Source organism: Mercenaria mercenaria, chromosome 10 (genome assembly GCF_021730395.1).
Source record: "Mercenaria mercenaria strain notata chromosome 10, MADL_Memer_1, whole genome shotgun sequence".
Lineage (NCBI taxonomy): Eukaryota > Metazoa > Mollusca > Bivalvia > Venerida > Veneridae > Mercenaria > Mercenaria mercenaria.
The window spans coordinates 436745-505079 of NC_069370.1; the positions used below are offsets into that span (position 1 = coordinate 436745).

The 68335-nt window shown below is 34.8% G+C and overlaps 4 protein-coding genes across 4 annotated transcripts in view; 2 read left to right on the top strand and 2 right to left on the bottom strand.

The window, feature by feature from the left end:
- LOC128559742 (ribosomal RNA processing protein 1 homolog A-like) overlaps window positions 1–9202 on the bottom strand; it is a 14177-nt gene extending 4975 nt beyond the window's left edge. Inside the window, exons 1-2 of the mRNA XM_053552085.1 lie at window positions 9034–9202; window positions 958–1040 (exon numbers count right to left, since the gene is read on the bottom strand). Of these exons, the coding sequence (XP_053408060.1) occupies window positions 958–1040; window positions 9034–9157 (207 nt within the window). The 5' untranslated portion in view covers window positions 9158–9202. The remainder of the gene's footprint in view (window positions 1–957; window positions 1041–9033) is intronic.
- A 79-nt stretch (window positions 9203–9281) lies between these two features.
- Window positions 9282–20440, top strand: LOC128559743 (archaemetzincin-2-like). Its single transcript, XM_053552087.1, has 5 exons — window positions 9282–9700; window positions 10760–10856; window positions 11940–12035; window positions 12873–13287; window positions 14013–20440. Exons 1-5 carry the CDS (start codon window positions 9614–9616, stop codon window positions 14308–14310), a joined length of 993 nt encoding a protein of 330 aa, XP_053408062.1. The 5' UTR covers window positions 9282–9613; the 3' UTR covers window positions 14311–20440.
- Window positions 20441–30472: 10032 nt separating this feature from the next.
- On the top strand, window positions 30473–41109 carry LOC128559744 (archaemetzincin-2-like). Its single transcript, XM_053552088.1, has 5 exons — window positions 30473–30881; window positions 32684–32780; window positions 33867–33962; window positions 34786–35200; window positions 35544–41109. Exons 1-5 carry the CDS (start codon window positions 30795–30797, stop codon window positions 35839–35841), a joined length of 993 nt encoding a protein of 330 aa, XP_053408063.1. The 5' UTR covers window positions 30473–30794; the 3' UTR covers window positions 35842–41109.
- On the bottom strand, window positions 41003–56233 carry LOC128559741 (nodal modulator 3-like). Its single transcript, XM_053552084.1, has 11 exons — window positions 56071–56233; window positions 54901–55027; window positions 54154–54270; window positions 52911–53038; window positions 51858–51999; window positions 49897–49983; window positions 49013–49123; window positions 45830–45931; window positions 44846–44965; window positions 44058–44150; window positions 41003–42872 (listed from the first exon to the last, which is right to left on the bottom strand). The coding sequence occupies exons 1-11, from the start codon at window positions 56211–56213 to the stop codon at window positions 42699–42701; spliced, it is 1344 nt and encodes a 447-aa protein (XP_053408059.1). The 5' UTR covers window positions 56214–56233; the 3' UTR covers window positions 41003–42698.
- Between the last annotated feature and the right edge of the window lie 12102 nt (window positions 56234–68335).

The window sequence follows — 68335 nt, forward strand, 5'->3', positions numbered from 1 at the left end:
AAGAATAATGTCAACATTGTATGACACATTATGCACATAACCAACTAAAAATGTTCCATAGAATAGAAGTATAAATCAAGACTTAGTATTATTCAGCAATAAAAGCCCCTTACCAGATGGAATAGTTGTCATGATAATATTGAACAAACTCATATTTGCTGCCATGGAAACCACATTCTTTTAAACTGAAACTCAACTGAAGAATCTGTATACTCTTCAAATAAGCTACCATCTATAAGTCAGGTTTCATGTAAAAATTTCTTGTGCTTTGTAACTAAGTTACCAAACTTAGCAAAGACAACTTTTTTTCTCAAATTTCTTAACTCCTTGTTGCCATAGCGACAAAATAAAAGGAAGTGCATATTCTCCACAATGCCATCTATCCGTGTGTTAATGTGTCAAACTTCATGAACAAAACATATTATTTTTTTCCACTAATTATGACAAAATCCAACATTTGTGACTGACAGAAGTATAGACAGATGGATAACTGGACAGGGAAAAACATGGAAAGAAAATAATATACAACTTTCTCACATTGTCTTCTACCTAACCTTTCTCCCAAATTCCATGGAAAATCTCTTGTACTTTTGAATTAACTGCAGAATCCACTTTCTGTCATATAATTTTACCATAGCAACCACATTTGTTGCCATAGCAGTCTTAGTCAATTCTGGGAGCAAAAAAGGGGTAATTCAAAGATGTAGGTCCTGTGGAGTATAATCTATTCTGTGTTAGTCTAAACCAATTTTGCTTTCAACAGTGACTGTCAAATTAGAGAAAGATTACCTGAAAGATGTATGAATGCAGCAATATGGCCTCTGTTCCTGCCCTCAATTTTAAGGGTCCACCAACAGCTATTTTTTTTTATTAATTCTTTACCACATGCAAATAACAACACCATAAATCCTGATTAAATCCTACATTCATTCTGAAATAAATTCAGTCAGTTCTCACCTGTAACAGGGGTTTGTCTTGCATCCACATGCAGTAGTGCAACCCCTTCCATAGCTTGAGGAAATCTTCACAACTAAAACCATCTGTAAAACATAACTGCCTAAGTGAGCTAATTAAAACATGGTGAAAAACTTAAATACATTTTTAATTTCCCATTAATCTTTCCATTAACTTCCCGTTGGTCTTCCGAAAGCATTCTCCACCACTGACAGCAATCCTTTTGCAGTCCTTTGGAACTTCATTTCTGACACCCCAACAGAACTGCAATGCTTCACATGGAATTTCTCTGTCTGATATTACCTTATTGCTTCCAATAATGGCAGGGATTTTCCCCCCAGATTTTGGTGATGGTACCATTTTTTTTAAGACCTGGTGCTTATAGTGAAAATATTTCGTGTGTAAGACTAGAAATTAAAATTCAAACATGAAGACGGAATTAGATACCTCTGATTTTTATTAGGCAAATGGGCTATAAATTGAGTTAAATCAGCATGTCAATTTACACACATATTATTTCAATAATTAAACAAGAGGACCATGATGGTCCTGAATCGCTCACCTATCCCCACATGACCCAGTGTTGAACCGAGTATGACGTCGTTATTTCTATTATTTGACAAAGTGACCTAGTTTTTGAGCATATGTGACCTAGATATCATCAAGATAAAAAATTCTGACCAATTTTCATGAAGATCCATTGAAAAAATAAATTGACCTCTAGAGAGGTCACAAGGTTTTTCTATTATTTGACCTAATGACCTAGTTTTTCAAGGCACGTGACCCACTTTTAAAACTTGACCTAGATATCATCAATGTGAACATTCTCACTAATTTTCATGAAGATCTCGTGAAAAATATGGCCTCTAGAGAGGTCACAAGGTTTTTCTATTTTTAGACCTACTGACCTAGTTTTTGACCGCACATGTCCCAGTTATGAACTTGACCTAGATATCATCAAGCTGAACATTCGCACCAACTTTCATGAAGATCCAGTGAGAAATATGGCCTCTAGAGACATCACAAGAATTTTCTATTTTTAGACCTACTGACCTAGTTTTTGGCCGCACGTGACCCAGTTTTGAATTTGACCTAGATATCATCAAGATGAACATTCTGACCAATCTTCATCAAGATCTCTTGAAAAATATGGCCTCTAGAGAGGTCACAAGGTTTTTCTATTTTAGATCTACTGACCTTGTTATTGACCGCACGTGACCAAGTTTCGAACCTGACCTAGGTATCATCAAGGTGAACATTCTGACCAATTTTCATAAAGATCATATGAAAAATATGGCCTCTAGAGAGGTCACAAAGTTTTTCTATTTTCAGACCTACTGACCTAGTTTTTGACCGCACGTGACCCAGTTTCAAACTAGACCTAGATATCATCAAGGTGAACACTCTGACCAATTTTAATGAAGATCCATTGAGAAATATGGCCTCTAGAGAGGTCACAAGGTTTTTCTATTTTTAGACCTACTGACCTAGTTTTTGACCCCACGTGACCCAGTTTCGAAACTGACCTAGATATCATCAAGGTAAACATTCTGACCAATTTTCATGAAGATCTCATGAAAAATATGGCCTCTAGAGAGGTCACAATGTTTTTCTATTTTTAGATCTACTGACCTAGTTTTTGACCCCACGTGACCCAGTTTCAAACTTGACCTAGATATCATCAAGGTGAACATTCTGACCAATTTTCATGAAGATCCATTGAGAAATATGGCCTCTAGAGAGGTCACAAGGTTTTTCTATTTTTAGACCCACTGGCCTAGTTTTTGACCCCACGTGACCAAGTTTCGAACTTGACCTAGATATCATCAAGTTGAACATTCTGACCAATTTTCATCAAGATCTTATGAAAAATATGGCCCCTAGAGAGGTCACAAGGTTTTTCTATTTTTAGATCTACTGACCTAGTTTTTGACCCCACGTGATCCAGTTTCGAACTTGACCTAGATATCATCAAGGTGAACGTTCTGACCAATTTTCATGAAGATCCATTAAGAAATATGGCCTCTAGAGAGGTCACAAGGTTTTTCTATTTTTAGACCTACTGACCTAGTTTTTGACCCCACGTGATCCAGTTTCGAACTTGACCTAGATATCATCAAGGTGAACATTCTGACAAATTTTCATGAAGATCTCTTGAAAAATATGGCCTCTAGAGAGGTCACAAGGTTTTTCTATTTTTAGATCTACTGACCTAGTTTTTGATCGCACGTGACCCAGTTTCGAACTTGACCTAGATATCATCAAAATGAACATTCTGACCAACTTTCATAAAGATCCCGTGAAAAATGTGACCTCTAGAGTGGTCACAAGCAAAAGTTTACGCACGCACGCACGCACTGACGCACTGACGCACGCACGCACTGACGCACGGACGACGGACGCCACGCGATCACAAAAGCTCACCTTGTCACTTTGTGACAGGTGAGCTAAAAAATCTGCATTCCCATAGTCCATTATACTATTACTAGTTGCAAACTAATCATCTAGTTTACCAGATGTTTACAACTGTATTAAACATAAACCGCTAATTTTATCATTGGCGCCTTAACGAGGTATTTAGTGCACCGTGTGCTGTCTGCTACGAGAAATATTTGGCAGTGTTTGAATATGTTTCTCAAAAAAGATAATATTTATACTATGGTTTTCAGAGGAAATTTTCGGGTATGACACAATCTTCCATTTATTTTCTTGTCAACAGAATTTTGGGAATATCTGCCTTTAGTTGGGAAAAAAGCATTATTTTTTCAGCTGGAGACACACTCAGAGTCAGTTTATGAAGGACAAAAAGCCCTGGGCAGAGAATGCAATTGAAATACTAAGGGGAAATTAACATCGCATGTAGCAAATGCGACCAACCTTAATTTATGCATCTTTAAAATATTCAAAATTTGCTCATGATATAAAAGTGACAAGGTTTTTTTACATGCCTTTGTTTTAGTCCAAATAATAGGACATTTTGGGACCGCGTGATAACTTTTGACTGTCGCTGTCCCGTCATGTCCAAACTTATTCTGCATACATGTATTTCTGTTAGGAAATCCCCAATGAAATGCGTTGGGAACATTTTCTGGTACATGTACAATGTATTTGTAACAATTACATCTCTGATCCAGTGTTCCTACTCACAAAAAATATTGCGTAAATCTCGTAAAAAAATAAAAATCACGCACATATCTTTTTCCCTGTGCAAGGCAGCACGCATACAGGTTAATCTGGAATCCCTCGGTATGTCCTAACAAGAGGGCCATGAAGGCCCTGTATCGCTCACCTGACCTACTGACCTAAAGGTCATCAAGAGTAACATTCTGACCAAATTTCATTAAGATATGGTTATTAATGTGGCCTCCAGTGTTATTTACTTTTCCTTTAATTTGACCTAGTGACCTAGTTTTTGACCCCAGCTGACCCAGATTCAAACCTGACCTAGAGATCATCAAGATTACCATTCTGACCAAGTTTCATAAAGATATGGTCATAAATGTGGTCTCTAGAGTGTTCACTAGCTTTTCCTAGTTTTTGACCCCACATGACCCAAATTCGAACCTGACCTAGAAGTCATCAAGACAAACATTTTGATCAATTGAATTTCAAACTTAAAATTAGGTCTCTAGAGTGTTAACAAGCTTTACTCTGGTGACCTAGTTTTTCACCCTACTTGACCCAGATTGAAACTTAACCTACAGATCTTCAAGATTAACATTCTGACCAAGTTTCATTAAGATATGGTCATAAATGTGGCCTATAGAGTGTTTAGTAGCTTTTCCTTTGATTTGACCTGGTGACCTAGTTTTTGACCCCACATGACACAGATTCGAACTTGACCTAAAGATCATCAAGATTAACATTCTGATTTTGACCCCAGATGACCCAATATCAAACTGGTCCAATATTTTATACAGGGTAACATTCTGACCAAGTTTCATTAAGATTGGGTCAAAATTGTGACCTCTAGAGTGATAACAAGCTTTAACTTTTTTTTGGCCTGGTGACCTAGTTTCTGACTCCACTTGACCTAGATTTAAACTTGACCTAAAGATCATCCAGATTAACATACTGACCAAGTTTCATTAAGATACGGCCATGAATGTGGCCTCTAGTGTTAAGTAGCTTTTCCTTTGATTTGACCTGGTGACCTAGTTTCTGACTCCACTTGACCTAGATATAAACTTGACCTAAAAATCATCATGATTAACATTCTGATCAAGTTTCATTAAGACATGGTCATAAATGTGGCCTGTATAGTGTTAACTAACTTTTCCTTTGATTTGACCTGGTGACCTAGTTTTAGACCCCACATGACCCAGATTCAAACTTGAACTAAAGATCATCAAGATTAACATTCTGACTGAGTTTCATGAAGATGCAGTCACAAATGTGGCGTCTAGAGTGTTAACAAGCCTTTCCCTTGAATTTGACCTGGTGAACTTGTTTTTGAACCCAGATGACCCAATATCGAATTCATCCAAGATTTTATTGAGTAACATTCTGACAAAGTTCCATTAAGACTGGGCCAAAATTGTGACCTCTAGAGTGTTAACAAGCTTTCCTTTGATTTGACTTGGTGACCTAGCTTTTGACCCCAGATGACTCAATATCGAACTCGTCCAAGATATTATTAATGGGTAACATTCTGACCAAGTTTCATTAAGATTGGGCCAAAAATGTGACCTCTAGAGTTTTAACAGTCAAACTGTAGACGATGCCGACGACTTTGTGCTCAGGTGAACTAAAAATAAACCTTGGAAATACTATGTTCCGGGTGAACTGATAGGCTAACTGCAGATGTTTTCTCAGTGAAGTCATAAAAATATAGACGGATTTTACATTTTAGCGCCTTGGGAAATGAATTAGCACTTTAAAATGGTAACCAATCTAATCTCGCCCCGTCTGCAAGAAAGTCGCAATTCGAGGCTTTACAGCAAATAACAATACAACAAGTGATACTTCGTAACAATCGAGTAAGGAATGCCAGCTGTCTACGAGAACTGACACTACTAATGCTAAAGTTCAGAAAAATTACCCGAAACGTTTCCAAAATAAGTGGTTGTCGGAGTTTAACTTTACTTTAGTATGGAAATTTTTATTTTATATAATAATTTTCATACCCTCAAAAATTGAGATTTACCTCCAGTTTTTGGTGTCCAGGGGGTAAGTTTACCCTTGAAAAAAATACTGAGTGGGAACACTGCTGATCATTAATTTATGTTGACATTAAAGCATGAAATTGCCACACTGTGTCGGCTGACATTTTTCGATTGTATATTTTGTGTTTTGTTTCTGCAATTGAGTGTCATCAGCAGTCCGCTGTGTATTGAAACCGGTGTCAGGGTTGATTTCTCCTCGCATCTGTTTACACATATTTCCAAAGATTTAAATCTCTTTTTTAAAATAATACAGTCAAACTCGCTTTATACGAACTCTTCGGGACCTGGGAAATATGTTCTTATCAAACGAAATTCGTATTAACGGATATATGACTCCCGAATAATGTACCCGAGCATGTTGGGCAAGTATCACCGGTATCGCAATGTGTGTGTTTTGAATTTTTCGGTAATCTCATCATCTATGGCTGCACTCTCTCCACAAATTTGCCTAGAAACAATATTGTGTCGCTTTTTAAACTTGTCAATAAATACGATTGTAGCAATAAAGTCAGTATGGCCTAAAAGTTTCGCAAACTCATTGGCCTTTCCCTTCAGAAATTCTCCACTTAATGGGATATCATTTATTATCTCAATTTTTGTATCCAAAGAAATTGCTTTTCTTTTTATGCCAGACTTAGGCGTAGCCATTTTTGATACTAAAAGTTAACAACATGGCCATAAAACGTACAATGAAATTATATTTTCATGGACAGGTGTACAAATGAAAGTGATTATCGCTCAATTGCTTAAGACATTATTTGTCGATTACAGGCTCAGGGTTCTCGGAAACGCCGAAATCGGCGTCCCTGTACGCATAATTGGTCCCGGTATACGCGTGTTTATTGCAGCTTGGGAGTCCCCGGACGCACGTTTCTGCAGTGAGACGCAGTGAAAATTAATTGATTTACATAAATTGCGAATACACAAGGTTTGACTCGGGAGCAAAATATGTGGGCGGAGTTACTCGCTTGTCACCGATAGCCGCGTATAGCCAATCAGCGTTGCCCGTTTCCACTTCACCGCGAGACAGATCAACTTGAATACATGTGATTGTCGGTGTGATTGCATAGGTGACAATTTCTAATTGCTAACGACGGATTACGTAGTGTTCGAAGTAACTTTGATTGTTTTCTCACGTACTAATTACCAATTTTAAAGAACTTTTTAGAATCTTTTTTAAGAAAGTGATAATTAGGCTTAATTATGAATGTCCGAGTAATTTTAAGATGCTGTCGATGCCGGTCTTTATTTTTCAGCAAAATCGCTAATGTTATTTGAGGAAGCATTTATTAATATGTTGATCTTAGGCATACTGTGCATTCTTGTATTTTAGACACGTTAAAATAAAAGTAGTAATTGTTTATATATTTTCTTTTCACTGTATGTTTATATACGTTTCCATTCTGAAATAAAAAGGTTAAGAAAAAATTATCAGGAGCAATTTTTGGGCAACTTGATATTTTCACAAGGGGGATTTTGTCCAACTTGATAACTTGAATGGGGGATTTTGTCCAGGAAGATCAGAAACAGCAGGGATGTGGGGGGAGGGGGTGTTGTCCAGGGGTGATTTTTTCCTACATTAATGTTTGACTACATGTGACCTATTTTATCTTTACCTTTTTACCACACCTTAACAATATTTATGTGAAGAACTGTGTTTACAAAATGTCTGTCGGCCTACACTTAATTTGACAGTACAATAAAGGCCTGTATTTTGACGAAACGTTTAAGTCTGTCCGTCAGTCTAGTCAGTAGTTGGGACTGCAACTTTTTCAGCTTTGGGAGTCCCAGGACTGCAACTTGAAATTGCTAGTGAGAACCCTGTTACAGGTGATAATCATTTTGATTAAATATCAGCACTGTACAGATTAAAACTGTTAAAAAATCAAGCGTAGCAAAAAATGACCGCCGACTTCTAAAATTAGTTCGTATGAAAAAATGGAAACTTATAACATTTTAGCTCATCGGGACTTCTAACATGTGTTCGTATGTCCCGAAAATTTGTATGAAGCGAGTTCGCTATTACCGAAATAATTTTACAAAGAAATAGAAGGACTCAGCCGGGGAATCCGGACTTTGTTCGTTATAGCCGAAAAATGGTATCAAGCGAGTTCGTATTCAGTGGACTCGACTGTAAGTTACATTCAACCCATTTGAAGTTTCTACATGAATATTAGTGTTTAATTTATTGGAGCAAGTTTGATAAGATTAGTATTTTATGACTTTTTTTTATTTTTTAACGTCTTCGTTTTCTTAACAGTAAAATGCAGATATGGGTTATAAGGCTTAGAGGGATGACAACTATAAAATAACAGATAATAAAATAAGTCATCCTGATAAGCCAATAGTAAGGCTACCTTTGTTTCAGCCAATGAAAGTTGATAAATCCCAGTTTGGCAATGGAACAACACAGTCCATGATACAGGTAGAAAGCGTGAGGTTCTCGGCTTGCTTGGGTGTTTTCATTGCCAAGTCCGGCTCATTCCACTTTCGTTGGTTGAAAAAATGGTGCAAGAAATACCTAGTCATTTTTTTGATCATCATGACATCATCAAATTCTGAATATTTTACAGAATCATTTAAATAGAAGTTGTGGGTTATTTGGTGACTATATATGTAAAGAATTTTATATAGGAGAAATATTGTCATGTCATGTCAGTGACGGCAGGTTGTCAACACAGCGGTTATCATGTCCAGCCCGTGATTACAGCTAAAAACATAATAATCTTAAAAATTCTCTCATTTCCTGACACTGTTACTTTTACATGGAGAATATACAGAGCTTAAAGTCCTTTCATCAAAGTCATTGGAAGTCTTATTTATACAAATGTAGGTCTAGTTTTTATCACATCTCGCGAAAACCTATGTCACCAGGAAGAAAATAAACTTAAGATTTTGAAAGTTAAATTTTTACCTTTCTTGGAAGCAGATTTTACTTTTAAATACTTTTTCAATTTTTTTACTGCTTTAAGGCGAGTTTTTGTCTCATTTCCAGCAAGATTTTGGGCAAATTTTATCTCTACTGGTAAACTTTCCATTTTTCCACATGTCCGGAAGTGTATAATTTTTAAACGCTGGTACCTAATCTGTCTCCCGAGCCCGAGCCAGGGAACAACTATTACATTTGAGCGCCTTCGGTTATCTCCGTTTCACGTTTATTTACATTGGACACTGATGTTTGTAAAAAAAAGATTCAATGACTAATAATATTTCAGTAATTTATATTCCTTATGACAACGTATAACGATATATATACCCTTCAGTTTTTAAGATCAACATCACATTTCAGTGACAGTTGCTAGACGGACTGACAAACTTTATGGCTGTCAAAAATTTTGATAAAATGTTGAAGATTTCACAATTTTGTGTCATTATACCAGTACACTGATACATATAGGAAATTAATAATGATAATATTTTAACAGAAGACAGAGTTTTAATTTCGAAAGTTCTTGATTTCATGAGATAGATCGTAGTGGCACTAGTTAAGAAAAATGGCTGCGGTAACGGCATCAAGACGGCATCGGATGTCACTCACTGATGATAAACTTCTTGAGGCCATTGGTATACAGAAAATAACGGTAACTAAAATAGCTAATGGGTATAATTATGCTTTATATCATAAAACTGAAGTAATTTATTTCTGGATTTTGACCCATACCTTTCTAGTCGTAGTAGAAAATAACAAACAAGTTGTATCATTTGACAACTTTTAAGGCAAAATAATGAGAATACAAGAAACCCTGAGAATACGAGAAACCCTGAGAATACGAGAAAAGGGGATAAATTAAATGCCCAAATCTGATAAATTTAATTGATGACCACCAGTATTTTTATATTGTTCATTGTCTTGCTGTCTTCAAATACATCTGATCTTATTTTTAGCTCGACTATTCGAAGAATAGGGGAGCTATCCTACTCGCGTCAGCATTAGCGTGAGCGTCACACAAATGTTAAAGTTTGCATACCACCCCAAATATTTTCAAAGTCCATTGAGATATTGCTTTGATATTTTGCATACTTGTTTACCAGCATGACCCTATTCTGTAAACAGGAGCAGACAACTATATCAAGCATTTTGACTGAATTATGGCCCCTTTTCGTCTTAGAATATGCTTATTGTAATATTAAAGTTTGCGTACCACCCCAAATATTTTCAAAGTCCATTGAGATATTGCTTTCATATTTTGCATACTTGTTTACCATCATGACCCCATTCTGTAAACAGGAGCAGACAACTCTATCAAGCACTTTGACTGAATTATGGCCCCTTTTCGACTTAGAATATGCTTATTGTAATGTTTAAGTTTTACTCATAGCTAATATTATATTATCAAGCACTGAGAATAGCCGAGCGCGCTGTCAACTGAAAGCTCTTGTTAATAAATAAATCTTATTTCATCCTGTTCTTCAAATAATGTAGATATTCACAAAGAACTGTGTGACAGCTAGTGGGTAATATTTATGAAGGGTCACAAATTTTAAAGTGATCTGTCTGATTTTTATCAAGAAATGGATTTGTTTAAAACTTTAACATTTGTTATATTTAGCCATTTAAGGTCCTCTCAACAAAATGCATGCTGCAGAGATTTTGCCTCTGCTTTTCTAGATACTACTTTAACATTTTGTGATTTTTGTAGGTGAAAGGGAAAAGTGAAGAAGAGGTTGAAGAAGAATATAATGACAAGTTTTCTGGTAAAGCAACAAAAGGCCAAGATATAAAGTTCTTTATACCAGGTATGAGGAAAAAAGAATTCAGTTGCTAAAACAGAAGATATTTAAGGTTTCATAATATTTAGCAGTAAAAGTGTGTAACTTTTTTGAAGTGACAAAGCTGTTAGATATAAAAATTACTTATTTGAGCAATATTTCTCTGTTTCTGTTATCTTTACCAAAATATTTTAATTCTGATGGTTATCTTTACCAAAATATTTTAATTCTGATTTTCTTTTAAGTCTTACCTTTAAAATATATACATAACTGAAAGCTTAGTTATTGAGGTCAGTACCGTATAATGTTCGCTTATAAGACGCACTCGCTTATAAGACGCAGGCCAAAATTGAACATGCAGTCTGGGGTTCTTTTTCTTTATATTTCCTTGTAGTAAACGCTTATAAGATGCTCCCCACTCTTGAACTGGAAATATGACTCCTGATAATGCGTCTTATAAGCGAAAATATATGGTATATATATTAAAGATGGTAATGAAAATAACTGCTTCATTAGTAAGACACAAAAGTATGTATTTATAAGAACCTTACAGATTGTATTAACTATAACAACTGTCTATGGCAGTGGTTAAAAGTTTTGGACTTAGTTTTGTTACAGCTTTTGGTTCTTTGGCATCATGGAGTCCATTCATTTTGATTATATAACAAGTTCTGCTTTAAAGAGGGTGCGGGGGCACGAGATTCCTTTACCTCGCATGAACAGACTCAATAAAACTGAGTCTTTTCTTATTTTGCTTGGTTGTATTTTATGCTTTCAAAGGATCTTCTTATCTATTTTATTTTTATCACAAGAGGTTACAATTTCATATGCATAGTAAATCCGAGAATGTTAGTGTTATTCTAAAATTGTCTGATTACTGGGTAAATCTACATGTTTAAAACATGCAAGTCTGCTTTTAATAGTTGAACATTTAAGGCTATATTTTATTCATGAACACCTTCAATGCATTGTTTTGAATATTGACAACCCAGATGCTTAAATATACAAGGAAATCTTAAGATATGCGCATACCCTTACAAGTATGAAATCATATCTCTCCACCATTAGCAGTACATTGTATTTCATCAATATTCTAATTGTCTGTTCCAGATAAAGATTTTTTTACCCCGATGGGGAAGTCGAAGAGAGGTGACTGGTTAGCAGAACACAAAGAATCAGGACAGACTTACAAACAGTTTATTACAGGTGATCTAATTATCATAGCATTCCTTGTGACGGTTTTTCTACCACTAAATATTTCCGATATGTGCTTGCACATAAGTCAGCCACGGCTAAGACTCTAAGACAGTAACTATTATATAAGGTCAATCAAAATTTGGCCATCACCTCTGCTTTATTAACTATCACAACGGTAGTCTTTAAGTGCTATGTGGCGGCTTTGTGTTGTTATATTTTCTGGTCCTTTGGGATCTGGAGTCCATTCTATGTTTATTGATAATAGAGGTTGGCTTAAACGTGTGTTAGGAGGCATGATGATTTCATTTACGCATCCGAGCCTGCTATTATTTTTCTGAGTTGTGTTCTGCGTTTCCAAAGGATCTTCTTACAGGTTTTATTAAAACTTTACAAAGCAAACAAGTATATTTATTCTTCTCCCTCATAAAGTATAGGTTTAATGTATTGTCGCCTTATTTCCATAATGCCGTAACTTGCTTTTTGATAGTTTTGGGAAACGACGTTTAAAGATTTGAGTGTCAATGACTACACTACTAACAGACTTGTTGAACTACAGTTTAGCCTGTTTGTTTGTTCTACAAAACCACAAATTCACCATCCAACAGATGTCGTAGGTATGTACCTAATGGCACTAAAATCTTAATTTTGCCAAAAATGGACTTACGGCACTCTGGAATTAAGGCGACGATATATAAAACTATGAAAGTAAAGACCCCCCCACCAAAAAACTGCTTAATATAAGTATTTCAGTAATCCAGTAATATTATTTATGCTTAAGGAATATCTGGGGCCAAGATGAGAATCACCACACTAGTTTAAATGTCAGTAGTTTTATTTATGCTGCAGGTGGGTACCGGGGCCCAGACAAGATTCACCACACCATTTATCTTGCACCAGTGACATTTAAAGAAGACGCAATACCGGAGCAGGTCCTGCAACCTCTGAAAACTTTTGCAGAAATATTCTTCGGAATGAAGGTTAACTGCATGGAAGAGCGTAACTTAGTTGGTAAAGTGTCAGATAGATTAAATGATGATATCTTTCAAGTTAAAGCGGGTCAGATCCTGGATAGACTTGATGAAAAAGTGCCAAGAGATGCATTCTGTGTAGCTGGGATAACAATGTGTGATTTGTATCCAAAAAATGAATGGAACTTTGTATTTGGATTAGCACGTTCACCTGGACGTACAGGTGTATACTCATTGGCCAGATACCTTACAAATTTTGGAGAAAGTACATATACGCAAATAAATTTAGACAGGTAGGTAAAACTTTAAACTGCATATATTGCCTTTTTGTAGATACCCATGGAAGCAAGTTGCCTTTAACTGCATTCTAGGAAAATATGTAGAAGACAGAATGCATACTGGGTACTAAGACCAGAAAATTTAGATCTGCTATGCATGATAGTATTTCTGCCTCATATTATTCCAGACTGTTTTGTTTGAAATTAGAAAAAGATTGCACAACTTGTATATATGATGCATCGTGCTGTATTTATTGATCTTAGTTCTTGGTGAGGTATAACTGTACTGTAAAAACTTTTGAAAGATGGGTACACTGTTGAATTTTATTGTTTTGATGTAAAGGTGTATGTAAGGAAGTCAGCTACAGCTAACTTGAACTATTAATTTTCAGTATCACTAGAGGTAGAATTTCTTGTCATATTGGGAGGTTCATTTAGAAACTTGTAAGATTCCATACATTCATAACATTATTGTTACTTGGTATTCTTAGTCGGATATTGGACTGGTGCCATTTTTCAACAGAATTTCAATTATATAATGGCAGTCAGTTGACCTAACTAGTGTTCCTGAATTCTGTAACAGTATTGATTTGTTCTTCACAAGAAACTGACAGTCTCTGCATATGAATCAGAGCTTGAGGGCAAATAACTCCACAGTCCAGACATACATGTATTCCTTTTGATAAACAATCTCCCAAGGAGCAGTGAGTAGACTATATAAGGTTTCTTTTTATTTGCAGTGATCCAATACCTACACTCTTAGTCAGGGCTTGCAAGACTATGTGCCATGAAATGGGTCACATGTTTGGACTGCGTCACTGTACTCATTTCCATTGCCTCATGAATGGTTCCAATCATTTAGAGGAGTCTGATTCCCGGCCCAGCTTCCTGTGTCCTATCTGCTTGAGAAAGTTACATCATGTGTGTAAGTTTGATATCATACAGCGCTACAAGGACATGAAGGACTTTTGGTCAGAGCAGGGTTTGAAGTCGCAAGCAGACTGGTTGGAAAGGAGATTAAATAAACTGTTATCTTGAGTTTTCCTGGAACAAATTTGGAAACCAGTCTGAAAATGCAACATCACCATTGGTTACTTTCAAGATAGTGCTCAAAGGTAACCAGTCTGATTATAAAATGTTGAGACTGGTTCCCAAACTCTACTTCATAAACTGAGACACTTGTTTCTCTTGTGCATCCATTTGGAAACAGCAAAATTTTTTTTCTTTTTTACTGCTTTTCATGTTTCCTTTATTGTGCATTTATGTTCCACTAGCACATCTGTCATTGAATTGAGATTCAGATAGCACTTATGGTTATGGATGAAAGGGATATCAAAGAAGAGTTACGTTATTGAATTTACTCAATAATAAGATCAGTGACTGTTAGTCCATCTATTCTTTTTAGCCCACCTGAGTATGAAGTGCTAATGATAACGTTTTAGACTTTGCTGGATGTTAGTTGTCTGTCCACATTTTCTTAAAAGAATATCTCTTCCCTAACCACTGACCTAATTTCAACCAGACTTCACAGGAATGTTCCTTGGCTATCAACTTTCAGAATCATCCCTTCAGATAGATTTCATCCTTGCATGGCAACCAAAGAAAAAAACTCCTTTTAAAAAAACACTGCTTGCATGATTTTGAAATAATTTCACAGAAATATTCCTAGGGTGATACCAAATTCTTTAAAATCATTCTGTATTTAGCTCACCTGTCACGTAGTGACAGGGTGAGCTTTTGTGATCGTCCGTCGTCCGTCCACAATTTCCTTGTGAACACGATAGAGACCACATTTTTGTATTTGATTTTAATCAAACTTGCTCACAACTATGGGCATAATATCTCGGTTCCTTTCGAAAACTTCCAGATCCCATCATGGGTTCCAGAATTATGGCCTCTGTAAAGGCCAAAATTTGCTATTTTGGGCTTGTGAACACGATGGAGACAACATTTTGCGATCAACTTTAATCAAACTTGCACACAACTTTTATTAGCATAATATCTCGGTTCCTTTCGAAAACTGGCCAAATCCCATCATGGGTTCCAGAGTTATGGCCCCTTAAAGGACCAAAATTTGCTATTTTTTGCTTGTGAACACGATAGAGACAACATTTTGCAATCAATTTTAATCAAACTTGCACACAACTTGTATTGGCATAATATCTCGGTTCCTTTCGAAAACTGGCCAGATCCCATCATGGGTTCCAGAGTTATGGCCCCTTAAATGTCCAAAATTTGCTATTTTGGCTTTTTGCAGCCATATAGAGACCTCATTTATGGTTTGATTTGATACAAACTTGCAAAATATCTTCAACAACAATAAATCTTGGATTCCATGATGAATCTATCAGATCCAATCATAGGTTCTGGAGTTATTTTATATCTGATTACCTCCCCTGATTTTAATCAAAATGGATTTATATCAGTAAGTACTGATAGGACTCATTTAAAATTTCATTATTGTTATTAGTTGGACTCAGACAATTAGGATAGATAACTATGGACTTATTTTATGTCAAATTACCTCCCTTTATTTCAAATTAAACTGGGTATATCGCCATAACTAATAAGGTACTGATCTGAAATTTCATTTATGCCATTAGATGGACTTGGACAATCGGTGAAGATACATATTGACTGAATTTATGACAGATTACCTCCCTTTATTTTTTATGTAAAAGAATATACCTAGCAGCTTCTAATGAGATTGGTTTGAAACGTTATTTATGTCTTCCATGGTAAGAAATTTCTACTTTTACTTCCTTTTCTAATATATTGTTGTAAAGGCTTGTACTCTATATCTTCTACATGAATGCATGATTACCACCCCTGAATTTATTAAAAATGGATTTATCTCAGTAAGTGTTTATAGGACTCATTTAAAATTTCATTATTGTCATTTGTTGGACAGAGACAATCAGGGTAGATAACTGTATGGGCTGATTTTATGTCAAATTACCTCCCTTTATTTCAAACTAAAATGGGTATATCTCAGTAATCAATGAAGATACTGATTTGATATGTCATATATGCCATCAGATGGACTCGGACAATAAGGGTAGATAACTTTTGACTGAATTTATGACAAATTACCTCGCTCACATGAGTTTTTTTCTGATCACTCGATGTCCGTTGTCTGTCTGTCTGTCCGTCAACATTTAGCTTGTGTATGCAATAGAGGCTGTATTTTTCAACTGATCTTCATGAAATTTGGTCAGAATGATTACATTGATGAAATCTAGGCTGAGTTTGAAAATGGGTCATCTGGGATCAAAAACTAGGTCACTAGGTCAAATCAAAGAAAAACATTGTGTATGCCATAGAGGCTGTATTTTTCAATTAATCTTCATGAATTTTGGTCAGAATGATAACCTTGATGAAATCTAGGTCGAGATCGAAAATGGGTCATCTAGGGTCAAAAACTAGGTCACTAGGTCAAATCAAAGAAAAACCTTGTCTATGCGATAGAGGCTGTATTTTTCAATTAATCTTCATGAATTTTAATCAGAATGATAACCTTGATGAAATCTAGGCTGAGTTTGAAAATGGGTCATCTGGGATCAAAAACTAGGTCACTAGGTCAATTCAAAGAAAAACATTGTGTATGCCATAGAGGCTGTATTTTTCAATTAATCTTCATGAATTTTGGTCAGAATGATAACCTTGATGAAATCTAGATCGAGTTTGAAAATGGGTCATCTGGGGTCAAAAACTAGGTCACTAGATCAAATCAAAGAAAAACCTTGTGTATGCGATAGAGGCTGTATTTTTCAATTAAACTTCATGAATTTTAATCAGAATGATAATCTTGATGAAATCTAGGTTGAGTTCGAAAATGGGTCATCTGGGGTCAAAAACTAGGTCACTAGGTCAAATCAAAGAAAAACCTTGTGTATGCGATAGAGGCTGTATTTTTCAATTGATCTTCATGAATTTTAATCAGAATGATTTCCTTGATGAAATCTAGGCTGAGTTCGAAAATGGGTCATCTTAGGTCAAAAATTAGGTCACTAGGTCAAATCAAAGAAAACTTTGTGTATGCGATAGAGGCTGTATTTTTCAATTGATCTTTATGAAATTTGGTCAGGATGATTACCTTGATAAAATCTAGGTTGAGTTTGATTATTGGTCATCTGGGGTCAAAAGGTAGGTCACTAGGTCAAATCAAAGAAAAACCTTGTTTATGCAATAGAGGCTGTATTTTTCAATTGATCTTCATGAAATTTGCTTAGAATGATTGCCTTGATGAAATCTAGGCCAAGTTCGAATATGGGTCATCTGGGGCCAAAAGTAGGTCACTAGGTCAAATCAAAGGAAAACCTTGTGTATGCGATAGAGGCTGTGTTTTTTTCAATTGATCTTCCTGAAAGTAAGTCAGAATGATTGCCTTGATGAAATCTAGGTAGAATTTGAATATGGGTCATCTGTAGTCAAAAGTAGGTCAGATGGACTCGGACAATAAGGGTAGATAACTTTTGACTGAATTTCTGACAAATTACCACGCTCAGGTGAGTTTTTCTGATCACTCGATGTCCGTTGTCTGTCTGTCTGTCTGTCCGTCAACATTTAGCTTGTGTATGCAATAGAGGCTGTATTTTTCAACTGATCTTCATGAAATTTGGTCAGAATGATTACATTGATGAAATCTAGGCTGAGTTTGAAAATGGGTCATCTGGGGTCAAAAACTAGGTCACTAGGTCAAATAAAAGAAAAACATTGTGTATGCGATAGAGGCTGTATTTTTCAATTAATCTTCATGAATTTTGGTCAGAATAATTATCTTGATGAAATCTAGGTCGAGTTCGAAAATGGGTCATCTAGGGTCAAAAACTAGGTCACTAGGTCAAATCAATGAAAAACCTTGTGTATGCGATAGAGGCTGTATTTTTCGATTAAACTTCATGAATTTTAATCAGAATGATTACCTTGATAAAATCTAGGTTGAGTTCGAAAATGGGTCATCTGGGGTCAAAAACTAGGTCACTAGGTCAAATCAAAGAAAAACCTTGTGTATGCGATAGAGGCTGTATTTTTCAATTGATCTTCATAAATTTTAATCAGAATGATTTCCTTGATGAAATCTAGGCTGAGTTCGAAAATGGGTCATCTTAGGTCAAAAATTAGGTCACTAGGTCAAATCAAAGAAAAACTTTGTGTATGCGATAGAGGCTGTATTTTTCAATTGATCTTTTTGAAATTTGGTCAGGATGATTGCCTTGATAAAATCTAGGTTGATTATTGGTCATCTGGGGTCAAAAGGTAGGTCACTAGGTCAAATCAAAGAAAAACCTTGTGTATGCAATAGAGGCTGTATTTTTCAATTGATCTTCATGAAATTTGCTTAGAATGATTGCCTTGATGAAATCTAGGCCAAGTTCGAATATGGGTCATCTGGGGCCAAAAGTAGGTCACTAGGTCAGATCAAAGGAAAACCTTGTGTATGCGATAGAGGCTGTTTTTTTTCCAGTTGATCTTCCTGAAAGTAAGTCAGAATGATTGCCTTGATGAAATCTAGGTAGAATTTGAATATGGGTCATCTGTAGTCAAAAAGTAGGTCATGGAAAATTTAGGTTGATTTAAAGGTTCAAGTCCAAATAATTGAAGTCTGAAATCCGCCTGTCATTATGTGATTTGTTCTGTCACATGAAGTGATTGGAAAACTTTGTTTTCCTTCAATTTTTTATTTTGTATTTAATTGTATGACTCACATCCAAAGTTTTTTATGCTGATTCATTCGCATAATTTGAAAGTATTTTAGATAACAACCATTGTTTTGTATTATGTTTTATTTTTGGTTGCACCAGTCATTTGTTTCATAGTCATTTTTCCAGACTTTGTAAATTAGCACTTACAGATATCAGTAAACAATTAGTTTCATATTTCATTGTGGTGGACCAGGAATTTTAAATGAATAATAATTGTGTCTCAGCATCATACCATATTTCATCATGTATAAACTATATTGTTTATACTATCCTCATTGTGCTAATTTTAAGCTTTTCTCAGTATTTGTGATACATTTTTCTGACCAAGATGTTTCAAGTAAATCATGTATAATATTTTCAGCAAGCCAGACAATACTTTTCTTTGTGCTGAAAGAAACCTGTCTTACACCCCGGGGGAGTGGGGAGTGGGGTCAGATGAGTAGCAAGCTGTAATTTACGAATGCATGCATCAATTCATATGCTACTACAATAAAATAGTGCTTGTGATCGTTCTGTGTCCGTCGTCCGTCCGTCACCAACAATTTGACTGTTAACACTCTAGAGGTCACATTATGTAAATGAATATACCTCCGCATCATCTAGTGAGATTGTTTTTAAATGTTATTTAAGTCTACCAGGGTAAGGAATAGTCATGCTAGTATAGAAATGCAGCATTTGAGCCTAGGACCCTCAAACTTGTTATGGAGATTGGCCCTGACTAGTACATGATCCAAAAAGGGACTGTTACAAGAAAATATTTATCCTGATGATATTTAATGTGTATGCCTATGTGATCTATGTCAAAACTTGATCTTATCATTAAGAACAATGGTACTCAGGTGAGCGATATAGGACCATCATGGCCCTCTTGTCTTGCAAAAGATGGCCACCAGGGGGCAGGGCTAGTTTTCCTTTAATATATGGCTGATGGAAAATTTGAGAAAATGTCCTCAGAAAATGCTGACTCAATTTAAAAAGATAACTTCCCTACCCTAGATGGTTGAACTCACTTTTCATCCAATCTTTTGAAAACATTTTTGTTGCCAGACAAGTTAGCTCTGTCAATGGCCTTGAATAGCTTTTGTCATAGGTCATATATTGGACTTTTTCTATACCAGTTTATTTACCTGTTACAGGTATTGTGAGTTGTTGTTGTAACAAATGAAAACACACCTGTTAAGAGATCATTACTAACTTGATAATCGTAATACATATACATTTAGTGCCAATGTTCTAATGCATTTACTCTAAGCTGTAACACAGCATAAACCATGACACAGCAAGAGATTAACTTTTTTTTGTCTTTGCAATACAACCATTTACATGCAGCTTGATGTATAGAAAAACAAATTGCATTTTATTTATTTTGTATGTTTATTTCTTGTTTTTGTCAATGTTTATATTATATTTTTTGAGGAAAAAATGTTATATAATCTTTTACAATAAACATGTACACAATTTGATATTCTTTCTTTTACTCAAAATTTACATTTGTACAAACACTTTCATTTGCAACATACTCTTTCCAGATGAAGTTTACATTCTTCTTTAAAACGTAATGCTGTTCTCTATTCAAGATGAAGGACATGAAAAACATAACTTTTGAGGAGAAACAACTAATTTATTTTTTCAAAATGATGTAATAGGCCAAAAATAAAGTTTAATTTTTTTTGTCTGAAAATTTCCTTATCTGAGTTTATGAAAGATGCCAAAATTTGTTTTGCTTCTTTTTTTAAAAACATTTTTTCCACCCCTAATTGCAGTTCAACGTTTAAGCAAATGATCGAATTAGCAATTTCTAATTTTCAGAAAATATCGTGTTTGAAATCCTACATTTAAATGATACAAAAATACCAAAAAATGTAGAGGTTATCATTTTGATTGATGACCATCGATAATATCTTGTGCAGCACAGACTGGTACCTTGTTTCCCCTGTGAGTCACTCAAGACAATTTTTCAATTCAATTCAATTCAATTTCAATTCAATTTATTTCGATCATGGCATATTACATGCATGTGATCATGACAACACAAGTAACAAAATATAACAGTCAAGAAACAGTTACATAAACATATGAATAGTATGCTCTTACATAATAAGATAATGTAGTTAATTGTTACAAGTATCAGATTTGAAAATATTTTGCCTAACATTACAGTTACTAAATTATCTAAATCAAGAGAAATTTTACATGGAGGATGAATCTATCGAAAAGCAGCCAAAATAATTTTGCAAAATAAAGCTAGTTTAGTAAGTTTTGGTCTATTATTACTGGGTCTCCATCAAATTGAAGAGTACTTCAGTGGAGTGTGAAAAAGCTGAACCTCCCAGCAACAGATATACATTTCCGAAACAATCCACACTGATCAAATGACAGAAAACATACGAAAGTGAAATGCAGAAAAACCCGAAATGGAAACAGTCCTTCACTTACACTTCAAACAACTGAAATACCAGATTGGCAAACTAAAAACATACATATCCAACACACAATTAAATGGATAAAAACTGTCTTGATAAATGTAAACTGTGATACAATTCTAGACAAGAAATATCTTTAAAAATGATGGTCGGCGAATTGTAATAAGGAATGAAGAAAGAAGTTTATGAATTTTTCATCTAACATTCATCTTTCATCTAACATTTATCAAATTGCAAAACTAAACACCGCACTTTAACAATTTAAATGGTTCTCTTTTAATTTTTCGCAAAGGTGGTTCCTAATAGGGCCCAAGTTCCTATATAAATAGATTTGGAAGAGGACCTTATAATGATGCTCCAGACCAAGTATGACAAAGATCCAGCAAGCTGTTCATGAGACGCTGTATAAAGGCATTTCTAGTTTTAGCTCTAGCAGCCCCTAAAAGGGGTCAAATGTCCCAGCTGAACAAAGTTGGCTGCGGGCCTAATAAAGATGCTACAAATCAAGTTTGATTAGAATACATGAGAAAAAATCAATTAAAGGATTTTTTTATTTATTATTTTTATTTATTTCTAAAATAGGCCAACTGATCCCGCTTTAACAAATGCATATTCGCTATTCATGAATCTTTGGACAATGACGTCACACCTATAAAAAAGTGAAGGTCAAGCAAAACATACAATTGTAATTATTTCAATATTTCTGTTTCATAAGCAAAGCTTGACCGTAGTCATATCACATAGATAAACTGTATGCAGCGTACCTTCATTTCATTGTAATGAGATTCAGTCATTATATAGCATATATATAATGAAACAGATTTCAACTGGGTTCAATATTTGCATACGATACTAAAGAAAAATATTCATATATAATAAATCAGTTAAATGATTTATAACAAATATTTCAAAGCAAACAAGTACTCATTTTAATATGCAATCTGAATAAGTCGCAAAAGCAAGAAACCTTTTCATATACAGACGACAATTGTAACAAGGAAAATCTTTTAAAAAGCACTTCTCTACATAAAAGACTCTTATCACACCCTTATTCATGTGATACGCAGACCGTATTCAGCTCTTTCTTTAATTTGATATATGTTGGTATTTGAACAGGTTTTTATCATATTTATTAAACTTACTTATCATTTTGAGATATATCAATATTCTTCCTAAATATACTGAGCCAAATTTAGCTTTAAAACTGTGAACAGCGTCGTTTAGGATAAACGCTTTGTCTACATTTCAGTCAGCGTAGCACAATCAACAGAGTGAAAGAAATTGACACTCTCGTCCAATCAGGCAGAGTGTTGCATAAATCTTCCATTTTGATAAATTATCTATAATGCGTTATCAAGGAGTTTGATTTGCAAACTGAAGTCACGTGGCATAGGAAACGAAAACGAATTTAGACGGCGTCGCCGAAAAATAATATAAAAAAAGAAATGTCTGATTAATATAAAATGCAACTAGAGTTGTAAGTCTCTGCAAATAAGTGAAAACTTCTGACATGAATACTGGAAGTTGAAGAAGAATGCCCTTAGACGTATTGTCTTCAATTGATCAACTATGAGAACGTACTGGTACACCTCACCCAGAGCTCAAATCTCGGAACTCTAGGTAGTTGTGACAAAATACCCATTATCATGAATTAACGGTCCTCACAAGTTCTTGAGTGTTCTCCATTCGTTAATAATCAAAGTGGTGCAGGCAAATGACATTTAACTCATTAATTAATGAATGGAGTTTGTAGGTTCAAACGGCACTTAATTTTTTTTTCATTTATTTCATTTGTAGTACAGGTCATATTATGGCAACTTTCCAGCTTTTATTGGTGGAGAAAATCCAGTGACCGAGCCCCTCCGAGCATTAATTCAGGAACATACAAAAGTCTCATTTGTACTTTAAGAAGCAGTCATCAGGATCAGTTTACCTAAGTTGTATGAACTTACAATCAAACCATTTGAGCTGCACCACGAGAAAACCAGCTTAATGCATTTGCGAACAGCATGGATCCAGACCAGCCTGGTGGTACACTAAAGGTTTCTCTAATTGCAATAGGCTTTGAAAGCGAACAGCATGGATCCTGACCAGACTGTGCAGATGCTCAGGCTGGTCTGGATCCATGCTGATCGCAAATGCACTATGTTGGTTTTCTCATGGTGCGGCTCATTTATTTCTCCAAGTTTTGTTTCCCTGCATGGAACAAAAACTGCTTACTTTTAGAGTAGGTAAGAACTCTGATTCTGTTACCACATTTCCACTAATATCCATCTGATTCATACGTCTGAAGGCAATAATGTTCACTCCAGTGAAGTCCGACTTCTCCACCTGTTCAGTGAAAATGTAAGGGCATTAGATATATAGCTTGTGTCACAACATTCATCAAGAAAAACAAGGGCTTTCCAAGGAAGAAATTAATCAAGGAATTTTATGCAATATTTATTTACGATCATATCTGATGTTGAAGACATATATTTTTTGGTTGGGTTTAACGTCACACTAACACAATTATAGGTCATATGGTGACTTTCCAGCTTTGGTGGTGGAGGAAGACCCCAGGTGCCCCTCAATGCATCATTTCATCATGAGCAGGCACTTGGATAGAACCACAGACCTTCCATAAGCCAGCTGGATGGCTTCCTCACATGAAGAATTCAACGCCCCGAGCGAGGCTCGAACCCACATCGGCGAGGGGCAAGTGATTTGAAGTCCGCGACCGTACCCACGAAGCCAAGGAGGCCCTTTATTCAGTGATGAAGACACATTAAGACGCTTATTGTCTCATACTTATGATACCGCTAGTTTACATACTGTTATGCTTTAGAACACTAACAAGTGCTGTATGAGACAATGGCACACTAGACTATCTTGATGCTGGATAGTGAAATAGGAAATATCGGAGCAAACTAGAGCTATCACTAGAGTTCTTAACCCTTACCTTGCTAAATTTCTAAAATTAACTTGTCCATCTTTGAATTTGGACAGTACCATTAACTGTCAAAAGGGGTTTCTATATTTTGCCATTTTCAATTTATTATGGATTGGAAGTGCCAAGTAAAACTGACCACCCATCCATACCATCTATTTTAAAAAGAAAACCTTGCCACAACAATTCTTGACTTTGGTGCTGCTCTTTCAATGTGCTTGTTCATGTCTCCAATTTTGAGTCTTATTTCATATTTCACATTTTGGCTGAAAAGACAAGAAATATAATATAACAAGAGATGAACTACAGCTTTCTGAAAGAATTAAGGAAAAGATGTTGACCATTTAAAGCAATGATATTTCCAAAACAATCTGTGAAAGCATTATATCTGCTACAAACGAAGACTGAAAGATATCAATAATGCATTGAAATATTGGCGGAATTTTATTCCAAATTCTAGCACTTAGATTTCAATCTTAGTACAAAGATAAAGCAAACATGAAAGCTTCAATTCCTTTTATTAGCAATTTCTTTAGAAGAGTATTACCTTCTCTTATTTCTTGAAAAACCAAACTTTGAAACTGTATGTCTTTATAGACTAGCTCGACATTCACAAACTGAAGTAAAACGATAGTTTCCTAATGACTGAAACAAACATTACCTGTAGCCCTCTGGTCCTGTAGTTACCATTGGTTTCTGTTTTACTCTCTTCCTGATACGTAGAACAATCATCTAAACCCAGGGCTTCAACAACGCCTGGTTCCGGTGTAATGAAGTATTTCGACCCCCATAGAATAATGACCCCCGGTCATTATTCTATAGAAAAAGTGACCCCCCGGTCATAGTATTATGACTTCCAGATCATAGTACTATGACTCCCCACGTGAAGAAGTATAAAATGACTCCAAAAAAAACGACCCCGGTCATTTGGCAAATTTAGTGATAACTCATGTATCTAAGGCCTTACAAGAAAATAACAATTCACAATACGTTCACAAAACACATCAGTGTCAATAATCCCTGCAAACTTCGGTAATGAAGTAATTCTTCAGAAGAAAACTGCACACGAAACTGCTAGCATAGAACTTAGTATTAATAGAAGTTGCAATACTTAGCAGTGACAATAAAGTACGGTAGCGGCAACAATAGAAAGTAGTAGTAGTAGTAGTACTAGTAGTAGTAGTGGCAGTGGTAGTGGCAGTTGCAGTTGCAACATCAGCAGCAGAGGAATAAGAGACAGCAACAACAGCAACAGGAGAAGAGGTAGATGTACAAGACGTATTAGTGGAAGCAGGTATAGTAGTATCAGAAGTAGCAGTTGTAGTAGTAGTAGTAGTAGTAGAAGTAGAAGTAGAAGAAGTACATGTGGTAATAGCAATAGAAGTAGCGGCACCAGTAGTAGTAGTACAATCAAAATGTTAACTATTGGCAATGGAGGGTATTAGAGTTGTAGATCTAGTAAAATTTTCCGTTAGGTTTGGTGGGGACCACTTTTTAATAGATATTATAGTCGAAAGTCTTTTTAGGGGCCGGTGTTTTACACGGAAAGAGTAACTTTTTTTAGATAGAATAATGTCCGGGAATAGATATTGTATGAGAGTTCGAATGTAGTAATTTCGGCAATGAGTATTTTACATGGAAGGAGTCACTTTTTCTATAGAATAATAATCGGGGTCGTTATTCTATGAGATTCGAAGGGAGTCATCTTTAGGGAGTCAGTATTTTACTTGGAGGGGTCAGTTTTTCTATAGAATAATGACCGGGGGGTCGTTATTCTATAGAGTTTTCAAAGGGAGTCAGATTTTTATAAGGGGAGTCAATATTCTACAGGAAAGGAGTCACATTTTCTATAGAATAATGACCGGGGGTTCGTTATTCTATGGGGGTCGAAATACTTCATTACACCGGCTCTCCATTCAGTGACGTAACCTGTCCATAGCAACTGAAAAAATACATTTAAACATGTATACACAGGTCTTTAAAATATTCCTGACCCTTGATCTCTATTTAGTGATGTAACTTGTTTCTAACAACTGAAAATTTGAGCTTTCACTGCAGGAAAATAATACCCCTAGATGCCACTTTAAAACAGGTTAGAGGGTTAAACCTAATGCCCTGGATTTTTTGCTCTAAACATCATCCAGCATTTAGAAGATACAGAGCAGACAAATACAAAAGCCATTTTACCTCCAAATGTGACCTTGATCTTGAGCCTAGTGACCTGGGTCATGTGCTCTGCACACTGTCTTTTTATCAAATGAATTTAGGCTAGTTAAATGAAAAACCTTCCATTAGTTTAGAAGATGTGGTGAGGCAACAAAATAAAGCAATCTGAACTTCAGCTTCCATGTGTGACCTTGACACTGACCTAGTGACCTGGACAAGCTCTATGCATGTAGTCATGAGGTGAACAACTGCTGCCAGTTTTACAAAAATCCTTTCAGCAGCTTAGAAGATATAAAGCACACATAAAGCTGTTCGACCTTTGACCTTGAACCAAACATTCTGGATCATACCTGATTTTCAATGTATTATGATCGTGAACATTTATGACACGTTACTTAAAACTCTATTTTAATGCAGTTTTGGCGATTAACCTCTAGAAAGATGTATAGGGTGCAATATAGCCCTGAGATACAAATATCTAGGTGTTTTAACAGTTTAACACTAACAAAACACAATAAACTATTCTCTGTACAGATTTTCCCCAGAAAAACAACTGCACCATCAAGCTAAGACACAAAATACACTATAATTGTATCTCTGCTTCCTAAAGTTAATAAGGTAAGCTGTATTTTGTTTCAGTATTGGCTATTTATATTTCACAGTGTTAAAATTTTTACTCATAAGACTTACCTGTATGCAATTCTTACTCCCCTAATGCTCACTTCAACAGTGGTACCTTCCAGAAGTTCAAGCATCTGGGAGACAGGCTCAAACTTGTACTCCTTCATCATAGGACGTAAGAAATACTGCCCTGGACTCTGTGAAACAATGATAAATTAAGTACAAAACTGGAGATAATTTGGATTATAATCATACCTAAGATACCGTGTGAAATCAGTCACTAACTGCCATTAATCTACAATACATGGGATTTACTGAATAAGGTGATTTGGTAACACTCTGGTAACCCTACATCATCAGGAAGACACATGCCTTGATATGAGCCTCGCCATGAGAAAAACCAACATAGTGGGTTTGCGACCAGCATCCGCGCAGTCTGGTCAGGATCCATGCTGTTCGCTTTCAGAGCCTATTGCAATTAGAGAAACTGTTAGCGAACAGCAGGGATCCTGACCAGACTGCGCGCTGGTCGCAAACCCACTATGTTGGTTTTCTCATGGCGCAGCTCATATATAGAGGTCACTGATTACAATTTTTAGGTAGAAAATGTGGCCTCTAATGTAATTCTCAGTTTTTGACCCCACATGACCCAATATTGAACTCTTCCAAGATTTTATACAGGGTAACATTCTGACCAAGTTTCATTAAGATTGGGCCAAAATTGTGACCTCTAGAGAGTTAACATAAAATTACAATCTTTACCTTTGATTTGGCCTGGGGACCTAGTTTCTGACTCCACTTGACCTAGATTTAAACTTGACCTAAAGATCATCCAGATTAACATACTGACCAAGTTTCATTAAGATATGGCCATGAATGTGGCCTCTAGAGTGTTAAGTAGCTTTTCCTTTGATTTGACCCGGTGACCTAGTTTTTGACCCACCTGACCCAGATTAGAACTTGCCCTAAAAATCATCATGATTAACATTCTGATCAAGTTTCATTAATATATGGTCATAAATGTGGACTGTATAGTGTTAACTTAACTTTTTCTTTGATTTGACCTGATGACCTAGTTTTTGAACCCACATGACCCAAATTCGAACTTGGCCTAAAGATCATCAAGATTAACATTCTGACTGAGTTTCATGAAGATGCAGTCAAAAATGTGGCGTCTATAGTGTTAACAAGCCTTTCCTTTGATTTGACCTGGTGACCTAGTTTTTGACCCCACATGATTCAGATTCGAACCTGACCTAAAGATCATCAAGATTAACATTCTGACCAAGATTCATGAAGATATAGTCTTAAATGTGGCCTCCAGAGTGTTAACAACAAGCTTTTCCTTAGATTTGACCTGGTGACCTAGTTTTTGAACCCAGATGACCCAATATCTAATTCGTCCAAGATTTTATTGAAAGTAACATTCTGACAAAGTTTCATTAAGATTGGGCCAAAATTGTGACCTCTAGAGCGTTAACAAGCTTTTTCTTTGATTTGACCTGGTGACCTGGTTTTTGACACAAGATGACCAAATATCGAACTCGTCCAAGATTTTATTGAGGGTAACATAAACCTTGGAAATACTATGTTCCAGGCGAATTGATTGGCTAACTGCAGATGTTTTCTCAGTGTCATCATAAAATATAGACGAATTATATATTTTAGTGACTCGGGAAATGAATTAGCACTTTAAAATGGTAACCAATCTAATCTCGCCCCGTCTGCAAGAAAGTCGCAAATCGAGGCTTTACAGCAAATAACAATACAAGTGATACTTCGCAACAATCGAGTAAGGAGTGCCAGCCGTCTACGAGAACTGACACTACTAATGCTAAAGTTCAGAAAAATTACCCAAAACGTTTCCAAAATAAGTGGTTGTCGGAGTTTAACTTTACTTTAGTATGGAAATTTTTATTTTATAATTTTCATACCCTCAAAAATTGAGATTTACCTCCAGTTTTTGTGTCCAGAATTTTACCCTTGAAAAAAATACGTGGGAACACTGCTGATCATTAATTTATGTTGACATTAAAGCATGAAATTGCCACACTAAGTCGGCTGACATTTTTCGAATGTATATTTTGTTTCTGCAATTGAGTGTCATCGGCAGCCCGCTGTGTATGGAAGCCGGTGTCAGGGTTGATTTCTCCTCGCATCTGTTTACACATATTTCCGAAGAATTAAAATTCTTTTTTAAAATGAGTTATATTCAACTCATTTGAAGTTTCTACATGAATATTAATGTTTAATTCATTGGAGCAAGTTTGATCAGATTAGTATTTTATGACTTTTTTGGATTTTTTAACGTCTTCGTTTTCTTAACAGTAAAATGCAGATATGGGTAAGGCTTAGAGGGATGACAACTATAAAATAACAGATCATAAAATAAGTCATCCCGATAAGCCAAATAAGTAAGGCTACCTTTGTTTCAGCCACAGATTTATAAAAATAAATAGATCGGCAACTTGAAAGGCATATAGAGCAAATCTTGCCAACATCCCGCGGCTGCAAATGAGATCTCCACGCGCCATTTTGTATGCGAAAGACTGACACTGTCAATTAACCAGTTATCACCGTATGACCACGCTTTTTTATAGTAAGAAACGTGTATTTTGTGCTTAAGACTATTTCATATTAAACAAAATTTAATGTTGTTTTAGAAGCTAACACGTATTTTACATGTAGTTTTAAAGGTACAAATTGCAACTCCATGCTCGCTTTACTAAGATAACGCAGAATCACGCTCGGACGCGAGATCATGCGAGATTACAGTCAGTTGCCATAATATTTCTGTGTATTTTATACTTCTTTGTTTCAGCCAATAAAAGTTGATAAATCCCAGTTTGGCAATGGAACAACACAGTCCATGATACAGGTAGAAGGCGTGAGGTTCTCAGCATGCTCGAGTGTTTTCATTGCCAAGTCCAGTTCATTCCACTTTCGTTGGTTGAAAAAATGGTGCAAGAAATACCTAGTCATTTTTTTTATCTTCATCGTCAAATTCTGAATATTTTACAGAATCATTTAAATAGAAGTTGTGATATATGTAAAGAATTTTATATAGGAGAAATATTGTCATGTCATGGCAGTGACGGCAGGTCGTCAACAATTTTAACATGGAAGCAGATTTTACCTTTAAATACTTTTTCAATTTTTTTACTGCTTTAAGGCGAGTTTTTGTCTCATTTCCAGCAAGCTTTTGGGCAAATTTTATCTCTACTGGTAAACTTTCCATTTTTCCACATGTCCGGAAGTGTATAATTTTTAAACGCTGGTACCAAATCTGTCTCCCGAGCCCGAGCCAGGGAACAACCATTACATTTGAGCGCCTTCGGTTATCTCCGTTTCACGTTTGATTACATTGGACACTGATGTTTGTAAAAAAAAAAATTCAATGACTAATAATATTTCAGTAATTTATATTCCTTATGACAACGTATAACGATATATATACACTCTCAGTTTTTAAGATCAACATCACATTTCAGTGACAGTTGCTGGACGGACTGACAAACTTTATGGCTGTCAAAATGCTGAAGATTTCACAATTTTGTGTCATTATACACTGATACATACAGGAAATTAATAATGATAATATTTTGACTGAAGATAGAGTTTTAATTTCGAAAGTTCTTGATTTCATGAGATAGATCGTAGTGACACTAGTTAAGAAAAATGGCTGCGGTAACGGCATCAAGACGGCATCGGATGTCACTCACTGATGATAAACTTCTTGAGGCCATTGGTATACAGGAAATAACGGTAACTAAAATAGCTAATGGGTATACTGGGTATACCAATTACCTGGATATACATATTACCGTGAATGTCCTGTTTTGACACTTAACATGAAAATTGCTTTACAATTTTTCTCTCATTATTCACTGCTCAATGTGCTCAGATTTTTAGCAAAACTATTTTTGAAAATTGGAGTGTCTTTCTTTTTATTTCACATTGATCCTAGAAATTAAGGAATTTAGCTAAGTGACTGGTTATTTTAATATGGTTAATCTTTGCAATTTTTCTCCGCAAATTTTCATTAAACTTGCTTATTTCTGCCATATTTGTTTCATATTTAGTTTGGCCCATTGTAAAATAGAAATGCTTTCTTTGTTTTAGATCAAATTAACAACTTCTTTAGATTAAAATTTGAAATTCACTGTAATAGGTATATGTTAGAAAATGCTAAAATTCCCCACCTTTGTTCTTTGAATGGCAGTAGTGGAACTTTTTCCTGGGGCTTTGACGATTTTTTGCCAAAAGTCTTAAGCTAAAATATAAATTAATTAAACAGAATAAAACTTATCCTTTCAAACAATCATTTTGTTATAAATAGAGTCCACTAAATATAAGACTCACGGTAATTGGTATACCCAGTATATATGGATTATAAAACTGAAGTAATTCATTTCTGGATTTTGACCCATACCTCTCTAGTCGTAGTAGAAAATAACAAACAAGTTGTATCATTTGACAACTTTTAAGGCAAAAAACGAGAATACAAGAAACCCTGAGAATACGAGAAACCCTGAGAATACAAGAAAAGGGGATAATGCCCAGATCTGATAAATTTAATTGATGACCACCAGTATTTTTATATTGTTCATTGTCTTGCTGTCTCCAAATACATCTGATCTTATTTTTAGCTCGACTATTGGAAGAATAGGGGAGCTATCCTACTCGCCCAGTGTAGGCGTTAGCGTGAGCGTCACACAAATGTTAAAGTTTGCATACCACCCCAAATATTTTCAAAGTCCATTGAGATATTGCTTTGATATTTTGCATACTTGTTTACCATCATGACCCTATTCTGTAAACAGGAGCAGACAACTCTATCAAGCATTTTGACTGAATTATGGCCTCTTTTCGACTTAGAATATGCTTATTGTAATGTTAAAGTTTGTGTACCACCCCAAAATATTTTCAAAGTCCGTTGAGATATTGCTTTCATATTTTGCATACTTGTTTACCATCATGACCCCATTCTGTAAACAGGAGCAGACAACACTATCAAGCACTTTGAATGAATTATGGCCCCTTTTCGACTTAGAATATGCTTATTGTAATGTTAAAGTTTTACTCATAGCTTATATTATACTATCAAGCACTGAGAATAGTCGAGCGCGCTGTCAACTGAAAGCTCTTGTTAATAAATGAATCTTATTTCATCCTGTTCTTCAAATAATGTAGATATTCACAAAGAAATGTGTGACAGCTAGTGGGTAATATTTTTGAAGGGTCACAAATTTTAAAGTGATCTGTCTGATTTTTATCAAGAAATGGATTTGTTCCACCTCTGATTCATGTGGGGAAGTTGGCAGTTACTTGCAGAGAACAGGTTTGTACTGGTACAGAATCCAGGAACACTGGTTAGGTTAACTGCCCGCCGTTATATGACTGAAATACTGTTGAAAAACGGCGTTAAACCCAAAACAAACAAACAAACAAACAAATTTTACATTCGTTATATTTAGCCATTTAAGGTCCTCTCAACAAAATGCATGCTGCAGAGATTTTGCCTATGCTTTTCAAGATACTACTTTAACATTTTGTGATTTTTGTAGGTGAAAGGGAAAAGTGAAGAAGAGGTTGAAGAAGAATATAATGACAAGTTTTCTGGTAAAGCAACAAAAGGCCAAGATATAAAGTTCTTTATACCAGGTATGAAGAAAAAAGAATTCAGTTGCTAAAACAGAAGATATTTAAAGTTTCATAATATTTAGCAGTAAAAGTGTGTAACTTTCTTGAAGTGACAAAGCTGTCAGATATAAAAAATACTTATTTGAGCAATATTTCTCTGTTTCTGTTATCTTTATCAAAATATTTTAATTCTGATAGTTATCTTTACCAAAATATTTTAATTCTGATTTTCTTTTAAGTCTTACCTTTAAAATATATACATATCTGAAAGCTTAGTTATTGAGGTCAGTACCGTATAATGTTCGCTTATAAGATGCACTCGCTTATAAGACGCAAGCCGAAATTAGACATGCAGTCTGGGGTTTCTTTTTTTTATATTTACTTGTAGTACACGCTTATAAGATGCTCCCCACTCATGAACTGGAAATATGACTCCTGATAGTGCATCTTATAAGCGAAAATATATGGTATATATATTAAAGATGGTAATGAGAATAACTGCCTCATTAGTAGACACAAAAGTATGTATGTATAAGAACCTTACAGATTGTATCAACTATAACAACTGTCTATGGCAGTGGTGAAAAGTTTTGGACTTAGTTTTGTTACAGTTTCTGGTTATTTGGCATCATGAAGTCCATTCATTGTGATTATATGAAAAGTTCTGCTTTAAAGAGGGTGCGGGGGCACAATATTCCTTTACCTCTCATGAACAGACTCCGTAAAACCGAGTCTTTTCTGTTTTTGCTTGGTTGCATTTTATGCTTTCAAAGGATCTTCTTATCTATTTTATTTTTATCACAGGAGGTTACAATTTCATATGCATAGTAAATCCGAGAATGTTAGTGTTATTCTAAAATTGTCTGATTACTGGGTAAATCTACATGTTTAAAACATGCAAGTCTGCTTTTAATAATTGAACATTTAAGGCTATATTTTATTCATGAACACATTCAATGCATTGTTTTGAATATTGACAACCCAGATGCTTATTTAAACATACAAGGAAATCTTAAGATATGCGCATACCCTTACAAGTATGAAATCATATCTCTCCACCGTTAGCAGTACATTGTATTTCATCAATATTCTAATTGTCTGTTCCAGATAAAGAATTTTTTACCCCGATGGGGAAGTCGAAGAGAGGTGACTGGTTAGCAGAACACGAAGAATCAGGACAGACTTACAAACAGTTTATTACAGGTGATCTAATTATCATAGCATTCCTTGTGACGGTTTTTCTGCCACTAATTATTTCCGATATGTCCTTGCACATAAGTCAGCCAAGGCTAAGACTCTAAGACAGTAACTATAAGGTCAATCAAAATTTGTCCATCACCTCTGCTTTATTAACTATCACAACGGTAGTCTTTAAGTGCTATGTGGCGGCTTTGTGTTGTTATATTTTCTGGTCCTTTGGGATCGTGGAGTCCATTCTATGTTTATTGATAATAGAGGTCAGCTCAAACGTGTATTAGGAGGCATCATTTCATTTACGGAGCCTGCTATTATTTTTCTTGGTTGCGTTCTGTGTTTCCAAAGGATCTTCTTACAGGTTTTATTAAAACTTAACAAAGCAAACAAATATATTTATTCTTCTCCCTCATAAAGTATAAGTTTAATATATCGTCGCCTTATTTCCATAATGCTTTAACTAGCTTTTTGATAGTTTTGGGAAACAACGTTTAGAGATTTGAGTGACAATGACTACACTACTAACAGACTTGTTGAACTAAAATTTAGCCAGTTTGTTTGTTCTACAAAACCACAAATTCACCATCCAACAGATGTCATAGGTATGTACCTAATGGCACTAAAATCTTAATTTTGCCAAAAATGGACTTACGGCACTCTGGAATTAAGGCGACGATATATAAAACTATGAAAGTAAAGACCCCTCTAATAAAACTGCTTAATATAAGTATTTCAGTAATCCAGTAGTATTATCTATGCTTAAGGAATATCTGGGGCCAAGATAATAATCACCACACTAGTTTAAATGTCAAAAGTTTTATTTATGCTGCAGGTGAGTACCGGGGCCCAGACAAGATTCATCACACCATTTATCTTGCACCAGTGACATTTAAAGAAGACGCATTACCTGAGCAGGTCCTGCAACCTCTGAAAACTTTTGCAGAAATATTCTTCGGAATGAAGGTTAACTGCATGGAAGAGCGTAACTTAGTTGGTAAAGTGTCAGATAGATTTAAGAATGATATCTTTCAAGTTAAAGCGAGTCAGATCCTGGATAGACTTGATGAAAAAGTGCCAAAAGATGCATTCTGTGTAGCTGGGATAACAATGTGCGATTTGTATCCAAAAAAGGAATGGAACTTTGTATTTGGATTAGCACGTTCACCTGGATGTACAGGTGTATACTCATTGGCCAGATACCTTTCAAATTTTGGAGAAAGTACATATACACACATAAATTTAGACAGGTAGGTAAAACTTTAAACTGCATGTGTTACCTTTCTGTTGGTCCTTACAGAAGTAAATTCTGTTTGGAAGTTCATTTACCTGAAAACACGCAAGATTACATTCATTCATAAATTCATAGTAAATTGGTATTCTTAGTCTGATATTGGACTGGTGTATTCTTCAACAATATTTCAGTTATGTAATGAGTCAATTAACCTAACTGATGTTCATGAATTTTGTATCAGTACTTATTTGTTCTTCTCTACACATGAATCCGAGGTGGTGGAAAAATTACTCCGGTAAACAGTTTAATTCTTGCAAGGAGCAGAGAGTAGACTATATAAGGTTTCTTTTTATTTGCAGTGATCCAATACCTACAATCTTAGTCAGGGCTTGCAAGACTATGTGCCATGAAATGGGTCACATGTTTGGACTGCGTCACTGTACTCACTTTCATTGTCTCATGAATGGTTCCAATCATTTAAAGGAGTCTGATTCCCAGCCCAGCTTCCTGTGTCCTATCTGCTTGAGAAAGTTACATCATGTGTGTAAGTTTGATATCATACAGCGCTACAAGGACATGAAGGACTTTTGGTCAGAGCAGGGTTTGAAGTCGCAAGCAGACTGGTTGGAAAGGAGGTTAAATAAACTGTTATCTTGAGTTTTCCTGGAACAAATTTGGGAACCAGTCTTAGAATGCAACATCACCATTGGTTACTTTCAAGATAGTGCTCAAAGGTTACAAGTCTGATTATAAAATGTTGAGACTGGTTCCCAAACTCTACTTTATAAACTGAGACACTTGTTTCTTTTGTGCATCAGTTTGGAAACAGCAAGTTTTTTTCCTTTTTACTGCTTTTCATGTTTCCTTAATTGTGCATTTATGTTCCATTAGCACATCTGTCATTGAATTGAGATTCAGATAGCAATTATGGTTACGGATGAAAGGGATACCAAAGAAAAGTTACCGTTATTGAATTTACTCAATAATAAGATCAGTGACTGTTAGTTCATCTATACTTTTTAGCCCACCCGAGTATGAAGTGCTAATGATGACGTTTTAAACTTTGCTGGATGTTAGTTGTCTGTCCATATTTTCTTAAAAGAATATCTCTTCCCTAACCACTGACCTAATTTCAACCAGATTTCACAGGAATGTTCCTTGGCTATCAACTTTCAGAATCATTCCTTCAGATATATCTCATCCTTGCATGGCAACCAAAGAAAAAAACTCCTTTAAAAAAAACACTGCTTGCATGATTTTGAAATAATTTCACAGAAATATTCCTAGGGTGATACCAATTTCTTTAAATTCATTCTGTATTTAGCTCACCTGTCACGTAGTGACAGGGTGAGGTTTTGTGGCTCTTCGTCCGTCGTCCGTCCACAATTTCCTTGTGAACACGATATAGACCACATTTTTAGCTCGACTATTCGAAGAATAGGGGAGCTATCCTACTCGCCCCGGCGTCGGTGTGAGCGTTAGCGTGAGCGTGAGCGTCACACAAATGTTAAAGTTTGCGTACCACCCAAATATTTTCAAAGTCCATCGAGATATTGCTTTCATATTTTGTATACTTGTTTACCATCAGGACCCCAGTCTGTAAAAAGGAGGAGGCAACTCTATCAAGCATTTTGACTGAATTATGGCCCCTTTTCGACTTAGAATAAATGTTAAGGTTTGCGTACCACCCCAAATATTTTCAAAGTCCATTGAGATATTGCTTTCATATTTTGCATACTTGTTTACCATCATGACCCCAGTCTGTAAAAAGGGAGGAGGCAACTCTATCAAGCATTTTGACTGAATTATGGCCCCTTTTCGACTTAGAATAAATGTTAGTTTGCATACCACCCAAAATATTTTCAAAGTCCATTGAGATATTGCTTTCATATTTTGCATACTTGTTCACCATCATGACCCCAGTCTGTAAAAAGGAGGAGGCAACTCTGTCAAGCATTTTGGCTGAATTATGGCCCCTTTTCTACTTAGAATAAATGTTAAAGTTTGCATACCACCCAAAATATTTTCAAAGTCTATCGAGATATTGCTTTCATATTTTGCATACTTGTTTACCATCTGACCCCAGTTTGTAAAAAGGAGGAGGCAACTCTATCGAGCATTTTGACTGAATTATGGCCCCTTTTCGACTTAGAATAAATGTTAAAGTTTGCGTACTACCCCAAATATTTTCAAAGTCCATTGATATATTGCTTTCATATTTTGCATACTTGTTTACCATCATGACCCCAGTCTGTAAAAAGGAGGCAACTCTATCAAGCATTTTGACTGAATTATGGCCCCTTTTCGACTTAGAATAAATGTTAAAGTTTGCATACTACCCAAAATATTTTCAAAGTCCATTGAGATATTGCTTTCATATTTTGCATACTTGTTTACCATCATGACACCAGTCTGTAAAAAGGAGGAGGCAAATCTATCAAGCATTTTGACTGACTAAAGTTTTACCATTTGCTTATATTATACTATCAAGCACTGAGAATAGTCGAGCGCGCTGTCCACTGACAGCTCTTGTTTGTTTTGTATTTAATTGTATGACTCCAAAGTTTTTTATGCTGATTCATTCGCATAATTTGAAAGTATTTTAGCTAACAACCATTTTTTTGTATTATGTTTTATTTTTGGTTGCACCAGTCATTTGTTTCATAGTCATTTTTCCAGACTTTGTAAATTAGCACTTACAAATATCAGTAAACAATTAGTTTCATATTTCATTGTGGTGGACCAGGAATTTTAAATAGATAATAATTGTGTCTCAGCATCATACCATATTTCATCATGTATAAACTATATTGTTTATACTATCCTCATTGTGCTAATTTTAAGCTTTTCTCAGTATTTGTGATACATTTTTCTGACCAAGATGTTTCAAGTAAATCATGTATAATATTTTCAGCAAGCCAGACAATACTTTTCTTAGTGCTGAAAGAAACTTGTCTTACACCCCGGGGAGTGGGGTCAGATGAGTAGCATGCTGTAATTTACGAATGCATGCATAAATTCATATGCTACTACAATAAAATAGTGCTTGTGATTGTCCTGTGACCGTCGTCCGTCATCAACAATTTGACTGTTAACACTCTAGAGGTCACATTATGTAAATGAATATACCTCCGCATCATCTAATGAGATTGGTTTTAAATGTTATTTAAGTCTTCCAGGGTAGTACAGAAATGCAGCATTTGAGCCTAGGACCCTCAAACTTGTTATGGAGATTGGCCCTGACTAGTACGTGATCCAAAAAGGGACTGTTACAAGAAAATATTTTTCCTGATGATATTTAATGTGTATGCCTATGTGATCTATGTCAAAACTTGATCTTATCATTAAGAACAATGGTACTCAGGTGAGCAATATAGGGCCATCATGGCCCTCTTGTCTTGAACAAGAGATCACAGAGTGATCTTGGCGCCCACCAATGTGCCATTTTTGAGTGTTCCAAATTTCAAGACTTATTGACTACCTCAAGGTCAAATTTCATTTCCGTACACAACACTGTGCATGTGGTCCAAATTAGAAAGCTGTAGCTTGAGAAATGTGAAAGTAGGTCACTAGGTCAATGTCAAGGTCAAAGTTTGTTTCGGTACACAATCCTATGCATGTGGTCTAAATTTGAAGCCTGTAGCTACAGAAATGTGAAAGTATGTCACTAGGTCAATCTTAAGGTCAAAGTTCATTTTGGTACACAAAACTATGCAAGTGGTCCAAATTCGAAGGCTGTAGCTTAGCTTGAGAAATGTACAAGTAGGTCACTAGGTCAAAATCAAGGTCAAATTCTATTTCGGAATACAAAACTATGCATGTGGTCCAAATTTGAAGCCTGTACCTTAAAAATGTGAAAGTAGGTCACTAGCTCAATGTAAAGGTCAAAGTTCATTTCGGTACAAAAAACTATGCAAGTGGTCCAAATTTGAAGGCTGTAGCTTGAGAAATGTAAAAGTAGGTCACTAGGTCAAAATCATGGTCAAATTCTATTTCGGAATACAAAACTATGCATGTGGTCCAAATTTGAAGCCTGTACCTTAAAAAGGTGAAAGTAGGTCACTAGGTCAATGTGAAGGTCAAAGTTTTTTTGGGTACACAAAACTATGTATGTGGTCCAAATTTGAAGGCTGTAGCTTGAGAAATGTGAAAGTAGGTCACTAGGTCAAAATCAATGTCAAATTTCATTTTGAAACACGGAACTATGCATATGGTCCAAATTTGACGCCTGTACCTTCAAAAATGTGAAAGTAGGTCACTAGGTCAAAATCAAGGTCAACGTTTTTTCCAGTGCATAAAACTATGCATGTGGTCCAAATTTGAAGGCTGTAGCTACAGAAATGTGAAAGTAGGTCACTAGGTCAAAATCAAGGTCAACTCATGTCAAGGTTCATCTTGCCACTCAAAAATATACATGTGGTCCAAATTTGAAGGCTGTAGCTACAGAAATGTGAAAGTAGGTCACTAGGTCAAAATCAAGATCAACTCATGTCAAGGTTCATCTTGCCACTCAAAAATATACATGTGGTCCAAATTTGAATGTTGTAGTTATTGACAAGAACATTTTAAAAAGCTTTTCCCTATATAAGTCTATATGAACCATGTGACCCCCGGGGCGGGGCCATTTTTGACCCTAGGGCGATAATTTGAACAAACTTGGCAGAGAACCACTAGATGATGCTACATTACAAGTATCAAAGCCTTAGGCTTTGTGGTTTGGACAAGAAGATTTTCAAAGTTTTTCCTTATGTAAGTCTATGTAAACCATATGACCCCCAGGACGGGGCCATATTTGACCCTAGGAGTATAATATGAACAATCTTAGTTGAAGACCACTAGATGATGTCACATACAAAATATCAAAGCCCTAGGCCCTGTGGTTTTGGACAAGGGGTTATTCAAAGTTTTTCCCTATATAAGTCATTATAAACTATGTGACCCCCAGGGCGGGGCCATATTTGACCCCAGAGAAATAATTTGAATCCTCTTGGTAGAGGACCACTAGATGATGCTTCAAACCAAATATCAAAGCCCTAGGCTCTGTGGTTTTGGATAAGAAGGTTTTCAAAGTTTTCCCTATATAAATCTATGTAAAATATAGAAATAAACAAAGGGCCATAACTCACTCATAAATTATTGAACCAGTCTGATTTTCTGGGGGACACAACTAGGGTACCAATACATCATTCTGACAAAGTTTGGTCAAAATCCCCCCAGTAGTTTCTGAGGAGATGCGATAACGAGAAATTGTTAACGGACGGACGGAATGACGGACGGACGGACCACGGACGCAGAGTGATTTTAATAGCCCGCCATCTGTTGATGGTGGGCTAAAAATATGGCCACCAGGGGGCAGGGCTAGTTTTCCTTTAATATATGGCTGATGGAATAGTTGAGAAAATCTCCTCAGAAAATGCTGACTCAATTTCAAAAGATAACTTCCCTACCCTAGATGGTTGAACTTACTTTTCATTCAATCTTTTGAAAACATTTTTGTTGCCAGACAAGTTAGCTATGTCAATGGCCTTGAATAGTTTTTGTCACAGGTCATATATTGGACTTTTTCTATACCAGTTTATTTACCTATTACAGGTATTGTGAGTTGTTGTTGTAACAAATGAAAACACACCTGTTAAGAGATCATTACTAACTTGATAATCGTAATACATATACATGTACATTTAGTGCCAATGTTCTTATGCATTTACTCTAAGCTGTAACACAGCATAAACCATGACACAGCAAGAGATTAACTTTTTTTTTGTCTTTGCAATACAACCATTTACATGCAGCTTGATGTATAGAAAAACAAATTGCATTTTATTTTTTTGTCTGTTTATTTTTTGTTTTTGTCAATGTTTATATTATATTTTTTGAGGAAAAAATGTTATATAATCTTTTACAATAAACATGTACACAATTTGACATTCTTTCTTTTACTCAAAATTTACATTTGTACAAACACTTTCATTGGCAACACACTCTTTCCAGATGAAGTTTACATTCTTCTTTAAAACGTAATGCTGTTCTCCATTCATTATGAGGGACATGAAAAACATAACTTTTGAGGAGAAACAACTATTTTTTTCTTTTCAAAATGATGTTATAGGCCAAAAAATAAAGTTTAATTTCTTTTGTCTGAATATTTCCTTATCTGAGTTTATGAAAGATGCCAAAATTTGTTTTGCTTCTTTTTTTTTAAAAACATTTTTTCCACCCCTAATTGCAGTTCAACGTTTAAGCAAATGATCGAATTAGCAATTTCTATTTTTCAGAAATTATCGTGTTTGAAATCCTACATTAAATGATACAAAAATACCAAAAATGTAGGGGTTATCATTTTGATTGATGTCATGATGACCATCGATAATATCTTGTGCAACACAGACTGGTACCTTGCTTCTCCTGCGAGTCACTCAAGACTGGGTCTCCATCAAACTGAAGAGTACTTCAGTGGAGTGTGAAAAAGCTGAACCTCCCAGCAACAGATATACATTTTCGAAACCATCCACACTGATCAAATGACAGAAAACATATGAAAGTGAAATGCAGAAAAACCCAAAATGGAAACAGTCCTTCACTTACACTTCAAACAACTGAAATACCAGATTGGCAAACTACAAACATACATATCCAACACACAATTAAATGGATAAAAACTGTCTTGATAAATGTAAACTGTGATACAATTCTAGAAAATAATATAAAAAAAAGAAATGTCTGATTAATATAAAATGCAACTAGAGTTACAAGTCTCTGCAAATAAGTGAAAACTTCTAACATGAATAAGAATGCCCTTAGACGTATTGTCTTCAATAGATCAACTATGAGAACGTACTGGTACACCTCACCCCGGGCTCAAATCTCGGAACTCGTGTGCTATATCATTTATTTATTTGGGGTTTAAGGCGCACCAACACAGTATAGGTTATATGGCGCCAAACAGGACTACAAATTTTGGTTTCACATCTCATTTACATCGAAATAAAAACAAGGTATGGAATCAAAATTTGCATACCTGCTGGAATCACAGAGTTACAGCAAAACCAAGTGTTAAGACCCTATTAGTCGCCTCTTACAATCATGCAAGGGTAAGGCAGTTGTTCCAATTCTTTTCATACATAGATCGTCCCAGAACCACATGCTATATCAAATTAACTAACCTGCCAGACTGTAAAAATCTGTCTAACACTTCATGAAAATATTCCTTGTTTGGTTCCAAAAACTGATTGTGCTCTGTGATCTTTTGCACATAGGAGAATTAAAGAGCTTAAATTATTCCTGTATAAAAAAGCTTGGTCTTAAATTCAAAATTAAGCAAACATTAAGCTGCCAACTTTTTATTGGAATGAAATGAGTGGTAAAGTTATGGGCCAATAGTCAGTAGTTTCACTACTGATGTTTAGGAATAATATGTTAAAATCTTATTTCAATATAGTTTACAGTACCAAATTGCACTACATTTTATCTTGTAAAAGAGAAATATTGAATAACCTAAATACACAATATTAATATCAAGTTTTTCTGGGTTTATTTTTCTTCCTTAGTACGGGAGAATCTTGTAAATCAAAGTCTTGTATGGGAGAGTATTGCTGTGGTTGTTGTTGTTGTTGAAGATTGATGCCCGCCTGACGTTTCTGTATAAATGCTTGTGCTTGGCCCAACAGCTGTTGTCCCAATGGTAAAAGCTGAAATAGAAAATATTCAAGATATTTCTACAACAAATACTGTCGAGAAGACAGCATGATTTCCTTTTCAACTTCTAGCTAGAAAGAGGGCCATCACTTGGCAAGAATTATGTAACTATGTGATTTTATTACAATTTAGTACAAACTAAAATTTTATTATGGCAATTAAAAAAATTTGCATGCAAAACTTCAACCAAATTTTCTAAAACAAATAAGGGCTGAAGTTCGAATTTCAACCAAGAGTTCTCTAAATTGGTTATATAAGGACAATGTATATTTCCTGAGATCTTGAATGAAGTTGCAGTTCAACACATATAGTTGTTGCTGTGATGCTACCTTTGCAATAAGTTGCATGCAGAACTTTAACCAAAGTCAAAAAAGGGCCATAATTTTCATGAAATCCAACCAAAAATTATCTAACTTGGTAACTTCAGTAAGTCTGATAGCTGGGAAGCATTGTGTGAAGTTTCAATCCAACACATATAGTCATTATTGGGCTGTTTTTGATTCAACCACATATTATTTATTATGGAAATTTCAGTAGAGTTAACATATTATACCAGTATCTAATTGTTTCAAATGGCAAGCAATCGTTTTTACTTTCACGCAAAAACCAATAATTCAAACATAAGTGTTTTCTGAAAGCTTTCAATTACATTTTCTTCATAATACCTTTACACATAGGGTGCAGACCATACTCCTGCGATAAACACTGCTAAATGTGCAGCCAGTATGTAAATCTTTTGGAAATTGTCCTTTTGCCAAAGGACAGTATGCTGAGACAAGGTTCTTGTACTGTTCCAATTAAAATTTCATTAACTAACTTCGGAAGCACTTAAGACTATACATACTGAAGTCTTATTACCATCTCAATAGCTCAATGGTAAAGTTTCTGCTTTGAGTGTTGTAGTTTAGGGATTCAATCCCTGGGTGGGTCAAAGACATGAAAAATGGTACCGATAGTTCCCTTCCTTGATGCTCATTAATTAAAGGTTGCACCATGAGGTAAAATAAGCCCAAGTCAGTTACCTGTTTTGTTGCAGAACACCTTGGTAGCTCATGTTGTCTGTTGATTATATATGACTTCAAATAAAGCTTACCTTTACTTTTGTTAATTTTACCGATATTATTCCTGTACTACTTCAAAAATATTGTATAGTGCGATAACCTGCGAGGCTGTTTTACCTTTTGATAATGGTAGACAGCAACAGCTATGAGTATTGTAAGAGGTAACACAAGTACAGAACTCTGGCTCAACTCCTGCTCTACAGACTTCCTCTGAAATTATTTATACAACAGGTTCATTGTTAGCTTTCTATGTAAGCAAAATATTCCTATAGACATCACATTCTCACCTAAACATAGATAAACAGTGTCCATTTTGTCTAGAATAACTGGTATGTCTGTAACAGCCATTCTAAATTAACTAAGACAAACTTATATACACTTTCATTTTCCATCAAACTGAATATTGAACAAACACTTTCTGTAAACAATTAACAACAGATAAATAATGCTGCATGTGACAGTCACAAGTGTATCGTGCACAAATTGGCCTAAATATAAAATATAACAGCAAACAAGGAAAAATTTACACGATATTCGAAAGTTGTAATTTTCCCCCACCAAATGATCACACAGGCGTAAAAACCATGCCCAAGAAATCAAATGATTTCACAGAAAACCGTAAGATAATTAATCTTTCTGGTTTAATTGAAAGGGTTAAAGTAACAAATTTAAGAACTGCAAGTTCAAACTTCCACTGAGGCAAATGTTGTAAAGCATGCTACGTCATATATCTAAAGCCATTTTTGCTTATCATGATGGGTTTTCAGTTACTTTAAAGCATAATGAGCAAGACACAAAAACATTCTACTGTCACTATATACCTATTACTCGGTAACCATTGTTATACAAAAAAAATCACATTAAATAGAAATTTAAATGTAATTCTATCAGACATGCTTTCTCACCTTTGGTTCAAATCTGAATGTAATATGTTTGTACGAGATGTTAGCTCTTATCTCTACCTCTGGTTGTATAAACTCATGTGTGTTCTTGGACAGAGAACTTTCCACTCGTACTGTATAAATCTGTGTGGAAAATGTATTTAAATGCATAAATACATATATCTACATAAACTGTATATAACCCTAAGTAAAATGTACATAAATATGTGTAAAATGTACATAAATACATATATCAACACATACTGAATATACCTGTGTGTAAAATGAACATAAATGTACATATTTTGTACAAAGAATTTTAATTGAAACAAAAGAATCAGCAAATCATTAGGAGACTTAACAGAATACTTTCTTGAAAATTCAATCCACTTGAAAGTGACTGGAGCACATACAGGCATTATATAAGTACTGATTCACTGCGTAAGTTGTTTGTTAATCAAAACAAAAAGCTGTTGTATGTACTTTCAAAAAAGAGAAATTCCTCTTTGCATTTCTTTTTGGACAGATCTGAGGTTCTATTCACAAGAACTGACTTCATTCTATTATGAATCAGACTCATTTTGAAACTAGAGCTGCTTTTGAGAAAAGTGCATGTCTCCCACAACTGCCTAATCATCTGAATAGTAGTATACGAGTCAACCATGCACCAAGACCTCAACTACCTTATCAGACTTTCAGTGCTTTGATTATCAAAATCAAGTTTCAAGGGCCATAATTCTGAAGTGCCTGGGCCGATTTGGCTAGTTATCAAACTTGGCCGAGGACTTATTGGCAAACACATTTCGTTCAACTTTGGTGAAGATTGGATGAGAAATGTTCGACTTAGAGTGCGGACAAAATTTGTGACAGAACACAGATGGGAGTAAATCAATGTCTCCCACACCACTGTGTAGTGAGAGACATAATAAGTCATTCCCTTGTGAAGGATATTCCAGTACATATAACTGACAAAGTTAAAACACACATTATAGCAGAAGAAAAACTCACCGAGTCATCCATTTGTAGAGATGGTAGATAGAAGAAGCTGACAACACCAAGTGGGGCAGTGAACATTGGCACCCCAGGATTATCTTCCTTATATAACCTCACCTAAAAATAAACATTTGGTGAACCGATGTAAAACATTTACTCAAAAGTCAATCTAAAAACACTTTCAATGGGTACCTCCTTACAACAGAAGTCTGCCCATGAAGGGAATGCTATAAACTCATAAAATTTAATCAATATGGTTGCCTTAACAAAACTTATACACATCGATCTAAAATAAAGTATCTCTGGTTATTTTTGTTGTATGGACATCTTTTGGGGTTGTGTTGTCAAGTCATAGGACTGCATTCAAAATTTGACAGAAACAATATCAGGCTACCTTCACTCTAGGTAGTTGTGACAAAATACCCATTATCATGAATTAACAGTCCTCACAAGTTCTTGAGTGTTCTCCATTCGTTAATAATTAAAGTGGTGCAGGCAAATGACATTTCACTCATTAATGAATGGAGTTTGTAGGTTCAAACAGCACTTAATTTTTTTTTCATTTATTTCATTTTTAGTACAGGTCATATGGCAACTTTCCAGCTTTTAATGGTGGAGAAAATCCAGGGACCAAGCCCCTCCAAGCATTAATTCAGAAACATACAAAGTCTCAGTTTGTACTTTAAGAAGCAGTCATCAGGATCAGTTTATGTAAGTTGTATTATGTAAGTTGTATGAACTTACAATCAAACCATTTGAGCTGCACCATGATAAAAACAAGAGCTGTCCATAAGACAGCCAAGCTCGACTATTCGAAATATTGTCCCAGAAGCAGGAAAATATTACCCAAAAGGTTAAATATCAAAAGAGTTTTAAGTTCAAAAGGGGAAATAACTTGACCAAAATGCATATCAGTTATGGGACTTGCTGCTCTTAACTAGTTTTATAACCTCGAAGGCACATGTGAAGTTTCAATTCAATATCTGCATTAGTTTTGGAGATAGAAACTTGCATGTAAAACTTTAACCAGAATTTTCAAAGTCCAAAAGGGGGCATTATTTGCCCAAAATACATGCCAGAGTTATGGGACTTGATCAAGTGAGGTTAGTAATTGATCTAGAAAAAGAAAAAATAAGTTTCAAATCTATATGCCTTTTAGAAATAGCTGTATGTACTTGCACGCAAAACTTGAACCAGAATTTTCTAAGTCTTAAAGGGGGCATAATTTGGCCAAAATGAAGGTCAGAGTTATGGGACTTGCTGCTATCAACTAGTTTTATAACCCCGAAGACACATGTGAAGTTTCAAATCAATATCTGCATTAGTTTTGGAGATAATAACTTGCATGTAAAACTTTAACCAAAATTTTCTAAGTCTAAAAGGGGGCATAATTTGCTCGAAAAACATGTCAGAGTTATGGGACTTAACCCAGTGAGGTTGGTAATTGATCTAGAAAAAGAAAACATAAGTTTCAAATCTATATGCCTTTTAGAAATAGCTGTATGTACTTGCACGCAAAACTTTAACCAGAATTTTCTAAGTCTTAAAGGGGGCATAATTTGGCCAAAATGAAGGTCAGAGTTATGGGACTTGCTGCTATCAACTAGTTTTATAACCCTGAAGACACATGTGAAGTTTCAAATCAATATCTACATTAGTTTTAGAGATAGTCACTTGCATGTAAAACTTTAACCAAAATTTTCTAAGTCTAAAAGGGGGCATAATTTGCTCAAAATACATGTCAGAGTTATGGGTCTTGACCCAGTGAGGTTGGTAATTGATCTAGAAAAAGAAAAAATAAGTTTCAAATCTATATGCCTTTTAGAAATAGCTGTATGTACTTGCACGCAAAACTTTAACCAGAATTTTCTAAGTCCAAAAGGGGGCATAATTTGGCCAAAATGAAAGTCAGAGTTATGGGACTTGCTTCTATCAACTAGTTTTATAACCCCGAAGACACATGTGAAGTTTCAAATCAATATCTGCATTAGTTTTGGAGATAATAACTTGCATGTAAAACTTTAACCAAAATTTTCTAAGTCTAAAAGGGGGCATAATTTGCTCGAAAAACATGTCAGAGTTATGGGACTTAACCCAGTGAGGTTGGTAATTGATCTAGAAAAAGAAAACATAAGTTTCAAATCTATATGCCTTTTAGAAATAGCTGTATGTACTTGCACGCAAAACTTTAACCAGAATTTTCTAAGTCTTAAAGGGGGCATAATTTGGCCAAAATGAAGGTCAGAGTTATGGGACTTGCTGCTATCAACTAGTTTTATAACCCTGAAGACACATGTGAAGTTTCAAATCAATATCTACATTAGTTTTAGAGATAGTCACTTGCATGTAAAACTTTAACCAAAATTTTCTAAGTCTAAAAGGGGGCATAATTTGCTCAAAATACATGTCAGAGTTATGGGTCTTGACCCAGTGAGGTTGGTAATTGATCTAGAAAAAGAAAAAATAAGTTTCAAATCTATATGCCTTTTAGAAATAGCTGTATGTACTTGCACGCAAAACTTTAACCAGAATTTTCTAAGTCCAAAAGGGGGCATAATTTGGCCAAAATGAAAGTCAGAGTTATGGGACTTGCTTCTATCAACTAGTTTTATAACCCCGAAGACACATGTGAAGTTTCAAATCAATATCTGCATTAGTTTTGGAGATAGTAACTTGCATGTAAAACTTTAACCAAAATTTTCTAAGTCCAAAAGGGGGCATAATTTGCTCAAAATACATGTCAGAGTTATGGGACTTGACCCAGAGAGGTTGGTAATTGACCTAGAAAAAGAAAAAATAAGTTTCAAAGCTATATGCCTTTAATTGATGGCTGTATGTACTTGCATGCAAAAACTTAACCAAGGTGTGACGCCGACGCCGACGCCAGGGTGAGTAGAATAGCTAGACTATTCTTCGAATAGTCGAGCTAAAAACCAGCATAATGCATTTGCGACCAGCATGGATCCAGACCAACCTGCGCATCCGCACAGTCTGGTCAGGATCTATGCTGTTCGCTAATGGTTTCTCTAACTGCAATAGGGTTTGAAAGTGAACAGCATGGATCCTGACCAGACTGTGCAGATGCTCAGGCTGGTCTGGATCCATGCTGGTCGCAAATGCACTATGTTGGTTTTCTCATGGTGCGGCTCATTTATTTCTCCAAGTTTTGTTTCCCTGCATGGAACAAAAACTGCTTACTTTTAGAGTAGGTAAGAACTCTGATTCTGTTACCACATTTCCACTAATATCCATCTGATTCATACGTCTGAAGGCAATAATGTTCACTCCAATGAAGTCCGACTTCTCCACCTGTTCAGTGAAAGTGAAAGGGCATTAGATATATAGCTTGTGTCACAACATTCATCAAGAAAAACAAGAGTTTTCCAAGAAAGAAATTAATCAAGGAATTTTATGCAATATTTATTTACGATCACATTTGATGATGAAGACATTTTTTTTTTGGTTGGGTTTAACGTCACCCTGACACAATTATAGGTTATATGGCAACTTTCCAGCTTTGATGGTAGAGGAAGACCCCAGGTGCCCCTCCGCACATTATTTCATCACAAGCAGGCACCTGGATAGAGCCACTGACCTTCCATAAGCCAGCTGGATGGCTTCCTCACATGAAGATTTCAACGCCCCGAGTGAGGCTCGAACCCACATCGGTGAGGGGCAAGTGATTTGAAGTCAGCGTCCATACCCACTCGGCAAAGGAGGCCCTTTATTCGGTGATGAAGACACATTAAGACACTTATTGTCTCATACTTATGATACCGCTAGTTATGCTGTTATACTGTAATGCTTTAGAACACTAACAAGTGCTGTAAGAGACAACATCACACTAGACTATCTTGATGCAGGTTAGTGAAATAGGAAATGTCTGAGCAAACTAGAGCTATCACTAGAGTTCTTAACCCTTACCTTGCTAAATTTCTAAAATGGACTTGCCCATCTATTTAGACAGTACCATTAACTGTCAAAAAAGGTTTTCTGTATTTTGCGATTTTCAATTGATTATGGAAGTACCAAGTAAAACTGACCACCCATCCATACCATCTATTTTAAAAAGAAAACCTTACCACAACAATTCTCGACTTTGGTGCTGCTCTTTCAATGTGTTTGTTCATGTCTCCAATTTTGAGTCTTATTTCATATTTACATTTTGGCTGAAAATACAAGAAATATAATATACCAACTACAGCTTTCTGAAAGAACTAGAACTGTCACAGGAGTGACTCATACCCCCACCATACGGTCTTGTCACAGAAGAATGGCAACCATAAGGAATCTTAAAAATACTTTGGAGTACTTCATCCTGGGCTTCTACATATAAGTAATACTAGTATAATACTAGTATAGTAATACTAGTAAATATATTAAATCTCTAATATTAGAGATACACTAAAAGTGAATACAAAAAAGTGTCTTACCGACCCATGTTACCACGGAAAAATGTTTTTACTTTTTACATAGGACTTATAATAAAAAAGTTAGAAAAATACCTAAAATATTGAAAATCTAAAAATAGGATTTCTAAAAATAGACTAATTCCTGGAATTTAAGGGGAAGAAACTCGGTACAAAGATTAAAAAAAGGTTACTTCCCTTTGGCTCTAAGCCAATCAGAATGAGATATAGTGAAAATACATCAAAATTAACCTTAAATTCTAGGTAAAAAGGGACACAATTCAAGAAAAATAGTGTCAGAGTTATGCACCTTGTGTCACATGATGTGGGTGATGAGGTGGAACATCTATTTTAAGTCTGAATCAAATCCATTCATTAGTAATTGAGATATAGTGAAAATACATCAAAATTAACCTTAAATTCTAAGTAAAAAGGGGCATAATTCATGAAAAATTGGTGTCAGAGTTATGCACCTTGTGTCACATGATGTGGGTGATGAGGTGGAACATCTATTTTAAGTTTGAATCAAATCCATTTTGTAATAATTGAGATATAGTGAAAATACATTAAAATCAACCTTAAATTTAAAGTAAAAGGGGACATAATTCATAAAAAAATTATGTTAGAGTTAAGCACCTTATGTCACATCATCTGGGTGATGAGGTGGAACAACTATTTTAAGTTTGAATCAAATCCATTTAGTAATAACTGAGATATAGTGAAAATACAACAAAATTAACCTTAAATTCTAAGTAAAAGGGGACATAATTCATGAAAACTTGGTGTCAGAGTTATGCACCTTGTGTCACATGATGTGGGCACATGATGTGGGTGATGAGGTGGAACATCTATTTTAAGTTTGAATCAAATCCATTCAGTAGTAACTGAGATAAAGTGAAAATACATCAAAATCAACCTTAAATTCTAAGTAAAAAGGGGCATAATTCATAAAAAAAATGGTGTCAGAGTTATGCACCTTATGTCACATGATGTGGGTGATGAGGTGGAACATCTATTTTAAGTTTGAATCAAATCCATTTAGTAATAACTGAGATATAGTGAAAATACAACAAAATTAACCTTAAATTCTAAGTAAAAGGGGACATAATTCATGAAAACTTGGTGTCAAGAGTTATGCACCTTGTGTCACATGATGTGGGTGAAAAGGTGGAACATGTATTTTAAGTTTGAATCAAATCCATTTGGTAATAACTGAGATAATAGATTTCGGGACGCGACGGGACGCGACAAAACTGACTCCTATATACCCCCTCAAACATGTTTGGTGGGGGTATAATTAAGGAAAAGATGTTGACCATTTAAAGCAATGATATTTCCAAAACAATACGAGAAAGCATTATATCTGCTACAAACCAAGACTGAAAGATATCAATAATGCATTGAAATATTGGCGGAATTTTATTCCAAATTATAGCACTTAGATTTCAATCTTAGTACAAAGATAAAGCAAACATGAAAGCTTCAATTCCTTTTATTAGCAATTTCTTTAGAAGAGTATTACCTTCTCTTATTTCTCGAAAAACCAAACTTTGAAACTATGCCTTTATAGACTGGCTCAATATTTACAAACTGAAGTAAAACGATAGTTTCCAAATGACTGAAACTACCATTACCTGTAGCCCTCTGATCCTGTAGTTTCCGTTGGTTTCTGTTTTACTCTCTTCCTGATACATAGAACAATCATCTAAACCCAGGGCTTCAACAAACACGCCTGGTTCCGGCTCTCCATTCAGTGATGTAACTTGTCCATAGCAACTGAAAAATACATTTAAACATGTATACACAGGGTTTTAAAAATATTCCTGACCCTTGATCTCCATTCAGTGATGCAACTTGTTTCTAACAACTGAAAATTTGAGCTTTCACTGCAGGAAAATAATACCCCCAGATGCCACTTTAAAACAGGTTAGAGGGTTAAACCTAATGCCCTGGATTTTGTGCTCTAAACATCATCCAGCATTTAGAAGATACAGAGCAGACAAATACGAAAGCCATTTGACCTCCAAATGTGACCTTGACCTTGAGCCTAGTGATCTGGGTCATGTGCTTTGCACACTGTCTTTTTAGTAAATGAATTTAGGCTAGTTAAATGAAAATCCTTCCATTAGTTTAGAAGATCTGGTGAGGCAACAAAATAAAGCAATCTGAACTTCAGCTTCCATGTGTGACCTTGACACTACCTAGGGACCTGGTCAAGCTCTCTGCATGTAGTCATGAGGCGAACAACTGCTGCCAGTTTTACAAAAATCCTTTCAGCAGCTTAGAAGATATAATGCACACATAAAGCTGTTCGACCTTTGACCTTGAACCAAACATTCTGGATCATACCTGATTTTCAATGTATTATGATCGTGAACATTTATGAGAAGTTATTTAAAACTCTATTTTTAATACAGTTTTGGCGATTAACTTCTGGAAAGATGTATCGAGTGCAATATAGCCCTGAGATACAAATATCTAGGTGTTTTAACAGTCTAACACTAACACAACAAACTATTCTCTGTACAGATTTTTCCCAGAAAAACAACTGCACCATCAAGCTAAGACACAAAATACACTATAATTGTATCTCTGCTTCCGAAAATTAATAAGGTAAGCTGTATTTTGTTTCATTATTGGCTATTTATATTTCACTGATGTGTTAAAATTTTTACTCATAGACTAACCTGTATGCAATTCTGACTCCCCTAATGCTCACTTCAACAGTGGTACCTTCAAGAACTTCAAGCATCTGGGAGACAGGCTCAAACTTGTACTCCTTCATCATAGGACGTAAGAAATACTGCCCTGGACTCTGTGAAACAATGATAAATTAAGTACAAAACTGGAGATAATTTGGATTATAATCATATCTAAGATACCGTGTGAAATCAGTCACTAACTGCCATTAATCTGCAATACATAGGATTTACTGAATAAGGTGATTTGGTAACACTCTGGGAATCCTACATCATCAGGAAGACACATGCCTTGATATGAGCCGTGCCATGAGAAAACCAACATAGTGGGTTTGCGACCAGCATGGATCCAAACCAGCCTGCGCATCCGCGCAGTCTGGTCAGGATCCATGCTGTTCACTTTCAGAGCCTATTGCAAATAGAGAAACTGTTAGCGAACAGCATGGATCCTGACCAGACTGCGCAGATGCGCAGGCTGGTCTGGATCCATGCTGGTCGCAAACCCACTATGTTGGTTTTCTCATGGCGCGGCTCATATATAGAGGTCACTGATTACAATTTTTAGGTAGAAAATGTGGCCTCTAATGTAATTCTCAGTGTCACTATCAGCAAGTTAAGCTAACAATGTCAGATCTCAAATTCTTTAATTTGTATGGTGAAACAGACTTTCCAGTTAACAAGAGCTGCTTAACTGAAACCGAGAACAGAAGGTGTGACCGTCTTTATTTTCATATATGTTATAGAACAAACAGCCTGCTAACATATCATTAAATTTACACAAAATTACTTTTGTTTAGAAAATAAACCACTCTTATCTTTTATGGAACGAAACTGCAAACTAAGTCCTTGGCAGTTTAGTGACAGTAGTTTCCCCTTTACCAAAATGGTGAACAACCATAAACATATTTATTTTGAAGTCAGAAAATCATCTAGTGTTATATACCGAAGGCTATCAAGTATCGAACTTGGATGAAATTTTACTGAGACAAAAATTCTGATCAAGTTACATTAAGACTGGCCAAAAAAGTAGACGTTTGGAGAGTTATTAGTCAAACTTTTGACATCAAAAATCGACAAATGATGATGTTCACAAGATGATCACAAAATCTGAACTTAAGCACACGGTGAAAAAAATATAACAGCTTTCTCTTGAAATCCTGCTGTATTGGTATAGAATGTCTTTGATGTTTCATCTAAAGTTATTACAGATAAGTCTTCAACTGGTACTTACGAGATTCATAAAGACCATAGTGCCGTCATCATGTGTAAGATTATTACTTCTGTATTGTTTACCTCCACTCAAGGAGAGCAGTACCTCTGATAGTGGCTGGTCAACTTCATCTATAATCTAATCAAATATACACACAATGTATTACAGTATAGCACACCAAAATGCCATTTTTTATAAAATTACATCTGACGATTCTTAAAAGCCACTACACAGAAATCATTGATATTCATGAGGAATTCATTTGTGAATTTCATGGTTGCGTCAATCCGTAAAAATAAATTTTTAGGGAAGTTTTCTATTCATCTTTTCTTTAAAATCTTTGATCTGCAAATTCATGTCCTCATGAAATAGCTGTTTTTTGACAGAACCACGAAATTTGCTGCCCATGAAATAAACTGATTTTACAGTATATATCTGTGTACTGAGCTGACAGAAAGCAAGTACCAAACATTATTTCAATATTTTAATCAAGAAATCTTTTGATAGGGTTATGTAGCACAACTTAACATTCATACTGAGTCATATCACTTTTTGCCTGTTGTAAGCTATGTACCATGATATTTTTCAGATCTCAATTTGTTGAAAAAACGCTTGTAAAAAATTATTTTCTACCTCTGTTGGATATTTGACAGTAATATCTAAACTATACTGGTACATATCATTCGTGTTCATACCACTATAAACCAACACTGGTAAGACCGGTGTACCAGTGAATACCGCACATCTCTGACAGTTAATATAATGTACCTTAACATCAGTTCTGCTGAGTTTCCTGGCACGGAACACAGCCATTTCCTCCTCATCTTTCTCCAGCACATAGCCATCCTTCTCTGCCTTCACCATATAATCAAAACCCTTGTGAAGTGGACCAATCCTACACAAACAAGATATAATTTGCAAAATAAGACATAAAACAGCAGTCCAAATGTCAAACACTGATGACACTGTAAAATTGTAAAATTTAGGTGGATCAAATAGAAGTCACTGGTGAACATCATTCACCTATTATGTATACATTGTAAACTGAAATGGGCTACAGAAAAGATCAAAAACACTCCTTTTTCATAAACTCATCAGTTTTACAAAAGTCAGAGTTTACAGACTTATCAACTCTGACACTGACTTGTATCAACATGTCTTGAAAATCTTGAAATCTTGACAAAAGTGTGTATAATGTCATCTGTATTGATTTATTTGGATAATTTTGTTAAGTTCAATTCTGGCCATTCTGGGGTGGCAGGTAAGGCTAAGTACTAAAATATGTCCAGAATATCACAAAGTACTACACTGAAGCAGTCTGACATTTCGACTGCTGTATAATGTACATGAAATTATTTTTGTGCTAACACATATCATGCCTTGCATATATTGTATAATTAGTGATAACAATATTCTAGGTATTTACTAAACTGTTTATGTATTGCTGCCTTAATTTTTGACAACTGGAGATGGTTATATATCAAAATAAGACTATTATTGCGACAGCTTGTTCCCAGATTCACACACTTTGCATATTACAATAACTTCTTCACATATGTTTGTATCTGTTTGTTATTTCTATGTTATTACTGCATCTGTTTATGTAAAATATGTACATTTGCTCAGTTACTTTGTGCATGTATACAGATCTAAATACTGATATTTCCATATGCAGTGCTGTGTGGTCGGCTGGGGAGCGGTGGTCTAGTGGTTAAGGTGATGGCGCCTCAACCTGGGGGTTGTGGGTTTGAGCCACACTGGGGTCAGGACCATACTTTCTCATACTACACCAGTACTGGTTTTTCCAGGAAACAAGACTCGAGAGTGGTTCAAATAAGCTTGGAGCTTTCATCACAGCTTTTTCTGTTGAGCTTTTGTCCTTGATTTGTATATTAAACATTTATTATTATGTGAAATAAATATAAGTATCAAACTCACTTGAAATCTCCCTTTTCACTTGTCAGTGCTGTGACAGCAGCCACTTTATCCCCGCTGTCATACACTGTAATTGTGACATCGGCCAGTGGCGGGTACACATGACCAATGATAAACAAGCCTCGCTCTCCGCTGAACTTGATCATCTCACCAGGACAGGCATCTACAGGTAGAAATCATAACAATAATTGTTTCACATTTTGATTTTAACCAAAGTTTGTGGTGGTTACGTATGACATATGATGAAATGACATCAACCAGGACAGAAATTCATCATTTCACTTGAACAGACATCAAATGTTGCAGAAACTATCATTTCTCTTAGAAACGCAATAAATGTTTTCCAAAAGCCTCTACGGTTTTATTTTTAGTTCTAGTCCAACTAATTGCATTCGGACCGTGAAATTCTTCTTTCTGAAACTATACTGTCAAATGCTTTTGTAACGATTATTTAATGGAATAACCCAATGCATATTTGCTTAAAATAACTATCACAGTTATTAAGTTCATAACATTCATTTCTTGTTATGCCCACAGTACAATTATCTATACACAAGAAAAACAGGGAAAAAAATTATGAAAGAGTTGTTCAAAATTTAAAAAGATATTCTTCACTATGGGTATTTTTCTTTGAAAAAGGTTCACAAAAGTAAATACGAAACTTTTTTTTTCATTTGTACCCATTATTGTAAGGATAGAGTATTATTACAAATATGACTATAATACCAAATAAGTATATAATAAAATCTCTAAAAAGAAGAACACCTTTTTGTGTTGTTTTGATGTGATATTATTTTGGTTGGTATTCATAAAAAAGCAGAAAATTATGAAATTGTTGAAAAATCGCTGACTGTTTCAGCAACTTAGGGTGTGTTCAAAACAATTTTTCACAACAACAAGCCTGGTGACCTAATTTTTTTTTTTTATTTGTTCGTTGTTATTAGCACAAAATTTCCTATGATATATGTGAATTTAAAAAAATTCTATGAAAGGAAAAAAAAAAACTATAGGAATTCTCTTTAAATTAAAAGTTTAAACTGCAGGAAAAGTTATTTCCCACTGCCACATATTAGAAACTGAAGTGCTGGATTGTTTATGTGTATACGTAACATCCTGTTTTGATCTACATAATTGTACTAACATTAATAGTGTTTTAAATTCAAAGTGAAAACTGCAGTTACTGGTAGTTTTGTGAGTATAGCTTGTTAGAAACCTGAATGGCAAGAATGTTTGCGATGTAGAACATTGATAATGTTTAGAAAGTTATATATTTGTAATGCTTAAAGGCTTATTTGTAACCTTCTGCTTTAATATGCAGTATGATTATGAAGATTGTAGTGTCTTTGTGGCATTGTAAAGGAGAATGTTAAAAATCAGGCTCAGTTCATTTATATTAAAACATGATAACTGATTAAAGCTGTAATCACATTGTTAATTTGAATAATCAATGTTAAAGGCAATAAAAGACACTGAAATTTGTATCACAACAAGTTAAAAAAATAAATAATGGTATGTACATGTATGTGAAATGTAAGTTATTGCTGCTGAAGCATTGAAGTTTTCTTTTTTGAGCTGTTTTGAGTTGTTACTTACCATGCTTACTACTCTTACTGAAGTTGCTTAATGAGATCTTAAATTACCTATATAATTGATTATTCAAACAGGTTTCTGAAAATAAAATAAAGAATGAATATACTTTCAAAATAATAATAAATAAATATAATTTCATATGTATATCAGATAGATGTAATAAACAAGGTTATTGGTGGAGAAGGTATGGCTAGACGGGGAGGATGGAGGCCATAACGTTACTACATTTATATTCACAATTGTTGCTACGCCGAATAAAGTATCAGGGAAACTGACTAGCCTGTCAGGGAAAATTCAGGGAATTATCAGGGAAATTTACTTCAGATTTTTGTTGGCCACCCTGATCTTGCAATATATCACCGATGCTAAAAATCTCCACAGCCGCACACTTTAACAGTAAATTTACAGAAATAGGTGACAAAATTGTTCTTTCGTTAAGTTTTTAGATTTTTCATAGCATTAATACCGCCGTATATTAATCTCAAAACATTCATTCAATGGATTCTCTGAGGGAAACCGTAATTATACTCAAAGGTGCTATATTTGAGTAACGCTTTTGGTTTGTCGGGCTGTCCATTTTCTCCCAAGCTGTTTCTATGTAACCATTGGTCGGATTTCAACTAAATTTTACAAGAGTCATAAGTATCATTCCTGACTGACAAAACATGACCTGGACCGACAGAAAATCCTGTATTTTCCTTTTATACGAAGAGGATATTTTTTTCAAATCCCTATTCCAGACTGACAAGTTTTGAAACTTAGTGGAGACTGTAAGCTTAGTTGTGCATATCGGCAGCACATTGCATAACAATTTTCAGTGATTTATTGCCTCTTAATTAGACAAACAAAATCTGAGCTGTTTCTCTGGAACCACTGATTTCAACGAAATTTTACAAGGCTCTCAAGTACTAAACCTAGTTGTGCATATCAGCTGCACTTTTGGTTAGATTAATTTTCAGTTAGATATTGCCCTCTGATTATGATCAAAATTTTGTCTGCACTATTTTTTGGTATTTCAGCGAAACTCCACCAGATAGAACAGACCTTGTCATGACAGTTACTTTCTTATGCATTCACATATTTTGAAAAAAAATCTTTGAACAAGTTTTCACCTGAATGACCAGGCATGTTGCATGCTAGACCCAGGCCTATAGCTCAAAATAAAACAAGAGGGTCATTGACCCTAAAGCGACCACCTGTTTACAAGTCTCCAGGTGTGTTTGTATAAGTACAGAGTTAGGTTTCTTCTATGTTCGCCTATATTAAATACGTGTCACACACACTTTTGAACCTAAGGCAGTAATTTGAACAATTATGGTAGACATTACAAATCTCATATCACACGCCAAATATCAAGGCTCTTGCTATTATTGATTCAGACATGAAAAGTAACCACGCCCCCTGGCAGCCATTTACACAAGAACCATTTGTTTAAAAGTAATCTAAAATCGGGTCAGCAGTTTCACACACGAAGCTGTTTTAAGTTTCTACTATATACATATACGGAAAAGTGACCACGCCCTCTGGCGGCAATGTTTTTTGTCGAATAAAATTATTTTGAACTGAGCATTACTGAGAAAATGGGTCCAGATGAGGACTTTTGACATTTTCAAATTTTTGCATATTTAAAAAGTATATCCATTCAGAAATATATCTTGAAAATTTCAGATGAAAATCTTCAAACCTTTCAGCTTTATGTCAGATTTTGTAACATATATAAATAAAAACAGAACATTTCAGTTATCCTTTCTTTCTTGTTTATTTCTCACTTACTGGTAATGGCTAACAATTCTGAGATAAATTAATCTTCTGTTACAATGGCAGGATATAATTTATATTCCTTCTTAATACACAAAATGTTAATCAATTAAAATCTACAACAATTTCTATAAAAAACATTACACAAATTGTGTTACCATGGCAACAAATATATTAAATTCCCTTTTCTATGGTAATACTTAAAAAACATGTTCACTTGAAATAAGATTTTTAAAAAGTAGAAATATTTGAAGGCATATGTATTAAGAAAAATAACCTAAAAGTTTCACATGAAAATCTTAAGAATGTTTGGTTTTATGACAGATTTTGTAACATGGGTAATAACCATAATAATAAGACATTTTTGTCATTTGTTTCTTTGTAACTTGCCTTTTACTTGCTGGTAATAAATGACTATTTTGAAAAAAAAAACTTCTATTACTATGATTGTTTATATTTGTGCTGCTCACTTAAAGTATAAAAATACAAGCTAATTAAAATATTTTATATTTTCTATGAAAACATTATTCTAATTGGGTTACCATGGCAACATATGCATTAAATTCCTTTTTCTACAATTATAGTACTTAAAGATAAAAGCTTAATTTGAAATAATGTTTCTAATAAGTTGAATGTTTGAAAGTACAGTTATTCAAAAGTAAAGTCTGAATATTTTATGTGAAAAGATTAAAAATGTTTGGTTTTATGACAGATTTTGTAACAGGGGTAATAACCGCAAGAATGAACTGTTTTAGCCAGTATTTCTTCAATTTGTGTATTTCACTTTTTGGTAATCACTGGCTATTTTAAATTAAAAAAATATCTTCTATTACAATGAATATTTAGATCTTCACTTAAAGTACAAACATCTAGCTAACTAAAATCATTCACATTTTCCATAGAAACATTATTAAATTGCGTTACCATGGCAGCATATGCATACGATTCTGTTTTCTACAATAATACTTTAAACTAAGAGCTAAATTTGGAAAAGTGTTTCATATAAGTTGAATATAATAAAGCATTTGTATACAAAAATATAATCTGAAAATTTCATGTTAAAGAATAAAAATGTTTGGTTTTATAACAGTGTTTATAATTTGAGTAATAACTATAACAAAGCATTTCTGTCATTGTATCTTCATAACTTGTCTTTTACTTGTTGGTAATAAATGACTATTTTGAAGTAAATGAAACTTATATTACTACGGAATTTTATGTTGTAGATGCTTATTTTAAAGTAGAAAAATAGAGCTAATTTAAAATCTTCCATATTTTCTAAGAAAAGTGTTTTACCCTGGCAACATATTTATTAAATTCGCTTTTCTACAATAATACTTGACAAGAGCTGTCCGTAAGACAGCTTATGCTCGGCTATTCGTAATATTATCCCAGGAGGAGGAACATATTACCCTAAATGTTAAAATATCTATATAGTTTCAATCCAGTAACTGCATTAGTTTTAGAGATAGTAACTTGCATGCAAAACACTAACCAGAAGTTTAAAGTTCAAAAGGGGACATAATTTGACCAAAATGCATATCAAAGTTATGGTTGAGGCAATCAACTAGTTTTATAACCCCGAAGGCACATGTGAAGTTTCAATTAAATATCTGCTTTTGTTTTGCAGATAGCAACTTGCACCCAAAACTTTAACCAGAAGTCCAAAGGGGGGGGGGCATAATTTGGCCAAAATATAGGTCAGAGTTATGGAACCTTACCCACTGAGGTTTGTAACTGGTCTAGAAAAAGAAAAATAAGTTTCAATCTATATGCCTCTAAGTAATAGCTGTATGTACTATAGTACCAAGGGGGCATAATTTGGCCAAAATGCAGGTTAGAGTTATGTTTATTTTTATTTTATTTTGTTGGGTTTAACGTCGAACCGACACAATTTTAGGTCCTATGGCGACTTTCAAGCTTTAATGGTGGAGAAAGACCCAAGGTGCCCCTCCATGAATTATTTCATCACGAGCAGGCACCTGGGTAGAACCACCGACCTTCCGTAATCCAGCTGGATGGCTTCCTCGAGTGAGGCTCGAACCCACATGGATGAGGGGCAAGTGATTTGAAGTCAGCGACCTTAACTAATCGGCCACGGAGGCCCCCCTAGAGTTATGAGACTTGATGTTATCAACTAGTTTTATAACCCCGAAGACACATGTGAAGTTTCGGTTCAATATCTGCATTAGTTTTGGAGACAGTAACTTGCATGTAAAACTTTAACCAAAAAAGTCCAAAAGGGGGCATGATTTGCTCAAAATACATGTCAGAAATATGGAAACCTGACCCAGTGAGGTTGGTAATTGACCTAGAAAAAGGAAAAATAAGTTTCAAAGCTATATGACTCCATTGTATAAGACTTAGTGTTTTGTTTGTGTAAACCCTAAATATAAAATAAAAGGCAATTGAATAAACAGCTCATTGACTGGTCGCTTATGAATCATCTACGGTGCCGAGTGCATATAAAAGTGAAACATACCACTGTATTACAATTTTAGAAGTACACAAGGCGGGCTTACGTCTGAATTAATGCGAATGGTGATGTAACACCTTGGCGTTGAGCAAATTATTTTCTTGTTACAAGATAAATATATAAATTTTCTTTGTTGATAGCAAACTAATGTATTATTCAAAACTTTCTCCATTCCCTGCAGATTATTTTGATAGCCTTTGTCAGTATGATCATGCAGTCCAGAGTGTATCGCGAATTTAAACTGAAGCATTATATTCTTATACGTTAATAAATAAATTTGTGGAATTTTACATTAATAATAATGTCGTTTCTGAATTAAGCTATTACGGTTATCGTTGTTTATCGCTGAGAAGGCGTAATAACCTTTCGTTTTATGGTTCTCGTTTGACGTTCCGCATGTGCAAATTAACTAAAATTTCTATTTACTCTCTTAGGTGGCAGGTGAGCAGTTTCGAATTATAGCCCCGGCCCTTTTTTTAATGTTTAGGGTAGCTGTGTTCTAATAGTATTAATATTATTATTTTAATTATTGAAAGTTTATTCTTAAACAAATCAATGTGTACATGCATGTAGCTTTAAATAGCAGATGCAAATATTTGGCTTCACCTAAATCCATACATTTATTGAGTCATTATTTCTGGTAGCAGGTTTAAACGAATCGGTTGTTTTCAGAAAAAAATGGACAGTAAGTTTCTTTGGCCTACTTTTTCACCTGAAACTAGTTAGTTAATAGACTCTTTGCTTAGAAGGGCTGTGTAACATAAGGGTTGATTTATATGAACACCTGGTGTAATTGTGTGAAGGTACACAAACGAGTGTATTGCATGTGTTGGAAGTAAGGAAAAGCTGTTCTTTTTTAATCTTAAGAGGGGTTAGGGATAGACTGTAATGTCTATTCCTTTTAAAAGTGACCAGATGGGTCAAAGTTAAAGTTTCCATTTTGAAGTTTACCTTACTGCCATATCACAATGTGAAGCAGCAGGACTTCTTGTTGTACTCATAACATATAAAGAAAAAACAGTTGCGAATCTCGGACTTGCTTAAATCTAGCGAAACTTTTTTAATAAATACAATCCGCAATAATTTTCCTGCTTCAATGAATTTACTTAAGCTATTATTTCTCATAATACTGTTGCAACGAACATCTTGACTCTGTAAACTATTTCAGAGATATAACCGTATGAGCTGACGAAATATAGTTATATGAAAAAGACGTTCGATATGACAGGCCGGATATAACGGAATGGGAGGTTGTGTGAATTTATATCTTATTATAGGAGCAATTAAGAATATACCAACTAGATTTACGAGGAAATTTGTTTGCGTTAATTCTATATTTATCATTTTCCCTATTCACACACTATACATTATACACGCTGCTAAACCAGAACACAATGATGAGGATGGATTTTATTTATATATGTGTTAAAAAAGGGAATACCCATTAAACAGATATCTGCAAGTGTATACCGCATATCGTATTCAACCTGGAGTTGTGATATAGACACATCGATTGCAAAGCACTTTAAAAAGATGAACATTTCATGGACAGACATATTTGAAACGAGCATAAAGGTGTTGAGCAAAGAAACTATATTCTCACCTGCACAATTACGTAAAAAAAATGGGTGTATTGCCCAAAGATGGATCACCCGTTACCATAGTCGCTAGACAAGGCAACGTGAGCATACCAGAAAAGAATGTAATTATTCGTCTTAACAAGCGTGGTCCACTGGATACAAGAACGACGATGATTATGTGTTGACCACGTTCTGTTAGAACAGTGACCAGTTCTGCACGCGAACAACCAAACGATGAAATAATTCATTGGATTCATCATAGAGCTATAGGCAATGATAAAAATCGTGACTTATGGAACACGTCGCAGCCGCTGGTAATACCCGAAAAACTTTGGAATCACGAAAATTTAACCTATTATAGATGGCCTTGATATTTCATGAAAGGAAAGTATTTTGCCGGCAACTTTACAAAATGCAATAATTTTAATAATTATTAACTTCATTGGGTTGGGTGCATTAAATCGAATTATCCATGTAAAGGGAACTGTTACAACATTGGGATTCAGTACCATTGCAGATAGATACAACACTGTATCCAATAAAAGAGTCCAGAATCTGGCTTGGTCGTATTACATTGTGAAAGAGTCAACGGATACCTCATGATTTTGAAAATACAACCAATACCCGTGGAGCCAAAAATTTCAGAGGCCTTTGTCTCAAAATTATTTACCCTTTAGGAAATATATATATCTATTTAACTGTGATCATACTAATTATGTCTCCCACCACGCAGTGGTGTGGGAGACATATTTATTTACTCCAGTCTGTGTGTGTGTCTGTGTGTCTGTCTGTCTGTCACAAAGCTTTTCCGCACTCTAAGTCGAACAGTTCTCATCCGATCTTCACCAAACTTCAACAAAATGTGTCTGCTAATAAGTGCTCGGCCAAGTTCAATTACTAGACAAATCGGGTTCGGCACTTCGGAAATATGGCCCTTGATTTACCAAAAACACTCAGATTTCTTAGGCAGTTTTACCCCTAAACCGGCGCCTATACTACTAGTAGTATATGCGTACTTTTGGTGTCAGGAAAGTGCATGCATATATAGATTAAGTAAACAGTATATAAAGACTGACTTACTATTCAGATTATTAAGCAGTTGTGGGAGACATGCGCTTTTCTCAAAAGAATCTCTAGTGTGTATATTGAATTTTACAATAACTCGTAGGAAAATAACTAAAAAATGATGGAGATGTGATAATTTCTAATATAATTTTCATGGTTTTCGGATACGGGTTTGGATGTTAATCAGAATTTTTTTTTTCAACTTTAGCACTTAAAACAAAAACAACATATATTATAATATCATGCAAAAGCGAAAGCTTTTGCGCCTTCTAGATATAGGTATGTATGATAACCCTTTTATTTCTATTTAGTACTTCTATTGAATTAGCTGCATATCAATGAAAAATGGATAAGACAAACACTCACTCACGCGCCCAGTCATACAAAGTCGATTTTATGACTGATAAATCTATAATTCTTATATGATAAAGATTCTTCCGTTACAGTGCTGTGTGTTTACTTTTTAAAAGAATGATTAAATGTTTCATCTTGAAGTCTATATTCTTTTACATGTATCACATTCATTATAATACAAATTATTCAGATTATTTTTTTCAATATATTTTTCAGTTTATCCCAGCTCTTTACAAAATGTTAATGATGATCAAATGGCAAGGCTGTTTGTCTGTGATGTTGATCTGAGAGTTAATAAATTGATTGGCAGTTATGACTTACAATTTTGCATCAGTCACTTTACAGTAGTATATATATTTTTGCAGTAAGAAATAGGAAGCTAATCTCTTTTTCGTTCGATTCTGTCGCCCAAGAATATTTTTTACGTGACAATTTTACACACTGATTTGTACAAAGATTTATCATGAAATTAGAAACAAAATATGATGTTTTATAGTTCCTCTATAATGTTTGCAAAATGTTCAATTTGGATTATCGTCTTAATTTACTTTGAATAGGTCATTAGTGCCAAAGATTTTATTAATTATTGTTCATTGCAACCATTGTATAGACGTGTCTTTAGTAATTGTTAAAGGAAGAGAATGTTTTCCCATTCATCTTCTTTGATTTAAATCTTGCTTCCATTTCAATTTACATGAAAGTACATTTGAGGTTAATTTGTTATACTTTGTCTGAGACCCTTTCGAATATTTTTAAGATATTACAGAAATTTGGTGGCAGAAATGGTTGAATAGCTTGCTTCTGAAATATATAATTCATCTTTTTAAAATAGTTTGATACAACCAGTGTTATTCCTTTAAAATTCAAACAAATGCATTGAAACTAAATTTATGATTGAACTCGTCAAAGTTGTAACACATTCTATCAGAATTTAACAAATTATTCTACAGTGGACCGCAGAATCAAACCATGCTTTAAAAAATACACCTTTACCGCCAAGTAGAATATCTGCATTATAAAACAGAGGAAAATTTAATGTTATTGGCAAAGTTTTATATATACGTTTAGAGGGTCTCTCCAAGAATATATTGGCACTAGTCTCTACTATATTTTGCCCAATATGCATTCCACAGTTTAGCAATATTTTTTGTTGAAGAATGTGTCAAAAATATCTAGCCTTTTTCCATAGTGTTCTAATATACGTCTAATCCAAGTGATCTTTAAAGCTGAAATAAAATCATCTAAATTAACAATGCTAAGTCCACCATTTTAACAGCTTTTAGTTAAAATATCTTTTTTTTTATTTCGCTTTGACTTTGACACAGTCATATATTAAATCATTTGTACTTTTAACATTGGTATTTGATGGGTCTGTCATTGCAATGAAAAAGTGATTAAAAAGCGATAGGATGAGAGTTTTAATGACAGCAATTCTACCTATTGGCGTAATGATCCGCCTTTTGCAGTGTTTAGAATAGACTTCATTTTATACGTTTTTGTTTGTAATTAAGATTTGCCATTTTGTTCATATCGATATGAAACTTGATACCAGGCATCTCGAAACCATGCTCATTCGAATTTAATTTCCATTTGGTATTTATACTCTGTGAAATGTACTTTTTTTCCATTCTATCCAGCCAACTTTTGTCTTATCAAAATTTACCTGATAGCCCGAAAGATTAGTGAATGTGGATAATGTTGCTGGCGTTTCATTTAAGGTAGTGGTCAACCAATCCAAAATTGTTGTTGTGTCGTCAGCAAATTGTGATAGTTTAGTTCTAAGTCATTTACATTTATACCTTTAATTTTTTCATTAGACCTAATTTCAAGATATAGTATTTCCACAAAGTAAAGATGTAACAACTGTAAAGATTACACTGACGACAACCAACTGAAATGGAAAACATGAGATAAAAAGCCGCTTTGACAAGCTGCGGATACACCGTGTTTATAAAATATATTACACAATCTTTTGATATCACAACCAAAATTGAAAATTAAAGTTTTATGAACGAAGGATCACTACAACATGTCAAATACCTTTTCAAAGTCTATTAAAAGAGGTAAACCAGGTTTCGTCAGTATAATTCATTAAGTCGCAAATGAGTCTTGTATTCTCTCAAATGTATCTTCCTTTAATAAATCATGTTTGGCCGTTGTTTTTTAATTTGTTGATGTATATTTAATTCTATTCGCACTGCAACCAGATCCAATCTTATAAACAGTATTATCAAGGGGTTTCCGCGGCCGAAAGGTTAAGGTCGCAGACTTTAAATCACTTGCCCCGCATCAATGTTGTTTCGAGTCTCACTAGGGGCGTTGAATTCTTCATACAGAGAAGTCATCCAGCTGGTATATGGAAGGCCGGTGGTTCTACTGACGTGCCCGCTTGTGATGAAATAATGCACGTAGGGGCACTTTGGGTCTTCCTATACCTTCAAAGCTAGAAAGTCTACTTTTTAACATTTTTTTGGTATGCTGAATCCAAAAATATATGTTGGCCATCTGGCAAATGCCTCTGAAAGGGTTAAACATGGGGGCAAAAATGACCAGTATTTTTAACAAAACAATTGCCATCAATATTACTTTATAATGCGTATGTTTATCACCATATATGTTTCAATAAGTTATTTCATGTTATTAGTATAAATGAGAAAATATTTATCAATAAAATATATTACAAGTTAAAAATATGAACTTTACGGGGTTCAAAAATTAATACTTAATTAACAAGACATTGTCTGAAATGAACAGAATACCATGAAGAACGTATTTTATTTAATAATCAACTTTTTAATACCTGAGCATCATAATACTTGATGAAAATTGTCACAGGGATTATGATTAAGGCTAATGTGAACTTAATTAGTATAAACAGGTCTCTATCAAAATAACAATTCGAGTCTGATCATGTTTTTGTTAAAGTCCTTATCTAAATTCTTTGGAGTGGTTTAGCTGTTAATTAATGTACATTAACTCTGACAAGAGCACACTGTTTCGTGATCATAAGGTTTTAGAGATGTCAAGAATACTTCATGGAGTCAGAACTTTTCGCAGGATTTTTTACAGGTAGGGCAAATTTACATTTATATTTTATTTCTATTTTTTTAATGATGCTTTGTTTATATACTTTGTTATAGTTTAAGATTTGGTGAAATTGTATTTATTTTAACTTTCAGTATCTGTGATCAGTTCATTTATAAGAATCTGTTAAAGCTAGCTTTTTATATACTATAATTGTTAGTGAATGATAAACAATAAATTTTGTGTTAAAATATTCCAAAGTAAGAATGGATAAGACTTTGCATCTCAAGAGACCATTTCAAGGTAGCACAGAATAGTGCATCATTTGTCAGGAGACAAAATCTGACAAAAGTTGAAACTAAACAGCCGCAAGGCATAACATCTCTAAAAAGTGTGCTGAATCAAGAGTTATTTAGAGATT

Bases quoted from the DNA above. Each gene is read 5' to 3' on its own strand.
- LOC128559743 (XM_053552087.1), top strand. From the start codon at position 9,614: ATGGCTGCGGTAACGGCATCAAGACGGCATCGGATGTCACTCACTGAT. The intron at 9,701-10,759 runs GTAACTAAAATA...TGATTTTTGTAG, and splicing joins TTGGTATACAGAAAATAACG to GTGAAAGGGAAAAGTGAAGA. The intron at 12,036-12,872 runs GTGATCTAATTA...TTTATGCTGCAG, and splicing joins TTACAAACAGTTTATTACAG to GTGGGTACCGGGGCCCAGAC.
- LOC128559744 (XM_053552088.1), top strand. From the start codon at position 30,795: ATGGCTGCGGTAACGGCATCAAGACGGCATCGGATGTCACTCACTGAT. The intron at 30,882-32,683 runs GTAACTAAAATA...TGATTTTTGTAG, and splicing joins TTGGTATACAGGAAATAACG to GTGAAAGGGAAAAGTGAAGA. The intron at 33,963-34,785 runs GTGATCTAATTA...TTTATGCTGCAG, and splicing joins TTACAAACAGTTTATTACAG to GTGAGTACCGGGGCCCAGAC.
- LOC128559741 (XM_053552084.1), bottom strand. From the start codon at position 56,213: ATGATCAAGTTCAGCGGAGAGCGAGGCTTGTTTATCATTGGTCATGTG. The intron at 45,932-49,012 runs GTAAGCAGTTTT...GTTTATTTTTAG, and splicing joins AGTTCTTACCTACTCTAAAA to GTGAGGTTATATAAGGAAGA. The intron at 44,151-44,845 runs GTGAGAAAGCAT...AAATAATTTCAG, and splicing joins CATTCAGATTTGAACCAAAG to AGGAAGTCTGTAGAGCAGGA.